General features: G+C 41.9%; 1 protein-coding gene across 1 annotated transcript; it reads right to left on the bottom strand.

The window, feature by feature from the left end:
- Positions 1-30,854: 30,854 nt before the first annotated feature.
- Positions 30,855-35,703, bottom strand: Ifng (interferon gamma). Its single transcript, NM_008337.4, has 4 exons — positions 35,484-35,703; positions 34,224-34,289; positions 33,954-34,136; positions 30,855-31,595 (listed from the first exon to the last, which is right to left on the bottom strand). Exons 1-4 carry the CDS (start codon positions 35,592-35,594, stop codon positions 31,488-31,490), a joined length of 468 nt encoding a protein of 155 aa, NP_032363.1. The 5' UTR covers positions 35,595-35,703; the 3' UTR covers positions 30,855-31,487.
- Positions 35,704-72,089: the final 36,386 nt, after the last annotated feature.

The following is a 72,089-nucleotide window of genomic DNA, read 5'->3' as shown; positions in this document are numbered from 1 at the left end:
CCTGGGTATGGTAGAAGAGAAAGTTTATTGTAGATAAAAGGAGGAGCATAGACAGAGGCAGGGAGGGTCTAGAGTAGGTATGACCTTGAGCTGTGTCATGTGAGGAAAAGGGAAAGGGGGAGCGAAGAGCCAGATCAAGATGTCAGGATGGTAAAGGGTAGACCAAAGAAGGAAGAGGGCTGAGTAACCAAAATGGCTAAACTTTATAAGAAGGAGCAGCCCAGACCCTGGGCTGGAGAAGTTTAGGGTAGGAAGTGAGGTATGGCAACCATACCCTTTAATAGGTAGTGACTGGGGGTTCCTGGGAAAACCTGGTGGTCAGGTGTCAAATAGGCACCTCAGTTAACTATGTGTCCCAGAACAAACACCACCACCCATACTGGCTCAAATATCACCAGTGCTGGGTCTTTGGTGTCATTTCTGCTCCTGTAAATAACCCAGATTTCTATAAATGACACAAATAAAATGTGCTGGCTCACCAAGTCAGACTCTGGTACTATTTGTACTATGCTTTGTCATGCGTTCCTTTTTTAAGATGAGTAGCCAGGTATTCACAACTTCCCAGGAATAGGATCACACAACAGCAACTTACTTAAGGAGACACAGAAGTTCGAAGTTAGAATGTGAGCAGATCTCCCATGCTCATGGATTGGCAGGATCAACATTGTAAAAATGGCTATCTTGCCAAAAGCAATCTACAGATTCAATGCAATCCCCATCAAAATTCCAACTCAATTCTTCAACGAATTAGAAAGAGCAATCTGCAAATTCATCTGGAATAACAAAAAACCTAGGATAGCAAAAGCTCTTCTCAAGGATAAAAGTACCTCTGGTGGAATCACCATGCCTGACCTAAAGCTTTACTACAGAACAATTGTGATAAAAACTGCATGGTACTGGTATAGTGACAGACAAGTAGACCAATGGAATAGAATTGAAGACCCAGAAATGAACCCACACACCTATGGTCACTTGATCTTCGACAAGGGAGCTAAAACCATCCAGTGGAAAAAAGACAGCATTTTCAACAAATGGTGCTGGCACAACTGGTTGTTATCATGTAGAAGAATGTGAATCAACCCATTCCTCTCTCCTTGTACTAAGGTCAAATCTAAGTGGATCAAGGAACTCCACATAAAACCAGAGACACTGAAACTTATAGAGGAGAAAGTGGGGAAAAGTCTTGAAGATATGGGCACAGGGAAAAAATTCCTGAATAGAACAGCAATGGCTTGTGCTTTAAGATCGAGGATTGACAAATGGGACCTCATGAAACTGCAAAGCTTCTGCAAGGCAAAAGACACCGTCAATAAGACAAAAAGACCACCAACAGATTGGGAAAGGATCTTTACCTATCTTAAATCAGATAGGGGACTAATATCCAATATATATAAAGAACTCAAGAGGGTGGACTCCAGAAAATCAAATAGCCCCCTTAAAATATGGGGCTCAGAGCTGAACAAAGAATTCTCACCCGAGGAATACCGAAAGGCTGAGAAACACCTGAAAAAATGTTCAACATCCTTAATCATCAGAGAAATGCAAATCAAAACAACCCTGAGATTCCATCTCACACCAGTCAGAATGGCTAAGATAAAAAATTCAGGTGACAGCAGATGCTGGCGAGGATGTGGAGAAAGGGGAACACTCCTCCATTGTTGGTGGGATTGCAAGCTTGTACAACCACTCTGGAAATCAGTCTGGCGGTTCCTCCGAAAATTGGACATAGTACTACCGGATGATCCCGCAATACCTCTCCTGGGCATATACCCAGAAGATGTCCCAACCAGTAAGAAGGACACATGCTCCACTATGTTCATAGCAGCCTTATTTATAATAGCCAGAAGCTGGAAAGAACCCAGATGTCCCTCAACAGAGGAATGGATACAAAAAATGTGGTACATTTACACAATGGAGTACTACTCAGCTATTAAAAAGAATGAATTCACGAAATTCCTAGGCAAGTGGTTGGACCTGGAGGGCATCATCTTGAGTGAGGTAACCCAATCACAAAAGAACTCAAATGAAATGTACTCACTGATAAGTGGATATTAACCCAGAAACTTAGTATAGCGAGATATAAGGTACAATATGTAAAACATATGAAACTGAAGAAGAACGAAGACCAAAGTGTGGACACTTTGCTCATTCTTAGAATTGGAAACAATCATCCATGGAAGGAGTTACAGAGACAAAGTTTGGAGCTGAGACAAAAGGATGGTCCATCTAGAGACTGCCATATCCAGGGATCCATCCCATAATTAGCCTCCAAGCGATGACACCATTGCATACACTAGCAAGCCTTTGTTGCAAGGATGGTGATATAGCTGTCCCTTGTGAGACTAGGCCGGGGCCTAGCAAACACAGAAGTGGATGCTCACAGTCAACTATTGGATGGATCACAGGGCCCCCAATGGAGGAGCTAGAGAAAGTATCCAAGGAGCTAAAGAGATCTGCAACCCTATCAGAGGAACAACATTGTGAACTAACCAGTACCCCAGAGCTCTTGACTCTAGCTGCATATGTATCAAAAGATGACCTAGTCGGCCATCACTGGAAAGAGAGGCCCATTGGTCAGGCAAACGTTATATGCCCCAGTACAGGGGAATGCCAGGGCCAAAAAATGGGAATGGGTGGGTAGGGGAGTGGGGGGGGGGGGGCTTTTGGAATAGCATTGGAAATGTAATTGAAGAAAATATGTAATAAAAAAAAGAAAAAAAAAAGAATGTGAGTCTTTGTTTCATTCTTCCTGAAATAAGTTGTCACAAAATATCATGAAGTTGGAAGCCCTGACATGGGAGGAAACTTGATAACAATAACATCAACCCCATTTTTATAATAGTACTTTATCCGGCCTGTATTTTGTCCTGTGCTTGCTCCGGTTCCTTGGATTCTTCTGCCATCTCTGTTCCCACATGAAGACACTGAGTCCCACGTAAACTATCACTTGCCTTGTATCACAAAGTCAAGGACATATTAAAAGCTATGTCTCAGTAGTCCACATCCAATGTTCTATCTGCTTTTGACCAGTTTCCACTTAGAAACAGACAAAGGAAAGAGCCATGTTATGAAAAGCCCACTGCTTCTGTTTTCTGGACTATCTGTGTGACGGGCAGCCCCTTTGGGAAAAAGAAAAAAAGCACAGAAAGGTCCTGCCATGGCCTAGGTGGGAAGCTAGCGTGCGCCCCCTTCCTGGGGAAAGTGAAGGCTCACTGAACTCTCCCATGTTCACCCTCTTTAATTCACTCCACATTTCCTGAGGACCATCTATCTGCCAGCCCCTTCTCAGTAAGAGACTGACAACGGTGTGCCGTGTAAAGCACGGAGACATCTTTATTCCTGTCAAGTATGTTTCAGAGAGACAAATGGCTGGTTTCTCATCTCTTTGTGTCGGTTGTCAACTTGACAGGATCTGGAGTCACCCAGATGCCTGGAGATTATTTCGATGAGGCTAATTGAATTGGGGAAACCCACCTTAGACCTCTGTTGTTGAATTAGGGAAGGCTGAGGAGGAAGGCAACCCTGTAGAAGGACCAGCAGTCTCAATTAATTTGGACAGCCAAGATCTCTCAAACACTGGACCACCAAACAGACAGCATACACCAGCTGATATGAGGCCCCCAACACACATACAGTAGAGGACTTCCAGGTCTGTGTTCATTCAGATGAAGCACCTAACCCTCAAGAGACTGGAGGCCCCAGGGAGTTTAGAAGTCAGGTGGGATGGTGGGTGGGGCATCCACGTGGAAACAGGGTCAGGTGGGGAAGAGGTGTGGGGTGTGGAGCAGTCAGATGGTGGATGGGGAGGGGTGGGGAATGGAATATGGAGTGTAAAAAAATGAATTACAAATAAAATTAGATTTAAAAACAACAAAACACAAAAACCAGGCAACACAATTTTGTGGACCGGGATCCTGGACTGAATGAAAAAGAGAAAGTAAGCTGGATATAGGCGTTCATTAATCTCTGCTTCTTGATTGCAGATACCATGTGACCATCTGTCACAGGCTCCTGCCGTCATGATTTACCCACCTGGAAATGTTAAACACGTAGCCCTCCCTGCCTCCCTTCAGTTCATTTTGTCCAGAAATTACAACACAGCAGCAAGAAAATTAACTAAGACACCAACTTGTCTACTCTATCTAACCCATACAATATTTGAGCCTCTGAGTGAAATGGGTAGATTGAGTGTTGGGAGGACTCTTTGCAGGAGCTGGGAGGACTCTTTGCAGGAGCTGGGAGGACTCTTTGCAGGAGCTGGGAGGAAGCACACGCCTGCAAATCCTTTCACCTTTGACCTCAGAACAAGGGAGAAACTGCAATGGACTCTGGTGTTATCTGTGGTCCGGATAGCAAGCAGAGTCTACTGGAATTTGAATTTAGCAGAAGATACCAGAATCCAGCAGCATTAGTGCCTCATGTGAGTCCTCTGATGCTTTGGGGGAGCTGAAGACTAAACCTATGCTCCTACAAGTACGGGCAAGGTTTTTCATGAAGAAAATAGACACCCCTATTCTGTTAACATACAGGGGCATTAAACCCATTGATAGCTTGGCTCCTTCCCAGAAGTTGAGTGATAGGAAAGAAGCAGATCCACGCCTAGTAGAGAGCAAGTGGGTATCACGAAGACTCAGAGAAAAAGTACAGCAGGAGCAGCGGTGACTTTAAACTTACTCCTCATGCACCTTTCTGATGTCAGAAGGACATAGAATGGAGGTGGCCCTGAGAGGAGGTTGTTCCGGTCAGAGAAGCCCTGTCCTGAAGCTCAAGGACAATACTTGGGAAGGAGGTGGGCCAGAAAAGTGACCATAGGACCCTTTGCCAGGAGCCCTCTGATTGCAGGAGGTGATGATTTCTAACAGTTGGGACCCAAGTAGGTCAGTTAATAATTTAGGCAGTTACAAAATTAGATCAATAACAAGAAAGTATCTCAGTTCTGAAATCACAGGAACGACACTCGGGACCTGAGTCTCCTGTACCTAATTGCCTTACCCTTCATATTGTATAAGGGCACTGGGTCCATGGGGAAAAGATACCCTGAGACCTGAGACCGGGTTGGCTAAAGGCTTTGCAGATGCTGGTACGCATGTAATTCACAGACATACATACATATCTAGGTAACTCCTTCCTAACAACTGTTTTTTTTTTTTTTCTTTTTTTTTTTTTAGTGACCTCACCACTATTCCTTAGGCTGTATTCTAAAGAGTCCTTGGGTCTTAAGCCAAGCCCATCCCAGGCTTCACCCATCCAAACCCTTCTGTCTGCTGGCCCAAGAGGCACTCTTTGATATCCTTTAAGCAGGCATTAAACATTTGTAGGAATCAGGTATCTGGTACAGGGGGAAAGGAGACAATGTTTTCTTCATGGTTCCAATTTAATCCCAATTTAGTGAACAACTTATTAAATGGGCAGACTTTTCTATTTTTATCTTTGTGTGTGTACAAAATATAAGTCATATAGAGGGAGACAGAGAACGGAATAGAGCCCATTTAGCTTTGTTTAAATGGCACTCAAAACTTCATGGGTTAAGACCATGGATTTCAGTCATATCTGGTTCCATTCATTATCTTCAAGATTATTTATTTCATGCCCCCAAGCTCTAGCTGCCCTGATTAAAATATGGACATGCTAGTCAACGGTAACAGATGCCTCCAAAGGTAACAAAAATGCAAATAATTCATGAACCACATTTAGGAAAAGACCCAGGCCACTGTTTTAAGTGTTCAGCAAACACTACTTACCATGCCATGTATCAGTGTTCCTAAAATTTTGCACAATACAGAAACTGATGACTGGGGTATGACAAGGACAGGCCTAGAAAGGAAGTGACTGGCTGTATACTGAGCGATACGGTCACAGTGTTTTGACTTTGTCTCTTGCCACTTCCATCCTTTGCTTTCCTATAGCATGCTGGAAAATCAACCACAGCCAGTTTTACCACCCACACCCCAGCGGCTCTCTAAAGCTCTTCTCGAATGAGTCAGCACACAGCCAGGCATCTTGGTCACTCGTCGGAAGTACAAGGCTTGCAGGTTCCCAAACAGGCGGCGGCTGCTGCTGCTCTCAGTAAACACACTCTGGCAGCAAGGTGGGAGGCATCTGGTGGGAATCACAGGGAGGCATCTCCTTAGGTATGGGATATGGCTTCCTATTATATAGCGAAAAGAGCTGGAGGCTTCACAGTGACTGTGACAAATGTGAAATAAGCCCAAGTGGCCAGGGTGTTGCAAGGCTGCTCTGACTTGGTGGCTGGAGGAAGCTTGATTGGAGGAAGCATTGTCAGTCTGCCCACGGTTGCACCTTACTGTAAACACTGAAAACCCCAGTTTCACACCCGACGACTCCACATAACAAGCTGATCTGACTTCTCTTGGCTCTCTAGATTTTTCTCCTTCAGAAGGGGTAATTCTTTCGAAGCTGGAATGCTCAGACATTCTTACTTAGCAAAAGCTATGGGCAAGAACTCGAAAGTTCTGAGTGAAATTCCTGAAGCATATTGCACCAAAGGAAATGGACTTCCCACAAGTAAAATAAGAATCGTCTCCCTATCTAACAGGTCCTGAACCTTCGCAAAAAGTAAACTATATATGTGTGATATGTATACATATATATGTATATATATATATATATACATAGTGATATATATAGATATATAGATATACATACATACATATATATTATGCAAAGCCCTAATTAATGGAATACTCAAGGCAAGAAAGTGCTCTAGTCTTCAACCATGAGAGTTGTTAGTAAAAGACTGTTCTACAAATACATTCCACCACTGAAAGGGTGCACTGCAATAAAAATGGTGTTTTGAGGATTTGCAATGCTGAAATGAATGCACCAAAGACAGTTAAACAGTGTATATCTTTTTATTTTCATCATTTACATTCCAAAACTGCATTCTTGAAGAAGAAAAAAACTCTATTGAACTTCCAGTTGTGATTTATATTTTTAATGTGTTGACTTTTTTTAGAGGGACATTGGACTGAAACGTACTTTTTATGTGAAAAGGAACAATTCTATCTGTGGTTCCTGATAGAGAAGTTCAAGCAACTTGAAAAGTTAGATCCTTGCACAAACAAAACAAAACAAAACAAAACAAAACCCTGCATGAATAGTCATGGCACTGGGCCCCAGAAAAAAGGTTGGAAATCTTGACTTAAAAGAACAGTTATACCCACCTAGCACAGAAAGACTCTGGCATGGCTAGATTTGTCTTTAAGGCTAACCTATTGACCCCAAGGTCATAATGAAATGCCTGCACACACATAATCCTTGATAGAAGCCATCAGCAGACTACACTGGTTCCCACATCTTGACACAGACGGATGCTATTTATTTCTTGTCATTTTTTTTCTCTTCAGCCCACTGCTTTCTAAGTTCTGTTTCCTACACTCACTGGCACCTCTGACACTATGTCTTTTAAAGGTTAGTGGTGACCACAAACTGGCAACTCAGGGGACTGGTTTCCAGTCTGGGCACTTGCCAACCTGCCCTCCAACACCTGGTGTCACCCACCACACCCTCTTCCTCTGTCGTCTGAGATGCTCATTTGACTCTCTGCAGCTTGGCTCTCTCTTTGCAGCCCCTCCATACCTTCCTGTCCCTTCAGGTTGCTGTAGTTGAAGATGTCGCCATTGTCCAACCCTCTCCATTCAGAGAATCCCACACTCCTACTTCCCCTGGAGACTGGGAGGCTCAGACCTTTCAGTGTTGTCCACATGCAGCTGCTGAGCTCCAAACCTCTGTTCAACTACAGCTGGGCCTCTCCACGTCTCTTCTTCCTGTTTCTTGCTCAGATCTTGCTAAGTAGCAGGGCTACCCATCAGTGGCTCAAAGACACTCAGGGTTTCATAGTCATCTTATCCCATATCTGCTGTTGTCAATCACAGGCCAGAATTCTGTCTCCTGGGCTTACTGTCTAACCCACTCATCCTCCCAGAACATCACTCCATGATGTACCCAACAGCAGAGAGCATCTTTGGTCTTTTTCTGTCTCGTGGAATCTAAAAAACTCATCTTATAGAATGACTTCATCAAAGTGTTTCATTTTACATGTGTTTTTGTGAAAAATCTCAATTTTCCCTGAAAATGTTTCAGCTACCATCCCCCGCCCAAAAGTTTCTGATTAAAAATTCTTCCTAAAGTATGTAGAAAAAGAAGGTTGGAGAGATGGCTCAGCAGTTAAGAGCACTGACTGACTGCTCTTCTAGAGGTCCTGAGTTCAATTCCCAGCAACCGCATGGTGGCTCACAACCACCTATAATGGGATTCAATGCCCTCTTCTGGTGTGTCTGTAGATGGTGACAGTGTACAGACAAACATGAAATAAGTAAATCTTTAAAACAAACAAGAAAAGAATATGGGAGTCGAGCCTGAAGACATGGCTCAGTGTCACAGAGGTTGCTACTCTCATAGAGAACCCCAGTTCAGTTCACACCACGTCAGGAAGTCTACAACCTCCTGTAACTGCAGCCCCCAAGGCATCCAATGTTTTCTTCTGGCCTCCACAGGCCCTTGCATTCACATACATGAACACACATGCACACGCGCGCGCGCACACACACACACACACACACACACACACACACACAAATAAAAACTAGGTTGTTAAATGTGCAAATATCTGCCCCTTTCTAAGGAGTCTTACAGATACCAACCAGCATCACAAAACCATTCCCAATAAGTGTTTCAGTCTCATTTCAATCCAAAGTCTCTTTTAAAATCAACAGTTACTCAACTGTGGGCTCCTATAAAATTGAAAATAAGTTATGCATTCTTGTTTCAAGAAGGAAGAAGCACAGTCACAATATGAACAAGGGACAACAAAACTCCAACGGGGCAACTAAGCCATGTCTGGGATCCACACGTGATCTCCTGGACTCCTCCAAAGGGCTTGGGTAACTTGTCCAGCTCCACCCTCTACAGCACACACAGCTTGTCTTCCAAGCTCCAGCCAGTTCCACTCCACCACTGCTGCTATATCACTGTTGCTATAGTTAGTGGTCATCCCATGGCATGAGCATCTCCAAAATATTTGGTATATCCTGCTGCAACTGAGATGCCCTCTCACCAATAGTCTCTCAGAGTCTCTCTTCCAGGACTCCAGCCCTGCTACACAGTGCAAACAAAGCCTCAGCCATTCTCCATGACTCTTTCATGCTTTCAAAACCAGGACCACCTGGGTGACTCTTATACTACCAGCTGCCACCATGAGACACAACTTTGGCTGCTTCTGCAACATAGCTTCTGGGTGCTGACTCTGATGAAATGCTTCCCAGACTTCAATTCATTGATGCTGGTCTCTTCTTCATTACCAATAATTTCTTAACTCCAGCTAATTGGCATCAATTGCTAACTAGCAAAGCAAAGGTTTCACTTTAGTGGTTCTGGTATCTTGTTCATTGAAGCTGATTCTTTTGCCACAGTTAACCAGAGCCACTGAGGAGTGCTGCTTCCTGACCTCCTTAGTCAGCTTTCTTATAGAACCCAGGGCCACAAGCCCAGGATGGTACCACTCACAATGGGTTGGACCTTGTCACATCAATCAGTAATTAAGAAAATGACCTAAAGGCTTGCCTACAGCCAATTGTGGGAGGTATTTTCTCAATTGAGGTTTCCTCCGATCTGATAACTACAGCTTATTTCAAGTTGAATTAAAACTAGCCAGCTCAAGTGGGTACTGAGGCATGGTTTTCCTCAGAGGATGCCACATAAACGGAGGCATCCAAGTTTAAAAACACAGGCTACCAAAGGGACAATCGGGAGAAAGACCACTCCAAACCAAGAGGCCTCTTTATTGAAAAGCCAGAGATCGGGTGGATGTTTGGTTGAAAGAAAAGTTAGTCATGGACAGTGCAAATGCAGTGGGGAGCACCACTGGCTTGTGGGTGTTACACACGTGGCTCACAGACCCTAAACTGCTCCTGGGAGGGAGGGTTTACTATTTTCTCTCATGCAGGGAGAAGTGAAAAACAGGTTTTTCTTTGTAGTGTCTGTGATTCGAAAATAGCACAACCCAATGTGGATGACGTCCTGGACATTTTCCAAATGACCCAGAGCCAACTGTGCTGGACATAAAAACCAGCTGAGCTCCGTTACTCATCGGTTTCTCTGACATTTTGACGTAAAAGGAAAAAAAAAAATTTTAATGAGTTCTTTGTGTATTCAAGAGGGTCACTGAAATGTGTGAAACTTGGGGAAGTAGGCCCAATGTACTTAAAAAAAAAACTCTAATGTTCCATTTATTAAAAAAAAAACAGGTTTGTGCTTCATGAGCTTAAAATAATATATGGGTATATAGAGTAAAACAATAGACATGTATAAGGAGAAACATGTATAAGGAGCCCCACCTTCAGGGGCTGGAGAGGGGTCTCAGGGGTTAGCAAGATATGCTGCTTGTGCAAGGGACAAGGGTTGGGTTCCATATCAGACAGCTCAACACAGCCTGTAACTGCAGGTCCAGGGGAATCTGAGGCCCTGTTCTGGATTCCAGGGGCCCTGCAAGTGCATATGTCTACACACGCACACACACACACACACACTTGTGTGTGTGCACGCATGGAAACAAGAATCAAATTTACCTTTTAAATTTTTATATTAAAAAGGAAATACTTTCTGTGATCACTCAGGTCACGACAGAGCATTGTCAGCATTGTGAAATTGCTCTTATGCCCCCTTTATTGCGCATGCCCTTCCTAGCATAAATATCCAGTTTTTAATCTTGATATTTGCCATGTCATGCGGTTCATCATGCTTTTATATATTGATAATAGTTATGCATTTTTCATATATTTGACTTTATATGCTTTCAGGCTGTGTTGCTACTTATAACTTCCACTTCCAAAGTGGAGGCAGAGTTAAGGGGAAATCATTTAAAAATTGGTAAAGGAAAATAACTAATGAAGCTTTTTAATCTTTATTTTTATAATCACCCCCAAACTGTAAACACTAAAGTGGTTCTCTATTGAGTAGATAGGTTAGATAGTGATACCTACGCTCAGTGGAATGGAATGTAGCAAAAAAAAGACAATCAGTGAGCCACAATACAACATGAATGAATCTTTAATGTATTTTGTAAATTAAAAGAAGCTAGTACAAAAGTTCATGGCTTCCTTTTTATGATGTTTTAAATGTACAAGGCTGTGAAACAGAAAAGTAGTTACTGATGTTAAGAGATGAGAGCAGGGGATGACTGGAAGGGAAACAGAGGGAATTTGGGGGCTAATAAAACAAAATGAGCATATGGTAGAATGCACACAAGTCTTTGAACTTGGCAAAACACTCAGAAATCTGCATCATTAAAAAATAAAATCAATCGGGATCAGGGCATAGAAGACAGACTGTGAATTTTGAACATGAATATCTTCTTCCCTAAAGTGGCTTAAATGTGAAATGTATCTCCACACACAGGCTCGTGTGTCTCAACACCTGGTCCCTAGCCGGTGATGCTGGCTTATGAGATTACAGAACTTCTGAGACATAGCACCTAGCACAAGCGTGAGACCATGGGGGTGGGCCTTGAAGATGCTATATCCATATCTAGTTCTGGCCTAAACTCAGTATCCTGATCTGTCAGGATGCAGAGCTCCTTACCTCATATGCCTTCTTGTCAAGTCCCCCCGGACATGTGGGGACTGAACGACACGGCCCCTGCCCCTGGATCAGAGCCCAGCAAAGTTTGGTCCTCCATGAGTGTTGATGGTTGCTGTGGCTATAAGGCTTGTTTGTATATTAATATGCACATTTTCATGTTCCTCCTCCTTTAAGGAACATACTCTCTACCAAGGTTAATGACTCCATGATAATCAGAGACAGCAAGAGTCCAGGAGGTGAGGGTGTGTCTAATGTCTCAGCAAAACAGTAAATGCTGTGACCTTCGGGACAGCCTTTAAGGCTGTGGGAATGAACTCTGAAAACATGAGACAATAAAGCCCTTATTACCATGGACACAAGTATATTAGAGATACCAGAAATATTGGATGCTTGCCAAGGAAAGCTGCAGTCACTGAGTGGAGCTGAGCCAAAAGTCTAGAGCCAGGGCTGCCCAAGCCTGTTGGATGGTACATCATGAACCCCAGATGACAGAAATGGAACTCTGTGGTTTGGTTTTTTAACCCTATTGGGTTTAATGTTACATTGATCTGATCTTTTCTGCCTATGGCCCCATTCCTCCTTTTGTAATGACATTGTTTAACCAGTGCTATTGTATACTGGAAATATAAACCTGTTTTCCAATTTCATAGAGTTAAGAGGATCCTGAGTCTCTGAAGGGACTTCTGCCACTAGACTTTTGAGTAATGTTTAGACTATTAAACTGTGAGCCACTGAGTTGACAAAGGGTGAAACTGTGGTGGCTAATCTCCATCCCAAACTTGCCTTGGTTTAGAATCACCTAGGAGACATAGCCCTAGGTTTATCTGTTAAGAGTATTTCTAAAGAAGTTTAACTGAGGAAGGAAGATACACCAAAATGTGATTGGCATAATCCCATGAGCTGGGATCTAAATGAATAAGAAATTGCAAAAGGAGAACATGAGCTGAGTGCCAGCATTCATCTCTCTCTGCTTCCTGACAATGGAGACAACACAGATCAGCCCCCTCATGGACCTGCTGCCAAAGTCAGAGTGCCTCAGACTGTCTCCCTTCAAACTGTGAGACAAAAGAAACCATTTCTTCAATTGCCATAGTCGGGCTTTTGCAACAGCAGCGAGGAAATGAGACTGGCAGGAAACATCTGATAGCTACAGAAGGCTACTTAAAGCTGATAAAAATTAATAATAATAATAATAATAATAGTAATAATACAAAATCTCAACAAGGGCTGGCAGTGAAGTTTTGTTACAAAGTGTCTGCTTGGCATGCAGAAATCTCTAAGTTCATTATTTCACCCCTCAACAACAACAAAAGAAAAAAGTATATGTTTAGTGTACCCTCTCACATTTTGGCTTTTTAGTTGCAAGCTGTATCTTTTAATAATGCATATTCTTAACAAATTATTGCAGCTATATTACATTTAATTTTTCCTTTTAATCTTTGTCTAGTGATTTGTGGGTCCAACATCATTAAAATTTTACAGTATTCTGAATTTGAAAGTGTGCTATTTTTATGACTAATTTCATGTCACTAACTAGCATTTTTCTTTCTGTTTGTTGACTCCCCTTAGCTTAAAAGGCCCATTTACTCTTTGGCCTTTTTATTTCCTTCAGGGCTTTGAATATATTGTTTGTCATTGTCTTTTGGGCTTACAATACTTACTTCTAAGAAATACATTGCCTGTTTCATTGAATAACCCATATGTGTTGTTGTCAACTGATAATCTACTTAATAGAAAAAAATATACTCATAAAACCAATATTAGACTAAATGGGATAAAACAAATGAATTTCCCACGGGAATACCACATAAAAATACTACCTACAGAATTGTTGTGGTGGCACAAATTTTTCTCAACCTACTTTAATAAGGGTCCACCCTCTCCTCTAGCCCACCACCCACCAGAGATAGTAGAAGAGAAAAGTTATTAGGACATGGGGGAAGTAGACCTGTTTAGAAATAGTTCTTTGGGGCCGAGTCCAATCTTCATTGTCAGGATATCAGCAGCTCAGTCCAGTAGCAAACACCAAACACAAACCAGCAGCTGCAGACTATGTCCATTCAGCAGTCACCACAAGGAACCAACAAAGGTAGTTCAATCCATTAGAAATTGCAAAGCTCACCAACCAAGAAGAAGCCACAGAAGCAACAAGAAGCAGTTGGAACTTCCTGAGCAGTTCTTTGGTGAGTTTCTCTCTATGACATCACCACAAGCAGAACTCAGCAATGCAATGTAAGGTGAACCAATACATGTGTATTGTTAGCAAGGAATAGTGAGGGCAGAGCAAAGCAAACCAATGCCCCAGCTTCCACTGTCGGTGGGGTCGTATTTATCTATATTCCTTCATTATGAGTCTTTTCACATGTCTGCTATGGCAAAACATCCTTCCATCTGTGTCTGCTTCAGCAAAACATTCTTTCAGATGTCTGCCTTAGTAAAACATCCCTTCATCTGTGTGCCCCAGCAAAACATCGTTTGACATAACTGACTTTCCAAAGAAAACAGTAGTTTACACTTCAGCGTTGCCTTTGCAGATTGCCTGGCTCATCTCTAATGCTCTATAAACATTGGATAACCCCAAACACCCTGAAGTTTCTCCTTTAAAACTTGGTTATTTCAAAATCAAGTCTTCTGAACTTAAAGACTGTTCTTTGAAGGCATCAACATTCTTAGGATAAGTTACTCCAAGTTCTGCATCCAGTCTGTTTCCCCATGTAATATCAGTTCATCAGTTACCTTCCAACTGACAAGGAGAAGCAAAGAGAATACACTCAGCTCCAGGTTCTTAGTCACAAAAGAACAGGCCTAAATGAACCATCATGTAAACAGAGAAAGAGCTGAGTTCCAGGACAGGTAGAGGAGGGAAAAAAAGGAGATCCACCAAAATTAGTTAACTGATTTTTAAATGGAATTTAATAATAAAATTAATTGATTAATTAGTTAATTTTAAAAGGTTATGGGATAGAACATAGGACTTGTACTTTGAAATTTTAACCTAGTCTCTTTTTTCCTTCCAGCACCGACTTTCCTTTGAGATTCTCTCTGATCAGACCTGAGAGCTGAGCTCTCGACGTAGCCATCGCTTCTCTTGGGAACCACACATTTCCCTGTTACAGAGTGGCTGTTACAACAACTAACCAAGGACTTCCTCTCCTCACTTCAGAAGCTGCAGGAACACAAAATAACCATGGATAATGGGAGAACAGAAGGCAGCCCTGACTGAGACATGCTCTTCCATGAGTGAAAGGAGAAATGGAGGGGTGTGTGGAAGCTGCAGCCCAGCAGAACAAAGGACTGCAGGCCCTGCCCTTGCCCCGGTTTTTGCACACCAATTCTGTTATATCCCCTGCCTTTGCCATGCAAAGGAGACCTATTTCTTTTTTTATTTTTTTAAATATGTTTCTCTTACAATGTACTTTGATCATGTTTTTTCTTCTCACAACTCCTCCCAGATCCTCTCTACCACCCTATCCACTCAACTCTCTCTCTCTCTCTCTCTCTCTCTCTCTCCCCTCATTCAAGAAACAAAAAACGTCATAGAAACAAAAAAGACTAATAAGGGGGTAAAAAAGAAAACAAAACAGAAACTACACAAAAATACCACCGAGTTCATTCATGTTGACAGACTGCTCCTGGGCATGGGGCTTACCCTGGGGTGTGGTTGACCTAAGCCCTGCCCCACCCTCACTCCAAGCCCTCCCCCACTCCACCCACACCTCACCCTGTGACACTCCATTGAAGAATACAGGATTGCTGCATATGAAGAGTTCCTGAACTGTTGCTTTTTGGCTTCTTTGTAGAAAAGCAGGTGTCTGTAGGTATATGACCCAAACATCTGGGTCCTCTGTTCAATTTCATCGATCCGTGTGAGAGGCACTTATTCTTTTTTGAGATTCACTGCCCGGACATAAGTGCCCAGCAGGTGTCCGATTCCTCCCCACTCCTGACTGGCTTCCTTTTCTTTCAGCAGATGTGTATTGAAGAAGGGTGTGGCTTCTGGGCTTAAGTATCTGGATTTGATTCTTGTGTCTGCTGCTTACTAGCTGAGTGGTCCTGGGCTTCACTCTCCTCACTTGTAAAAGGAAAGTAGCAACACCAATCCCTTCGTGGAGCTACCTTGAAAGATTCATTACCATGCCTAGGCTTTCCACAGTAAGCATGCACACACACACACACACACACACACACATACACGAGAGAGAGAGAGAGAGAGAGAGAGAGAGAGAGAGAGAGAGAGAGAGAGAGAAAGAGAGAGAGAAACCTAAAATAGGTTCTGATGCTGACTCCTGGTTGGGTTCTGAATCCCTTGCTGACCTGCATCCGCCAACCCTCTGATCATTCTAGAAACATCTCTTTTCACTTCTGATGCGACAGCTCTCTAATCGTCTCTTCAGCCTCCCTGTTTCTCGCCAACTTTCCCCCAAGAAGAAGCAGAAATCAAATATCTAGCTTTGATCAAAACAGCTAGGAAATTTTTTTCTTTTCTAGACAGACCTGCAATCAAGATACTGCCTAAACCAAATATCTTCATGGTTTGACATTTGAGATGCAGCAGTTTGGGAAGTTGGGTGTGAATCAGGCCTTGACAATGCCATTCTGGTCTCATCTCTGAGATAAGGAAAAAAAGAGATGAAAATAAATGTTTCCACACTTTAGCATAGAAAATCCAGTCTGTGGTTTGGCTGGCACTGCCTACCAGAGCACTGAACTTCTAGGCGCTCACTCCCATGGTGTTACAATTTTCTTTATTTGCCGATCTGATGTTCAAAATAAAAACTGGTTTCCTTAGCAGCATTTGATTTTGATTTTTAACTGAAACTTGTGTGGTTAAGAACATTCCTATACTAGTCGGCATGTGACCTTTAAGCTACTTGTCAGGGAGAAAAACAAATCTCTTAAAGACAGAACTTTTTCTCTCTCAGCTCACTCTCTCCTCTTCAGAAACAACAACTCAAAGCCATACTTCTCACAGCTATGCCCTGGAATCAGCCAATTGTTTCTTCACTTCTCAGTTCCAAGAGAACTCTGGTTTCTGTACCATCACTGTGTGGCCGTCCCCAGCCAAAAAGTTTCAAGACTTGGCTTTGTGTGTGATCTGACCCTGGCTCACCATCAATAGGCGTGGAGAAGCAACAGATGGGTTGGGGGTAGCTGCAGATTCAGTCATGCACTATTTATCTTAGTTAGGGTCTGCTGCTGTGAACAGACACCATGACCAAGGCAACTCTTATAAGGATAGCATTTAATTGAGGCTGGCTTACAGGTCCATTATCATTTTGGTGGGAAGAGTGGCAGAGTCTAGGGAGGCATGGTGCTGAGATTTCTATATCTTGCTCCAAAGGCAAACAGAAGACTGGCTTCCAAGCAGCCAGGATGAGGGTCTAGAAGCCCACACCCACAAAGACAGTTTATCCAATAAGACCACACCTCCACATAGTGCCACTTCCTGTGTCAAGCATACTCAAATCACCACATTATTTTTATTATTTATTTGAGAATTCCATACAATGTATTCTAATCTTATCCACCCCCTGCTTGTCTCCCTAACTCCTCTGAGATACACCCCTATCTCCCCACCTCCTCCAAACTTCACGTCCTCCTTTTTCACTTTCAATTTAATTCATAATGTCCAATTTGTGCTGCCCAAATACTCACAGGTATGGGACCATCTGTTGGACATTAGTTAGCCTAACAGGGAATACAGCCTTGAAGAAAACCGACACTCCCTTCACCATTAGCCATCAAATATCAACAGCTATTCAGTTAGAAGTGGGGCTCTGGAGGTCCCTCCTGTTCCATGCTAGAATATTAACTGGCTTGATTGTGTTTGGGTCTTGTGCAAACAATCAAAGCTGCTATGAACTGTAGTAACCCAGTCATGTTAGAAAGCAATGTTTCTCTCTAGTTCTTCCAGATTTCTAACTCTTTCTGCCCCTCCTATGAGGTAGTCCCTGAGCCTCAGTGGGTGGGTGATGCAGATGTAGCCTGTATGGCTGAGGAGTCCACTGGCATTTACTCTCTGTACTTTGATTGGTTGTAAGTTTCTGTGACTTTTATCCAGACCAAAATGAAATGAGGTTGTCCATATCTCTTTAATACACACACATCAGTTAAGAGTCCAACAGCTTCATGCTCTGGATAGACAAGTCACCAAGTCTCAGGCATTGAGAGCACTGGTTGAAAGTCACAGGAACTTCAGGGGCGAGGAGCTGTGGTTTGTAAGTGACTCACGGGGCATCCTCTTTGCTCTTGCTTTCTCTGAGTTTGTCTTTTGTGCTTTCCTGATTCACCTCAGGTACCCCTGAGTCACGAATTAAACTAGAATTCATGGGAACGGCCATTTCTTTCAACAGCATGATGACAAACTGGCTTCACTAGATTAGCTTATAGATTGATCTCATCTTATGGTCTTGATCTCATGTAGACAGGGTCACACCTGAAGGTGGCCTTGGAGGCTGACCCCCCGAGATAAATTCCATCCATCTCAATGCTTTAGCCCTAATGAAACTAACTGTGGGGATTTCCTGACTCCTAAACCAGAGTTTCTAGCCTGCCATTTTCCAGTTACTTAGCACTTTCTACTCTGTTCATAGTGGCACGCTTAATGATCAAAAAGCAAAGATAGCTGAAGCTTATTTACTCAGAATTCTTGATGTTCCAACTCACATTAACTAAAAAAAAAATTGACACATAGTTCTGAAGACTCTGGTCCAAGATTAGGAAGTTCCACTTCTTTGGACCTCTGGTAAGGGCAGCACACCAGGGCTAGAAATTAAAACATGGCAAAAGACAAGGGAAAGAGAGGAGCTCTACAGGAGTTTTATGGCCCCTAAAGACTTTTCCCAAGGATCTGGCTTCTAAAGTTCCACTCAGTGGCACCACCCTAAGGTGTTTCATTGCTGTGACAAGATACCATGACCAAGGCAACTCATAAAACAAATCATCTGATTGGGGACTTATGACTTTGTTTCAGAAAGGAAGAATCATGTCAGAGTGACAGACAGGCAGACATGTCACTGGAGTAGTAGCTGGGGGCTTACATCTTGATCCACAAATTGAGACAAAGCGAGTTATCTGGGAATGGCATGAGCTTTGCAAACCTCAACACATACCCTGGATTATAAACCTCCTGCAACAAGGCATACCCCCTAATCCTTCCCAAACAGTTACACCAACTAGGGACCAAGTTTTCAAATATATACACCTATGGGAGCCATTCTCACTCAAACCACCACACACTAGAGATCAAGCCTGTAACCCAAGGATACATAGGGGACAGTATTCCTTCCTATTCAAGCCAAAGCACTCATAAGCATGATTCTTATTTTCCCAATGCTTTTAGTGCCTTGTATGGAGTGCCCTCAATGAATGGATATCAATGAAATGCAGTGTATTTCAAACTGTCACAACAAATGCTTTGGAAGAATAATCATATAACATTGATAATAAATAAGGGTAGAGGGATTAGGAAGGTGACTCTTTGGTTAAAAACACTTGCTGCACATACATGAGAATCTGAGTTCAACTCCCCAATGTCATGGGGGGGGGGAATGTATCATGGTATATACTTATAACTCTGGCGCTAACAGGTAGGAACAGAGGACTCCTCCACTAGTTAGCCTAGGCTAAATGGCAAGCTCCAAGTTCAGTGGGAGACCATGTCTCAAAAAAAAAAGGTGTCGCACAATAGAGAAAAATACCCAACAGCATCAATTTCTGGCCTCTGCATGACCATGCACAGGTGCATGGAGGCAGGGATGTATTGTTGGGATGTATTATATTTTCATACATGTATAGATTTGGAAGACTCGTTAAAAATTCAGTTAGCAGTTGGGCATATAGTGTACACCTTTAATCTCTGCATGTAGGAGGCAGAGGTAGATGGACCTCTGTTGAGTTCAAGGCTAGATTGGTCTATATAGTAAGGTCCAGGCCTGTCAAGACTACATAGTAAAGCCATGTCTAAAAAAAAAAAAAAAAGAAAGGAAGAAAGAAAGAAAGAAAGAAAGAAAGAAAGAAAGAAAGAAAGGAAGAAAGAAAGAAAGAAATCAGCATGTTGACCCTGGGGCTAAATGAGTGGTACCCACTGCTTCCTCACTACAAGCAGTTCTGGAAATGTGCACAAGTAATAAATGCTTGAGATGATAAATATGTTCATTGCCATGACTTAAGTATTACATACTATGCATGCATGAAATACTTAAACCAGGAACTGGAGAGATGGTTCAGTTAAGAGAACAACCTGCTCTTCCAGAGGACCACACAACTGCATATAACTCTAGCTCCAAGAGATATAATGCTGTCTTCTGGACTCCCTGGGTATCAGTACACATGTGTCTCACACAGAGAGAGACACAGAGAAACAGAGAGACAAAGAGAGACATAGAGAGATAGCTAGATATAAAAATAAATCTTAAAAAATAATACATCAATAATATATGTAATGCATCATGTATTACATGTGTGCATCTACCAGTAAATCAAATTACACCCAATAAATATCTGTAATTTCCATACATAGAATTCAAAACATATTGCTACACATGTATCAGAATAACACACTGTACTCCCCTAAATAGGCACAAGTGCTAGATGTTCATTTAAAACTCTAAGTGACCTTATTTTTGTTTTAGATTTGTTTATGGGAGTTAAATGTACATAAGTATAAGTGCCCACTGCATTCAGAACAAGGGGTTGAACCCCTAGACACCCCCCTACATGGATACTGCTCACCCTGAGGAAGCTCTCTTAACCAATGAGATACTTTTCCAACTCCAATTTAAACTTTCCTTTTCTAAATGAAAACTAACAAGGGTTGGTCAGGTACAAAAAGCCAATGACAGTGATTTGGTAATTTTTACTCAACAAAATTCATGTCAATAATCATTAATCATTTACTGAGCATTGTCTTTCTTCAAAGCAGTCCTCAAACATTTTCTTAAATGATTCTCACAGCTGATTTCTGATTTCCCAATTTGTATATGGGAAGAGTCGGATTTGAAGACAATAAGTGACGCCCCACCCTGATCCTTTTGTGAAGCTTTGCCTCTGGTGAGATCTACATTTGGCTGAAGGCCATCAAGGTCTCTCCCCTACAGGCTTCCCCACAACACATGACCTAGTTGTTCATCAGTACTATTTGATACTCGGTTGTCACACATCTTGGAGGTGAGGTTCCTACCCAGGACACCAAGCGCTGTCTAATGTGGCTTCACAGTGACAGCTCACATGGGGCTGGCACTTTCATCTCCAATCCTTTGCAACCATCTGACTGAAAGAAGCCTTAGCAGCAGCAGCCCTCTTTCTAGGCATCCAAGTGATATGAGAATTTATATTGATTTTCTCCTGTCAGAGAACATACGGTGAGAAAGCGAGCCCTTCACAATCTCCCACCCTGACAGGCCAAATGGCCTCATGCTAGGAGCCAGTTGTCACTCCCTTCTCCCTGTTCCCTTCCTGGCACCTGAGGCTGTAAAAGCTGAATTATAGTCCCCTCTTCCTTATCTCTTCCTGAACTCCTATGACATCCAAGGACATGAGTTACACACTGAGCCTGGCCTGACACCCCAAGGCTGTTAAGGAGGATCTATGTTCTGGAGATAAGACACAGAGTGACCACCACCTGGAGTCTGACTTCTGCCCTCATGTCAGCAGATGCCCACTTCTTTGTTCTTTGTTAAATTCCCCCTCGACCCCTCCCTACTCCCCTCGATGTGTGCTTTAAAACCCGGTGTCTCAGCCTTGATAGGTACAATCTATTTGGTCTTCAGCTTTTCTTTCTCTTCCAATCCCATTTTCTTCCAGGTTTGCGGTCCCCCTCACACCCATGAATCACTGAGTCCTGCGGGTCGGGATATTCTCCCAGCAAATTCAGATTCTGGTCGCACTACAGGTGAGCCACTGTGTCTTTGCTTCCCACCTATGCTTTCACACACCAGGAATGAGTGCATTCTTTTAGAAAGTTAAACTTTTATTCTTTGTCTTGCTTACATCTAAATACAGAACCCACACACCAACACTGGGGTCTGAGATTATAGGAAAGGCTGACAACAGGGTCATTGTAACAACTGAGACCAGCCACACCTACAGTGCTGACCTAGCAGGACTAAGCCCTTGTTCTTCCAGTACAAGGTAACTCAACTTCCTGTTGATGTAGGAAGACTAGAGGAGGTTGGACTTAGACAATGTGCTTTCCACCATGGTCCTCTACAAAACTCTGATGTTGTTTGTGACACTTTTACTGTTATAAGCTACCACCATCCTAGTCTGATCTTGGCAGGCCTAATAGGTCACAGATCCTCAATATGTCCAATAACAGCAAAAAGCAAACAAAACTAAATGTATTCAATATGACCATTTTGAAGATCAAAGATACTTAATGACCCATCCCAGTCTGATGGGGTCCTAACACGAAGGTAAGATTTAAATAGAAAACACAAGGTATGCATAACTAAGGGGTCCTTCAAGGTATGTGTCTCCATCACCCATCAGCTTTCTCTCAATCCAGTCTTTCCTGCAAGTTCATCAGACAAGCTATAAACATAGCTCCAGAGACAACCGATCTCGGCTTTCCCTTCTCTCAGCACTCAGTCCCTGGGGGAATTCATATTCCAACAGAATTCTGATCTGAGGGAAGGTATCCTGAACATGCTATGCCAAAAATATAGATAAATGCCTTTGCTTCCCTCCATAATGTCAGAATTTATTAAATAACAACAGAAGATCCAAAAAGCCAAAGATGGGGAGCCAATAGTGACAGCTGAGTCTCCTTATTGAGAAGATAAAAAAGCTACACCACTTCAGGGAAGGAGCTGCTAAAGCAGGTCATACCACTGTGGGCCACAGACTGAAGAGTGAGACTGCACACATCAATCCAGCCACAGAGGCAAAGTGGCAGGGCCATGGCAGAGATAAAGATACAGACAGATAAATGGCAAGATAGGAGGATGGACAAGAAGCCATTTGAGTAGCTACTCCAATAGCAGGGTCCAAGATGAGCTGAAGCTCGTGGGATTTTCCAGAGTTCTCTGCCTATTAGTAACACTGACACACACACACACCACATCCATATATACACATACACACACATACATACACAGACACACATACACACACATACATACAGACACACAGAGACACATATAGACACACATATACATACACAGACACACAAACACACATACATACACAGACACATACACACACATACATAGACACACAATACGCATATAGACAGACACACATATACATATACATACATACATATATACATACACACACATATACACAGACACACAAAGGCACACATAGACACACAATACACACAGGCATACACAAACACACACACACACACAAACACACATACGCAGTGGTCAGTTTATAGGTAGGTTGGCCATCATCACAATGCAGGTCTCCATGTTTCTGTTGAGTCCAGATCCTTTCTTTGTCCTGGGATGTCCTGTAAGTTCTTGGGTTTGTTTTTTCAAGCCCCAGTTCATCTCAGTAAGTTTATAGGATTACACCCTTGTACTACCAAGAGTAAGTCTTTTATTAGTCTGTGAGCATGTTGTTCAGGTGCAACACCATCGTCTATTCTCAGAATGGAATCAACACTGCTTACAAAATAGAATCTTTCAGGGTAAGGCACAATCTAAAAAAGACCACCATTTACAAACTATGGAGCAGTGGAAAGCAGGGCACAGACTAATCTCAACGGAGGGGCACAGGTGTCTTTTCAAAATACTGTGAGAGCCATTGTATTCCCTATTCCTGGACATAGCTACAGAGGACTCTCTCAGACTGCACTATTACATCTTGGTGATGATAGGTAAAACCCATCACAGTATAGGGCAGTGGTTCTCAACCTGTGAACCCAAACCCCTTTGAGGGTCAAACAACCCTTCTCAGGAGTTGCATGTCAGATATCCTGCATATCATACTATGATTCATAACAGTAGCAAAATTGCAGTTATGAAGTAGCAATGAAAATAATTTTATGGTTGGAGGTGACCATAGCATGAGGAACTTATTAAAGAGTCGTAGCATTAGGAAGGTTGAGAACCACTGGCATAGCGAATCTCTAACCACCATACCATCCCAGACCACACTAAGCCTCCAGCAGTTCACCAAAATTACTATTGAATTATTCCTAGCAGTAGCCTGATGGTTTCTAGTACAATTAAGCAGACTGAGGCCAAGAACTCAGCTCAAGCAAGAAGCATCATTTATTTTCAGGTTTCCCAAGATAGATAGATAGATAGATAGATAGATAGATAGATACATGCATACATACATACAATCATACATAGTAGATAATAGTTATTGATAGATGATATATGGATAGATAGATAGATAGATAGATAGATAGATAGATAGATAGATAGAAAGATGTTAAATTGGTGTGTCAATAGATACAGAGAAAGAGATGCTAAAATAGGTAGGGATGTAGGGAGATACAGAGATAGATGTGTGTGTGTGTGTGTGTGTGAGAGAGAGAGAGAGAGAGAGAGAGAGAGAGAGAGAGAGAGCACATAGTTGACTTAGAAGTTACCTAGATGAAATTTCATCTCATGGAAAAGACACAATCTTCTGCTAGGGTAAGAAGATGCACACACCCCACATCTCAGTGGCAAAAGTCAGTCACACTGCATGAAGAGTCTAAGGATAAGGTAAACATACATGTATGTATGTATGTATGTATGTATGTATGTATGTATTATATATTTATTATGTATTATGTACTATGTATTATGTATGTATGCTTTGGGACTCTAACCCTATAACCCTGTAACAGGTTTCATATAAGTAACTTCAACTTGTGTGGTATGATTGGAATAAAATATTTCAAAAGTTTTTAATTCACTGGACTGTAATTATGAAAAGTCTCACAGTGGCTTTACTATTTTTTCTTTTTTAAATAGTCAGACTCATAGATTAGCTGTGAAAGCTACATAGTTCCCAAATCATCTCATAAGAAATTGCTGACTTGATGACCTATCATTTCTGAATGACTTCTTGTACATTTCCAACCCACAAAAGTTTTCCCAGCATAATCATGACACAGCCATCAAAGCCAATAGCTCTACCCTGGTAGCTGACTGCCAGAAAACCTCTCAGATCTTAGTCTGGTTTCACCGACTCTTCTGAAAACAGCCATCCCCTTTGCAAAGATCGAATTCAGTATCATATTCAGCTGTCACATGTCTGATCCAGCTGTTCTCAACTAGTGAATCTCAAACCCTCTGGGGCAGATCAAATGGTCCTTTCACAAAGATTGCCAAAGAACTTCAGAAAATACAGATCTTTACATGATGATTCATCACAGTAGCAAAATTACAGTTATGAAGTAGCCACAAAAAACAACTTTATGTTTAGGGGTCACCACAACATGAGGAACTGTATTAAAGGGTCATAACATTAGGAAGGCTGAGAACTACCGTCTCATCCATTTTAGCACAGGACTATTAACTTAGTCTAACCTTTATTTATATAACCCTGATATAACAACCAGCTATCTCACAGACATTTCTTCAACTTCTACTCATAGGGTGTTTTCTCATGATTAAAATACTTTGTGTGTCTTTCCCAGGGCTCCCACAAGGCAGAGATATGCTTAATTTCATTTCATCCTATAAAGTTGCATGTCATTTTCATTTATCTTCATACAAATATTATTTGCTTTATCCCTGACTAGTATGGTGTCTGCTAGGCGTCTCCAACTTAAAGTTACTCTTTTCCTATCCATAGTTAATTAATATCTTACATTTAAAACCATACAAACATTTCACTCCTCATCAAACATTTTTTATTCCTTTGTATCAATATCCATTCATAATTTTCTATTCTATTCTGCAGGCTAGGATACATTACCATCACTATCCACTTTCATGCTCAGTTCTTTTGCATATTGAGTGGGTAACAGTCATTCCAGTGGTTTCTAAGCATTTTGATGTGCCTCCATTATTGTCTGAACATTTCTTGTTTCCAGTCCAGTGAGCCAGACACACCTTATTCACCTTACCCCGACCCAACACTGGAAGTAGCCAAGTCTCCAATGACTCCTGGTGCCTTATTGTAAAAATAAATATGTGTGTGTGTATACACTCATATTTATGTACATATTATATGTTTTATATATGTATATAAATATATGTTTATATATCATCTTTTAATATTTTATATTTATGTTTATATATATTTATATTTCTCTAAAATATGTGTTTTTATAAACATGCATGTATATATATACACATATATGTATAGATACACACACATATGTATTTATATATTTAGAAATCAAGACTCAGGCAGTATCCTCATTACTAACAAGAAATTGCTGTTGTCAGGGGACAGGAATAAGAACACATATACAAATAGGTTCTTGTAACCACTGATCCTTTCTATTTCCTTATATTGAAGACCATATGTTCATACTAATATATGCAATTCAAGTTAAGTATTATACAATGGGTTTTGTAATATCCCTTTTTATACTGTAATTCTCTTTTCACCTCTTAGAAATCATATTACTTTCTACATGGAGAATGCAATATATATATGACTATATAGGAAAAAAAACCTATTCTTACTCCTAACATATGCAGTACTCAGTACCCCAGTAGTAACCAGCTATCTATCTGTGCTGACACACTGGCACACCATCTCTGTTTGACTGCTATTCTTACTTCAGTCTGATTTCCATGCTGAGTGCTTGCTGTGTGCAGATGGCCCCTTCACCCCACCTGGGCTCAGACACCCCACTCTAGGCTATTGTTCCACATAGACAACATTTTCATTTGCTGAAAGTTTGGCAACCCTCACTAGATGGCCTCTCTGTGACACTGTAGAGATGTCTATGTCTCAAGTCCCAGGATTTACAAATGTCACTTTCTATTGTAAAAGGGATTTTTCAGATGCACTTAAAAATCGTGAGATGGAGACATGATCCTTGACCTGACCTGCTTCTCCATTGTGATGAAACATTGACCAAAAGAAACTTGGAAGGAAAGGGTTTATTTGGCTTACGTGTCCCAAGCACACTCCATCACTAAGAGAAGCCAGGGTACAAACTCAAGCAGAAGCAGGGGCAGGAACTGTGTGAGGAAGACTGGCCACTGGGTTCCTCAAGTCTCACACCCAGCTACCTTTCTTACACTTCCCATCTAGGAATGGAACCACCCACACAGGCCTGGGCCTTCCCACATCAAGCCATAAAAATCAACAAGACATCACACAGACGCATCGACAGTCCAGTTTGATGGAAGCATTTCCTTCATTGGGGCTCCTTCTTCCCAGATATGTCAAGTTCACACCACGTTTCACCATGACATTGGATTATGGTTTGTGGTGACTTATGAAACCAGTGGAAGCTAACATATTCACATTCTTCTCAGGCTGATGCCTTCTACCCAGGGTTCCTCCTACACGTGTCCACTCTTCCACACTACACTCGGAAGCTGACTTCCACAGAAGCCAACCACGGCTGCTTACCTTACTCTGATGTACCTGACCTAGAATTATAAAACATGAAGGAATGAGGAAAGGAGAATGAAGAAAAGAGAAAGGGGAGAAAGCCTGTTGATATTAACCATTATGTTCCAATCATCCGAACACCAACAAGCCACTAGTGAAGGTATACCAGATGGCTCTGAGAGATTCTGAGAAGGAAGGGGCTTGGTGCTACACCTGTGTTCTCACTCTAGGCCTTAGTTGTTGTCCCTGTTGCTACTGGGCCAAGGGAGATGCCTGTCCCTGTTAACATAGGACAAGTATAATTACCTCCCTCATTCCCCTTATTCTAAAATACAGTCAATCCCTTCTGTAAGTCCTAAAACACCCCTGAGAGTAAATGTGAACATTAAATATGTATATATAATGAAATGCAGGGAATTATTGACAACTACTGAATAGGCCAAGGTCAACTCAAGTTCTACTGAAGGATATTCCCCTGCCTCGCTCCCTGGAACCATCCCAGCACATAATACAGTTTTGACTTTCCGTGTCTTTGAGTCTGGGTCTAATTGACACCACCTTCAGTCACAGTAAAGGAGAGAATGTTAACCTAGCCTCAGACTGACGCCCCTATGCTTCACTTTCTACGGTATGATTCATCACTTCTCAAGATGAAGGGCTTTGAGAAATCTTAACCCCTTCCCTATAGATATAATCTGACTCTGTGGTCCAAATCAAACCATCTCACAGTAAGTTTACATCTGCTTTGACTTTAAAATCTGCCCACCATACCACAGGGGCACGTGCTCCACTATGTTCATAGAGGCCTTATCAATGATAGCCAGAAGCTGGAAACAACCCAGATGTCCCTCAATGGAAGAATGGACAGAGAAAATGTGGTTCATTTACACAATGGAATACTATTCAGCAATTAAGAACAAGGACATCATGAATTTTGCAGGCAAATGGGTAGAACTAAAAAAATTTCATCCCGAGTGACATAGCTCAGACCCAAAAGGACATGCATGGTATGTACTCACTAATAAGTGGATATTAGCCAAAAAAGAGTAGAGAATACCCAAGATACCATCTACAGAATTCAATAAGGCTAACAAGCTGAAGGACTCAAGTAAGGATGCTTCAGTTCCACTTTGGAAGGAGAAGAAAGCAATCATTGGAGGCAGAGGGAGGGAGAGACCTGGGTGGGAGATGGGAGGGTGAAGGGAAAATGGGAACATGATCAGGTATTAGGGAAACAGGTAAGAAGCTCCGAGGGCCAGCAAAATGAATAGAAATATGTACCCTCAGGGGGTGTGAGGTGGGGGACCCTCTACAAAGTACCAGAGACCTGGCAGTGAGAGACTCTAAGAACTTAAGGGGAAGGACCTTAGATGAAATGCCCAACACTAGGGAGAGGAAACTTGCAGAGTCCACCTCCAGTTGAAAGACATGGCATCAAGTGGAGAGATGGGGTTGCCAACCCACAGTCAAAAACTCTGACCCAGAATTGTCCCTTTATAGAAAGAACTGCAGGGACAAAAATGGAGAAGAGACTGAGAGAAAGAAGGTCCATTGACCCGCCTAACTTGGGATCCATCCCAAGGGGAGGCTCCAGGGCCTGACACTGTTACTATTACTATGGTGTACTTACAGACAGGAGCCTAGCATGGCTGTCCTCCAAGAGGCCCAACAAGCAGCTGACTGAGAGAGATGCAGATATTTACACCCAACCAATGGACTGAAGTCAGGGACCCCTGTGATTGAATTAGGGAAAGGCTGGAAAAAGCTGAGGAGGAGGAGGGCAACCCCATAGGAAGACCAGCAGTCTCAACTAACCTGGAGCCCTGAGATCTCTCAGACACTGACTGAGCCACTAGCCACGGAGCATACACCAGCTGATATGAGGCCCCTGACTCATATACAGCAGCCAGCAGCATCCCATGTCATTCATAGGCATGCCAACACTGGCCTACAGTTTTTCATTCTTCCCTCATCTAAGACTTTAAAGTTTTGCAGTCAGGTTGCATCCACTGTTGCCTAGTTACCCAATAATGATTACAGTAACCACTGATTATGGCCAAGGACTAAAATGACCCCTTGACACAACCTGTTTTGAGTGGTCCCGTCATTGTAGGAAGGCAAAGTCAAAACACTGAGAAGGAAGCTCCCGACAACTAACCTGTGTCCCCTCACATCCCTGCTCTTGTCACCCTGTGTGTGTCCTGAAGCCAGCCAAAATCATCTCATCACATCCATTATTCTTGCTCACATAAGCGATCATAAGTCCAAGTTCATAGCACATTCACATGTACATTGTAAGACCATCTTTTGACAACTCCAAGAGTCTTGAATTCACAACCCAGAGCATATCAAAGTCATTACATTTTTCAAACCACCACCATCACCTCCTCCTCCTCCTCCTCCTCCTCCTCCTCCTCCTCCTCCTCCTCCTCCTCCTCCTCCTCCTGTGGTGACTAATGTTCCCTTCTCCCAGTTTTTTGGATTGTCCTTCATGCCTGAAGAATCTTCACTCCAATGCCTTTCCAAGGGTATTGGTCTTGCCTGGAATCCAAATGGGTATTACTCTTGTGAATTCTTCCTTAAATGGGTTTTTTTTTTATTAAGAAACTGTAACCTACTTCTACTTTTTAAAACACTATGAAATTTGAGGGTATATATATATATATATATATATATATATATATACACCCTCAAATATATATATATATATTTTTCATTATCTATTTCCTAGTTGTTCAAATTCTCCATGAGCAGGGAGTCTTGTGTGTTTTTAGTCAATTAAAGTATCTAAACTACCTAGACACTTACCAGGTACCACAATAAATACATTTGAGTAAAAGAGTAGATTCACATATAGTATTGGGGGAAAAGGTCCACATTTAATTATTCCTCCTTTTCAAGTAAATGAATAAAAGATTAGCGAATATAAAGAAGTTATTAAAGGTCATGTGGCTTGTAGTGGCACAATCTTGGTTCCAATCCACGCCTCTCCCCCCTAGAGTCTGTCACTCTGTCACACTGAGTCTATCAGTTTGCAGACTTTACACAAGTTAGCTTTATTTAGGAAAAGGAACCTCAGAGACATTTTCTCGATCACATTACCTGGAGGCAAGTCTGTAGGGCATTTTCTTAATTAGTGACTGATGTGGGTGAGCCCAGCTCACAGCCTACAGTAGATCAGTACCAACCACTCTTGGGCAGGTGGCCCTGCCCTGTATAAGAAAGCAGGCTGAGCAAGCCATGAGAAGGAAGCCAGTAAGCATGGCATCCGCTTCCGTTCCTGCCTCCAGGTCCTTGCCTGGAGTTTCTGTCCTAGCTTACCTCAGCAGTGAACTACAGTCTAAGGGCTGAAATAAAACCTTTCTTCTCCAAGTTGCTTTTGGTCATGGTATTTTCTCACAGCAATTGAAACTCTAAGACATACGCCAATGACGTGTGCCTACTGTGAACGCGGAGGAAACGCTAGGGTGTTGCTGAGAGCGCGGAGAAACACATCCATATGCCGAGCTAAGCAGTTTGCAAACTTGACATTGCAGGAGCTCTACATTGAACCTCGGCGGCTGCGACGTTGTGATCAGACGCACATCTTTGAAAGAAAATTCAAACAGCTGCCAACCACAGCAGTGAAAATGAGCACATTGTGAGTAGAGAAAAGCCCCACACTTAACGGGGCTTAATACAGCTCCAAGATTCCCACAGCTAAAAATGACTTATTTCCTTCCCATTCATCGCTAGGTGGTCCATTCACCCCAGCCTTCCCTTAGAAGAAGTCTGACACGGCATGATTGGTTGCAAAGGTATACTTTATTCATATGCAATTAGACAGTGATAAACTATAAATGAGCGAGTTATTTGTCATTCGGGTGTAGTCACAGTTTTCAGCTGTATAGGGAAGCACCAGGTGTCAAGTCTCTTGAGACACTGCTTTCTTTCAGGGACAGCCTGTTACTACCTGACACATTCGAGTGCTGTCTGGCCTGCTGTTAAAGCGCTGGCCCGGAGTGTAGACATCTCCTCCCATCAGCAGCACCTCCCGGGGTCACTGCAGCTCTGAATGTTTCTTATTGGTCAGTGAAGTAAAGGTACAAGCTACAATCTGAGTTCAGTCAGCCGCTTGGCTGTCCCCCACCCCCAGATACAACCCCGCAATCACAGTCTTGGCTAATTAGTCAGAAAGAATAATTAATTGGTCAAAGAGAAATAGTTGAGGAGACAGAAATTATAAATAACACATATATTAATAGGAATTCACTCTTATCACATATAAGTTGTTACTATAAATACTTCTTTGGTTGATGCATCTAAAATAGATTCTCCATATAAATAGTTTTAAATATTAATAAATAGGTTTAGATTTAAAAATTCAAATAGTGCTGGCAGAATTATTCTTATTGGGACAATCTCTTCCCCACCCCGAATCAGCAGCGACTCCTTTTCCGCTTCCTGAGGCTGGATTCCGGCAACAGCTGGTGGACCACTCGGATGAGCTCATTGAATGCTTGGCGCTGGACCTGTGGGTTGTTGACCTAATGGGGAAAAAAATGAAATTAATTCCAAGTATACAAGTTGTTGGGCTATTTTTGTTTTTACATCATGGTCAGTGAAGATGGAAATCTTCCTTTTAAGAAAAGTACAGCAATATATTCCTTCTACTTGTGGTATTCACTTCTGTAGCAGTTAAGACCATCATGATTTCTAAGTTGTACCACAGGGAGTGTGCTGAGCCACCTCACACATCACACATCTACCTTTCCCTTAACTGCTACAGAAAACTCAAAATGGAGAATTAAAGAGACTGCTGGGTGGCATGGGGTGGAGAAAGAATGGGGATGAATAGACGGTAACTCTGAACTTGAATCAGACACTTAACCTGCAGGAACCTGTTTTCTTATGAAGATATTGGCAAGATAATCTCTTATCTACAAGGTCTACCACCTTCTTCTTTGATTAGTCCTCTCTATTCAGACCAGGAAAAACATTTATGTTAGCCAAGGCTCCCCTTGCTCTAGCAGAATGCTTTGGATATCTACCAAGGAGCCCAGAGACCCAGATGCCTTTGTGAGCTAAGTCCCACCAAGAGATTCTGTACAAGCCACAATTTGAGAGCCACCAACAGTCTAAGTACTGTAGGAACAACCCAAGTCCAAAATAAATGAAAAAATATATATTTTCAATTTTCTCCCAAATCAGATAGGTGTCATCATTTCTGGGATGGGATTAAAAATAAACACAAATCATGACCAGATTAGTAATAATCAATTTGTTGACACAGAGAGTAGTTACAATTTGAAGGTGCAACAATATTTCCTCTTCTCTGCTTTCTCCATCATTAATTTAACTACTTAGATTTTTTCATTCTAACCAGAAGGACCACTTGGGCAATTTTGTGCTTAGTAAAATGAAGACCATTTACTGCTGTGTGGTCTGTCTGTCTGTCTGTCTGTTTGTTTGTTTGTTTCTAATACTGAAAATACTCTGACTCCCTTGCTACATTTCCAAGAAAGACACAGAAGTTTATAGGACTAGTTACTAAGGAAAGTGTATGTGTGTGTGTGTGTGTGTGTGTGTGTGTGTGTGTGTGTGTGTTCCTAAAACATGTTGACAATGCATCAATATAGGATAAGAGTTAAGAGCTTGTCACAAGGTCACCCACAGGAAGCACAAGACCCAGGGTTTCCAAAAAGATGAAACCAAGGCCTGGGGAGTTACAGGTTTCTCCCAACTGTGTGTTGTGAACACAAATGTATTTCCTGTGTTTCAGGACATTGTCAAGACTCCAAGAGACTTAGCCAGAGCAGGATGGAAAGGCAGAAGCAAAGTCAGTGAGAAACGATTATTTCATCCATCTCTAGTCCATGGACTAAGACGGGCTACCATCTCCCTGCTCCTGAGCGAGAGCGGGAGGCTAGTTAGAGGCAGAGGCAGGTAGCCTGAAAGGTGAGCATGAGTAATTAGGCCACAAAATGTAACAAGACACCTGTCCCTTTCATTTGACGTCATTCATCATCAAAGCCCAAGGATGTTTGGAATGCCTTTGGCCTTCTATGTAAAATTTAGAAGAATGAGAATAGTCTTTATGCTTTTAAGTTACCTTTTGGATTCTCACGGCCATACTTTAAAGGTACTTTTAAGGTAGTTTCATGATATAAAGCATGAATGGCTGGAATACCGCCATATCTGAAAGTTAATTGACCAAGCCTTTCATAAGATGTATAAAGCAATCCTTTTAAAGGATGTCTACCATTGCTTCGCCTGAAAACAAACTGGACTGCATAGCACTAGAGGCTAACCAGAGCCGAGGGGTAGGACGCCCAGAAGTCTCCTCAGAGCCTGATTCCTTTCCTTCCCTCATCCTCGTCTTCTACCCTTGACACTGTGGAGGTTTCATTTTGTTTTGTTTTTGACAAAAGAGATAAAACTTATGTAGCGATCCCAGTTGCACCCCAGCCAGTCGTGTGAGTCATCTGTAGTCAGCGTTCCTCCTTGTGGCCTAACTAGGAGGAGGAGGAGGAGGAGGATACAAGTCTTCTCACTCCCTCCTACCCACTGCTCTTTCCACTAACACACAACCTCCCAGCCTAAGCAAGAGTTTCCATCACACACCCAGGGGGGACCACAAGAGCTCTGCTCAATGCTCCCCTATTCTGCCTCCTCCTCAGTGCATTTACCCAGCATGTGGGCAATAGTTTGATTGTCTGTGTTTTTCCAAAATTGACACACACACAAAAAAAAGTCCTCCCAATCTGTCTGCAGTGGGGAAACATGAGATCCTGCTTCACCTCCTAGCTTTATCAGCTGATGAGTAGTTAGTTTCTACCGCTTGATAATTAGAGACAATGAAAAATAAAAAGCCAACAATACAGCAACTTGCAATGCCGTCTCACCTCAAACTTGGCAATACTCATGAATGCATCCTTTTTCGCCTTGCTGTTGCTGAAGAAGGTAGTAATCAGGTGTGATTCAATGACGCTTATGTTGTTGCTGATGGCCTGATTGTCTTTCAAGACTTCAAAGAGTCTGAGGTAGAAAGAGATAATCTGGCTCTGCAGGATTTTCATGTCACCATCCTTGGGAAATAACACAAAGGGAGGATTTTAAGAAATGACCCATTAGAAACAACAGGGAAACTGGGAGAGGAGAAATATTCAACTCACCTTTTGCCAGTTCCTCCAGATATCCAAGAAGAGACTCTTTTCTTCCACATCTATGCCACTTGAGTTCTGAGGAAAAGAGAAAAAAAATTGATTTGTAATTATTTCACCAATTGCCCTGAAAATATCTATCAAGTTTTGTTGAATTCAGTGCTGATAATGGTCACAGGTTTCCTTCTGGGCCCTTCCACTTACTTCTAACAACAAGTATCCCCTAAAAGACTGCATGTAGCCAAACACTGTTACTGTTACATTCTTTTAGCTGCAGGATGTACTGGCCCAGTCTTGAAACTGCAAGGCCACAAATAAACTCAACAAAGCTGACGAGGTTTCAAGTACCCTCAAGTAACCATAGTGAGCTAAAAAGAAACTTACTCTCAAATTAAGAAAGGGAGAGAGAAAATCATTAGAATCATCCCACTGTGCACACTGCCCCCTTATGGTCCAGGCCTCTGAAACATCAGTCTGTGCTGTAATAGGGCTTCATTGCTACTTTAAAAAATAGCTCCAAACACATACGGGAGGCAGCTTGATTTACACTGTGAGGAGAGGATTGACCGTAGATGCTTGAACATTATGCTAATAGCTATATGTATACTAGTATATACATTTGGGACAAATTATAAAATTCTAAGGATATAAAATTTGCTTCTGTTAACCATTAATTTAAAAAAAAAATCACAAAAGAGAAAATCCTGAAAACTCTGAGAAATATAGAGTCTCATTAAACCTCACCAAGCGGCTGGCTTTGATTCGATTGTAGTAGAATTTCAAAATTACTCCTCAGGGTAAAACAACTTCGGGGGAGGGGGGCATTTCTTAAACAGAAACATTAAGAACTTTGCCTCCCATTACTTTAAGTGATAAGCTGTTTCCCTGCGTAGTTTTGGTGGTAATATCCATCTCTCACTATCACTTTCAAGACGTCTGAAGGAATAAGAACCATTGAGGTAAGGATATTTTTTATCACAACTAAATGATAAGAAATCACAAAATCATCAGCATCTTTGTACCTTGGACCTATACTATGCCTATCTTTGGGAAGATTGGTAATTGCCCTCTAACTCCGTAGTAAGTTGGACAGAGGGTTAAATCGATATTGAGATCATTAAGTCAATAAACACCTCTCCAGCAAATAGCAACGTAGCACCCCATCTTCTCAAAATGACTGGGGACCAGAGACGGCAGCCTGGCGCTCACCGTAGCAAGTCAACATCAACCACGGTCAACCAACCACAAGCATTATTAAGAATTCATACTTACAAAATAGTTATTCAGACTTTCTAGGCTTTCAATGACTGTGCCGTGGCAGTAACAGCCAGAAACAGCCATGAGGAAGAGCTGCAAAGCCAAGATGCAGTGTGTAGCGTTCATTGTCTCAGAGCTAGGCCGCAGGAGGAGAAGCCCAGAACTTCTGTCTCAAGTCAGAGGGTCCAAAGGATCAGCTGATGTGTCTTCTCTAGGTCAGCCGATGGCAGCTATAGCCTGCACCTCTCTGGCTTCCAGTTTTATACCTGATCGAAGGCTCCTCGGGATTACGTATTTTCACAAGTTTTTTTTTGGTTTTTTTTTTTTTTTAAGATGGTGACAGATAGGTGGGGGGAGCTAAGTTACTTTGCATTACAGCTATGGTTTTGTGGCATGTTAGAGTTTCCTTTCGACTCCTTGGGCTCTCTGACGATGAGACAGCCCCGCTGTGCCCACCTGTGCCATTCTTGTGGGATTCTCTGAAAGCACTTTTACTTCACACCATTTGGGGTGGGGGCTGGAAATTGCTTTTACGTCTCCCCCTTTTTGCCCTTGTAATGTGAATTTCTCATCCACAGAGCACAGCACAGGGAGCCTTTGTTTGTGGTTGGGGACGGCTGAATAAAAGGAAACTCTTGGGCTTCTCAAACCATGAGGAAACTCTTGGGCTTCTCAAACCATGCAATGGGGGAAGCCTTTTCAAACTTTTCTTGCAAATGACCAGAAAAGCAAGGAAAGGGTATGGTTAAAAAGCCAATGTGGTGAGGAAGCCCTTCAATGGAGGTGATTAGTAAAATACCTACTACAAATCACTCAGGGTCAACGTGCCCAGAAAGAAGAAAAGGCAGACCACATAGGTAAAATAAAATCATCTAGTTCCTCCATTAATAAAAGGGAAAAAATGCAAAATGAAATAAAAGTAAAAATGCAAGAATACTTCATTAGATATTGTATTTCACTCAACACACCCAAGGTATCAATGTGTATCAAGATTTATGATGAATAAGAGTTTCAATTCCTCTGCCACTAAATATTTAAAGCCTAGTGGCTATCCTATATACACAGCAGAAATCACTTCAGGATTAGCCATGTTTCTAACTCTCATACCCACATGTGGCTAAGGCTATCCCAATGACTAGTCCAGCACTAGACACACACTTGTCCCAAATAAGGATTAATAACTGAAAATTGTTTCCCCCATCAAGTTCAAACACTAAAAGTTTCCTTCTCTGTCTTTGGTAACTTATCTATGAAATTCGATCCTTGAGGATGGGGCAGGAGGCCCTCTGCTCTTCAGTGCCAGCCCACGTGTATTCATCCCTGCCTTTCCTGTATTCATTAACATTACACAGTGGCTATGGGTGCAGACTTGAACCATTCATATTCTAGCCTCGGGGTCTTGAGTCAGCATCTTTATGATCTGTGACTCAGTTTCCACATTTATACAGTGAGCTTAACACTAGCATTTTCTTCCGGACTTCAGCCAAAGGCTCAACCAAATGCTCCATGGAAAGTTGAGAGAATTCTTCCCGGCATTCCTAGTGGCTCAATTAAAACTTGATGGTTATTTGGCAATGTCAGATGTTTAACAACGCTATGCAGCTTGTTCGTGCAGTTCCTTTGGCCATGTGCCCCCTTTCCCTCATCTGAGCATCTCAGAGTGGTACCCAGTTATCTTGACCCAGATGCAAACCATCCTCTGTTTTGGTTCTCCCCCAAGCCTCCAGCTTCAAATCAGACTTTATCCTCTGGGCAGGGCTAGCACTTTGTTTCTATGCTTCATGGGTTCTCAATTTCCCCAGTCTCATATACGAGGTAACTATGCATGCCCCCTACCCCCATCCCAGTGCCCACTAATTTCCTTAAAACCAGAAAGTGTTTCATTGCTTCTGTGACACAATTTATTTCCCTCAAATACATAAGCATAAAGATTTATACACAAACAACACACACACACACACAAATATTCATTTGAATGTTTACCTAAGAATCTCTGTTTTGACAGTCAGGAACATCTCTTGGTTGGTAGAGTGCTTGTATAAAAACCCTGACTTAAAATAGGCATGAAATACAGATGGAAACAGAGGTAAGATGATCATGAGTGCGAGGTCACCTTCTGCTGCTGGAGACTTGAAGGCCAGTTTAAGAATCATGAGAATCTGTCTTAAAAAAAAAATCTAGCAGGGTCGTGGTAACTCATACCTTTAATCCCAGCACTCAGGTGACAGAAGCCAGCAATCTCTGTGAATTTGAGGTTATCCTGGTCTACAGAGTGAGTTCCAGGATAACCAGAGCTACACAGTGAAACCCTTTCTGGGGGGGGGGGGGAATCTAGTTTGAGTTATTGCCCTCAAGTTTTTTAACAGTTCCAATGCTATTCCTTCTAGTTTGAAGGAAATCAGCTTTTTTATTAAATGTAATTTACCATTAATGCTAGAAAATGGTGTGGTCTCGTTAGCTAACACCTGATGACGGGGACCGTTCTATGTTCTCTATTAATTTTTTAAAAGTGATATTTGCACTACCAACCTCAGTAGGAGAGTGTTCCCCTTGCTCCACACCAGTGTGAGCTGTCACGTGTCTTATTGATCTTAGACATTCTGACAGATGTAAGATGGGATCTCAGAGAAGTTTTGAATTGCATTTCCCTAATGGCTAAGGATGTTAAACATTGAAGTGTTTCTCAGCCATGTGACTTTTCACTATGGAGAATTCTCTGTTGAGATCTGTGTCCCATTTTTAACTGAGATATTTGGTAGCAATGGAATGACTTCTAATGGCACATTCTGCTACGCTTGGAAATTAGTGTCTTGCTCATCCATCATCAAAGAAGTGTTCTTTTGCACCAGGTGGGAACAAATACCGGGACCACGACCAGACAAATGGAGAGAGAGAAACAAACAGTTCTACATCGGATGCCACCATTAAGTCAGAGCTCAGGGAACCCCAGAGAAGAGGAGGCAGAAGGAATGTAAGAACCAGAGGGCATGGAGGACCTCAAGAGAATAGAACCCTCTAAACCAACATGAGCAAAGCACATACAAGCTCACAGAGACTGAGGTAGCCTGCATGAGGCCTGCATGGGTCTGGGACAGGTCTTCTGCGTATATATATTATAGCTTTCAGTTTAGTATTTTTATTGAGTGTCTCTCTGATTCTTGTGACTCCTCTTGGGGCTCTTCTCTTTCTGTTGGTTTGTCTTGCCCAATTTTTTTCCAATTTTTTATTAGGTATTTTCTTCGTTTACATTTCAAATGCTATCCTGAAAGTCCCCTATGCCACCCCCTGCTCCCCTACCTACCCTCTCCCACTTCTTGGCCCTGGTGTTCCCCTGTACTGGGGCATATAAAGTTTGCATGACCAATGGGCCTCTCTTTCCACTGATGGCTGACTAGGCCATCTTCTGCTATATATGCAGCTAGAAACACGAGCTCTGGGGGTACTGGTTAGTTCATATTGTTTTTCCTCCTATAGGGCTGCAGACCCCTTCAGCTCCTTGGGTACTTTCTCTAGCTCCTCCATTGGGGGCCCTGTGATCCATCCTATAGATGACTGTGAGCATCCACTTCTGTATTTGCCAGGCACTGGCAAAGCCTCACAAGAGACAGCTATATCAGGGTCCCTTCAGCAAAATCTTGCTGGCATATGCAATGGTGTCTGCGTATGGAGGCTGATTATGGGATGGATCCCTGGGTGTGGCAGTCTCTAGATGGTCCATCCTTTCGTCTCAGCTCCAGACTTTGTCTCTGTAACTCCTTCCATGGGTGTTTTGTTCCCAATTCTAAGAAGGAGCAAAGTATCCACACTTTGGTCTTTGTTCTTCTTGAGTTTTGTGTGTTTTGCATATTTATTTTGTCATGTTCTGTTGTATCTTATAGAAGCCTGTTCCTTCCTGATGTGAGATAAAAAGGTAGTGGATCTCAATGAGAGAGGAGCGAGGAGGAACTGGGAGGAGGAGGAGAAGGAGGGGAAACTGTAGTCAGGATCTATTGTATGAGAAAGGAATCTGTTTCCATAAGAGGAATAATTGTACACCAATGTATAGTTAATAAAGTATAAGAAAAGAAGAAAAAGGTAAAAATTTTCATATGTAAAAGAGAAAAACAGTCTTTGTAGAGTTGTCTTCTGAAGGAACAAAGGCAAAACCAAGCGCTGAGGTCAAAGGCTCCCACACATCCAGAGAAGAATCTGGGGCCGACAGCGCTGCTCGCAAGCTTCTCATCCATCTCTCCGAGGAGAAATACAGATCAGAGAAGGTCCTCCAGTAAGACGCAGCGCTATAGGTCAAACCATCAGTGACCACCAGCCCACTGCTGTCACTCAGTGCCTTTTAGACACCAATATCCAAACCTCGAATCTCTGGAAGTAATATTGAAAGTTTTCTGCAATAAAGTCAAAGACAATTCCATGCATATCTTAATTTTTCTACCAGAATACAGTGTCAGGAGAGAAGAATTAAGAAAAAATGGGGAGCAGACTGGCTATGTGGGTAAAGGTGTTTGCCACCAAGCCTGAAAGCCTGAGTTCAAATCTTGGGTCCCACATAGTAGATGAGAGTCAATTATTGCAAACTGTCCTCTGATCTTCGTAGGCACAGCATGTCATGACCACAGCCCTGTCCCCAACACGCACACACACACACATATATATGTAATTATATATATATATATATATATATATATATACTTCTAGAGAACTATAGGATCCATTATGGGGCCTTATCTGTGCCCCCATTATTTGTAAGTTAAGAATTACTATTCTAGATTAAAGATACATATTAAAGCTATCCATACAATTGGGCCAAATGTTCAGATTGGAAACCTCATGGCTAAAACCCACTCTCTAATAACACTTGGTGTCTGACCGAAACACGGAATTGTGGAATTGCAGAAGCAACCAAATAGTCTATCCCTTGTTTGCATGAAGACCCAGAAAAATCAAAGTGATTTGTTTAGATTCTTTCAACTGGTTAATGAAAAACTGAATCCATAACTATAAGATATTTTCTTTCCCAGTGCCTTTCCTAACTGATCAATATCTACTAAGACTCATGTGCTTCTATTTCCTATGTCAGATGTGCAAGTTGAAAGAGTTAAAACCAATGGAGCTTGGGTTTGTGTAGAATTGGTGAGAGGATAGTGCCCTATTCCTTTACTAAGAATATAAGCTGTGGATTCCTGGTCTTGGCATCCCAGCTTGACAACTTCATAGGCAAGCAAAATGCAAAATCCACCAAGACACTGAACCCTCAACAACCCGCGTTCAACCTGGTGCCCTATTGGTCCGTTCGAATTCCTGAGTGCTTTGACTTGGGTCTCATCCTTCACTTGACATCTATCTATTCCTGCAGATTGCCGTCTGGTCTTGGCGTCCCACATGGGCAGGGAACCATCTTAGGTTTCCTCTTAAGGGCACAGGGTCTCTGATTTAGAATGCTGTCACCCCAATAGCACATCCTTTTCTGACCTTTTCCTGTCTCATTAATGTCACAGAGAAATCTCTCTGTGCGCTGCCTGTAAAGCACTTTCTGTTGTACATGCAAACTAGAGGTTTCACACCTCGCTAGTCTGGCCAATAGTGAGCCTGCAGAATCAATCGCCACCATGGTATCCTTCAAAGCCCGTGGCAAAGCCACCAGGAGCCAAGGTGTGATTGCATTACTAAAAAAGGGGGGGACTGCGAACTTTCTTTTTTCCTTTCAGTTCAGAGTTTCTTTCTGAAAACTGGTGGTGGATGTAACAGGGAGATTTCAACAGTATCTCTGTGGACCCGACTCTGAGCAGGTCGGTCCTCTGTAAGACAAAACCTACATCCTGGTTGCGCTTTTCCCCTACATCAGCAGCCGCCGCGTGTTACCTCCTCCACCCGTTCAGACAGATTTCTTCCACTCAGTATGAGTAAGTGCTGGATCCAGGCCCCCCACGTTGGTTGAACTCCTGGAACTCCTGACATCATGAGGGCTGGGCCTGCGGAAGAATCATGACGTGGAGAATGGAAGTCCACACGGACTCAGACTTTCCCCGCCACGTGACTCATTTATCCCATAGGTTAGAGCATTTTCTCAATCACCTTATGCCTTTAAAGACCATCTGGATGGTTTTGAAGGATAATGTAAAGAATGTTGAAAACGTGATATTTATGCACTGAAGTGACCGACCCCTTTACAATGTTGTCGATTTTAAGACAGAGGAGTTGGTAATCTAGAGAGTCATAGTCCTGTCTTAAAGGGCATATTTTTTTTCATTCCTTAAGAAATTTTAAAGCACTCACTGGGTCATTGACCCAGAGTTACAAAAGCAGGATGGAAAGTCATGTTGCAAAATACTGATTTATTTCCTAATTTCAACCAATTAGTATTTCTTTATTGAGCATTTACTACGTACCCACAGCTTCAAGGGTTGCACAGAAGTGAGGAAATTTGGCTGGAGACTTGTCTACAGTTAATGTCTTAGCTCACATTACAGGGCAGGAAGCCATATACTTTTTCTTTCTTCCCATTCTTATTTTCCCATGGTATTTAGATAAGTAAGCCAGTTTACATTTCTAACCTCTTCCTTCTTAACTTTTATCACATTTATTTATTGTGTAGTGTGTGTGTGTGTGTGTGTGTGTGTGTGTGTGTGCACGCGCGCACGTATGTGTATATATGCATCCATGCATGTGCATGTATCGCTGCAGGAGTATGGAGGTCGAAGGAGTCAAATCCATCCTTGCACAATGTGGACCAGCAGGCTTGAACTCAGTTTATCAGACTTGGTGGCAAGCACCTTTACCCACTAGGCCAGGGTAACACTCCAAATGCTACACTTCATGTTGTGGTGACTCACAAACTATAAAATTATTTTTGTTGCTACTGTAATTGTAGTTGTTACTGTTATGAATAGTGATGTAAATATCTGTGTCCTCTGATGGTCTTCGGCAGCCCCTATGAAAGGGTCATTCAACCCCCAAAGAGATCACAACCTACAAGATGAGAACTGCTACACTAGGCCAGATAGCCTGCTCAGGGCTCCTCTGGAGATAGAGTAAAAATCTGAGTCTGGACTGGAAAGATGGCACAGCAGTTACGATGGCTTGGCTCAGCACCCATGTAACAAGGTGGGTGTGGTCCAATGCATACATGTTACCTCAGCACTGATGGGGTAGAAGCAAGAGGATTCATGAGGCTTGCTGGCTGCCAGCCTAGCTAGAAAAACACTGGCTTCCATCTCACAGAGAGACCATGCCTCAAAGTAACTAGGCAGAGTGTGACACACTCCTCTGGCCTCCACATATTCATAGGCACACATTTGTACACACATGGCACATGAGTACACACCATGATATATGTACTCTTTCATATATGCGCACAGATATATGCATGCATACATATACATGTATATGCACATATACACATATACACACATATATACATACATACACACATATATATACACATATATGCACATATACACATATGTACATACATATACATATTTACACATATACACATGTACATATACACATATATGCATATATGCACATATATATGTACATGTGTACATATACACATACATACATACATACATATATACATATATACACATATATGCACACATATACATATATGCAAACATATTTACACATATACACATGTACATATACATATGTACATGTGTACATGTACACATACATATATACACATATACATATATACATGCATGCATGTATACATATATACAGGCTAACCATTTCTTGGAGAGACATATTCTAGCCATCTGTCAACATTCTGGAAGCCTCAGAATCCTCAGGGCTACTTTCATTAACCAACCCCAAGTTAGGAGACCCCAAGACCATGCTCATGTTTAATAGCTCAGTTCAGGGACTCAGAAAAGTCACTTAGTCATGATTATGATTTATTATTGAGTTAAAATACAAGTCAAAACCAGCAGAGGAAAGAGCACAGGTCAGGCTCCAGACTCTCCGGTGAACAAAGCTTCCGGTTGCCCTCTGCCTGAAGACTAGTGATCAGGGGTTACTCTTCCTGGGAATGATGGACAGCTGTAGGTACCACTGGCACACCTGCCAAAGGAGCTGGCTGTCCAGCTCTTCTTGACTTGATCACATAGATAAGGCTGACGGCCTGGTGGGCAGCCTAGGTCTTCACTGCTTCCTTGCACAGGTTTGTCGGATACTTTGCAACCCAAGGTCTACTGTTAGCACAGACTGGGTCAAGGTACTCAGTTACACAAGGAAATGCCCAGGCCAGCTCCTGACATCTCTGGGCTGCAGGCACACTTCCCTTTGGGCAAAATTAAACCTTCAGTGCATGGGTCTGTTTTATTTTACATTTTCCCTTTTTTTATACAGCTTGTTGTATAATATGCGGAGGCTTTCTTTTTTTGTTACTCCGTTGCTTCATTCTTGGTGAATAGGAAGATGTTGATAAACTATAAAGTTCATTTGGTTTGTAGTAGATTTTCCCCCCACATATACTATTTTCAGGAATTATTTTTGTTGCTACTGTAACTGTAGTTGTTACTGTTATGAATAGTGACGTAAATATCTGTGTCCTCTGATGGTCTTCGGCAACCCTTATGAAAGGGTCATTCAACCCCCAAAAAGATCACAGTGCTTTCTTATGATTAGGCAAACATCTTAGCGATGTTTAAAGTCATTAGTTAAAAAGAAGTGAAGCAAGTTTAACCATTTTAAGGCAGGTAGTAGTGGATTAAATAAACTTAAAAACTGGGTGAACGTTAACTCTGCTACGTAAATACTGCGAAACGGCCAAGTGTTTCCCTCCTGTACCAAGCAACAGACTGGACATCGCAGGTCTGATTTTCAATTGGGATGAAAATTTTGCTTCTCAGAGAGCAAACGTCCTAGACTCTAACTTCAATGGAGGAAGTGTCGGAAGGTGTAACAGGATACACTGATAATGAATGAAAACTCCCCTTAAGAGACTGAGCAATGCTTATATTTTTATTAGAACCTTAGTTGGTTTTTATAATGGTGCTATTATAAAGTCTGAGTAGTAATGCATGACAGATGTGCAGGTTAGCTTTTGTCAACTTGACACAAACTGAGTCTGTTGACATGTCTGTGAGGCTTTCTCTTGGTTAGTGATTGACAAGAGATTGCCCAGCCCACTGTGACCAGTATAGGGCTTTGGACAGGGAGGGCTGAGTTATATTAGAAAGCAGGCTGAGCAAGCCACAGGGAGCAAGCCAGGAGGTAGCATTCTTCCGCAGTTTCTGCCTCTGTTCCTGCTTAAGTTCCAGTCTGGACTTCCCTCAATGCTGGGCTGTGATCAAGATGTGCGAGCCAAATAAACACTTCCCTAGATCAAGTTGTTTTGGGTCAGTGTTTTATTACAAGAGAAAGAAAAAATGTAAATGAAGAAAATGTCTAACAACAAACAACAGAAAAAGCCAAGCAGAGGTGGCTTTTTAATTCCAGCGCCTTGGGGGGCAGAGGCAGGCGGATTTCTGAGTTCAAGGCCAGCCTGGTCTACAGAGTGAGTTCAAGGACAACCAGGGCTATGCAGAGAAATCCTGTCTCTGAAAAAACAGAGAGAGAGAGAGAGAGAGAGAGAGAGAGAGAGAGAGAGAGAGAGAGCAAACTAGGAAAACGTAATAGTCTCTTTCTCGTTATAATAAAATACCTGAAGGTGGGTGAGCACTCAAGAGGCTAAGCCAGGAGAATGGCTGCAAGTTTGAAGCCATCCTAGGTTGCATAGTAAGAACCAAGCAATCCAGAGTTGCTTAGCATAACCACCCGCAAGGAAGAAAAAAGAAAAGAAAAGAAAAGAAAAGAAGAGAGGAGAGGAGAGGAGAGGAGAGGAGAGGAGAGGAGAGGAGAGGAGAGGAGAGGAGAGGAGAGGAGAGGAGAGGAGAGGAGAGAAGAGGAGAGGAGAGGAGAAAAGAAAAAAGAGAAAAGAAAAGAAAAAAAAGAGTGCTATTTAGGTCACAGGAGCAGCCAAAGATCCTGTCAGAATACTGACAACAGTTCCTGCCATTTCTTCCTCTTTTTGACTGATGACAGGAGACAAGTCAGAGAATCAGACTGAAGCAGATGAGCAGAAGAGAATCCAGAAGAGGAAGGGGTCTCACTTTCCTTTAGAAATGTTTGGAGGTATATCCAGAAGATGTTCCAACTGGTAAGAAGGACACATGCTCCACTATGTTCATAGCAGCCTTATTTATAATAGCCAGAAGCTGGAAAGAACCCAGATGCCCCTCAACAGAGGAATGGATACAGAAAATGTGGTACATTTACACAATGGAGTACTACTCAGCTATTAAAAGGAATGAATTTATGAAATTCCTAGGCAAATGGATGGACCTGGAGGGCATCATCCTGAGTGAGGTAACACAATCACAAAGGAACTCACACAATATGTACTCACTGATAAGTGGATAATAGCCCAGAAACTTGGGATACCCAAGATATAAGATACAATTTGCTAAACGCATGAAACTCAAGAAGAACGAAGACCAAAGTGTGGACACTGTGCCCCTTCTTAGAATTGGGAACAAAACACCCATGGAAAGAGTTACAGAGATAAAGTTTGGAGCTGTGGCGAAAGGATGGACCATCTAAAGACTGCCATATCCAGGGATCCATCCCATAATCAGCTTCCAAACGCTGACACCATTGCATACACTAGCAAGATTTTGCTGAAAGGACCCAGATATAGCTGTCTCTTGTGAGACAATGCTGGGGCCTAGCAAACACAGAAGTAGATGCTCACAGTCAGCTATTGGATGGATCACAGGAGGAGCTAGAGAAAGTACCCAAGGAGCTAAAGGGATCTGCAACCCTATAGGTGGAACAACAATATGAACTAACCAGTACCCTGGAGCTCTCGTCTCTAGCTGCATATGTATCAATAGATGGCCTAGTCGGCCATCACTGCAAAGAGAGGCCCATTGGACTTGCAAACTTTATATGCCCCAGTACAGGGGAACGCCAGGGCCAAAAAGTGGGAGTGGGTGGGTAGGGGAGTGGGGGGGAGTGTATTGGGGACTTTTTGGATAGCATTGGAAATGTAAATGAGGAAAATACCTAATAAAAAAATTAATTCAAAAAAAAGAAATGTTTGGAGGACCACAGTGGACCTAAAGGCCTCATATCCAGCCCCTCACTTAAGGTTCCATCTCCCAACAAGAGCTCTGAGAGCCACACTTCCAACACATAAACCTTTGGGAGACCTTAAACCACAGAGCACCCATAGCAAATGCACTGTCCCACCCCCATCCCCACCCCCAACCCTGTCTAGTCATCTCCATAGATCCTGCTGTATTTAATTTGCAGAACATATGCACCTTACTTTCCCAAATTTGCTCGGGTAGTGATTAGTCAAAACAGGACTCCTAATGTTAATATAAAGATCACAACGACCAGGGAAATCTAAATAAATATCTCTTTTACTCCAATAATACAAGTTTGGAAATAAGTATTGTGTGCCCAAAGATTTCTGCCAATAAAAAGGCCGATGCCTAATGTCAAGTAGTAGCTGCCTATGAAGTACTTAAATGGGCCTCTCGTTTAAGTCTGACATCGATCTAAAGAAGATAAGCTTATTTCCATTTCATTAAGTCTGACATCAATCTAAAGAAGATAAGCTTATTTCCATTTCATAGGCCAAAACCCACGAGACTCAGGAGGGATAAACAACTTACCAAAACTCACTGAGCTAACAGGAGACAAGTTTACTGTGGCGCCACCAAAACTGGCGCTCTTGGCCACGTCATTCCAACCAAGCTAGTGACGCTGTCATTAACTCTAAGTGCTTGGTACATTTACTATGACATCGGTGGCTCTTTGTTCTTATATTCAAAACACCTGTGATTAACTTTATCCATCAGACAATTTTTGTGGAGGAATCTGAACAAACTCATAGATAAACAACAAAGCTAAAAAACCAAATTCAAATAGACCATCTCTCCCCTGCACTCTCAGATCTCAGCTCCAGGAATGTCAGTCCTCCCATAGGGCACCAGGCAGGAATGAGTGTATAAGTCTAATACTTATATTTTCATCTCTGTGTCAGTGTAGTCCAGGAAAGTACATCTAACTGGCTGGTCATGGATCAGCTGACCATCAGAAAAGTGTCTGGTGGCAGCTCCTCTACAGACCCAACCTAACCACACCCATGGAAGGTAATAAGGTTCTCCAACAGAAAATGAGGAAAGGGGAAGATGTTTGGCTGCCAGCAGCCTTGGAAAATGACCTAATGAAGATTTTCAAAGTGACAGAATCCTTTGGTAGAATTTGCAAAGTATTTTGATTACTTTTTTATTTAATGTTATAATATAATTAAGTCATTTCCCCCTCCCTTTTCCTCCTTCCAACCTCTCTTTGCTCTTTCAAATTCATGACCTCTTTTTTCATTAATTTTTTTAATACACCCATGTGTGTGTGTATGTGTGCACGCGTGCGCACACACACATGCATGTGTGTACATATATATTACTACGTACAATCATCTTGATCTGTATAATGTTACTGTATGTATGTTTTCAGAGCTGACCATGTTATTATTGAGTAACCATATTCTGTCCTTCCTGAGGAAGACTCTCTCTTCCTCTTTCAGTGTTCTTTGGTTGCCTGTAGTTCTTTGCATAGTGTTTACACCTTGTGGTTTTTCCTCCGTCCACTTTGGCATGTCTACTTCGGCCGTCTTTGTTCATCTCACATTAAGTCATCATTTTGGTGAGGCTTTTTGAGTGTAGCTTCTGACATTACTAGGAGATACAACCCCTCACAATAAACTCTGAACTTCTGGTACTCACAATATTCCTACCTGTATTAGTCAGGGTTCTCTAGAGTCACAGAACTTATGGATAGTCTCTAGATAGTAAAGGAATTTATTGATGACTTACAGTCAGCAGCCCAATTCCCAACAATTGTTCAGTCGCAGCTGTGAATGGAAGTCCAAGGATCTAGCAGTTACTCAGTCTCACACAGCAAGCAGGCGAAGGAGCAAGAGCCAGACTCCCTTCTTCCAATGTCCTTATATTGTCTCCAGCAGAAGGTGTAGCCCAGATTAAAGGTGTGTTCCTTAAACTCGGAGATTTAATCTTCTGGAATCCATAGCCACTATGGCTCAAGATCTCCATACCAAGATCCAGATCAGGATCTCCAAGCCTCCAGATAAGGGTCACTGGTGAGCCTTCCAATTCTGGATTGTAGTTATTCCAAATATAGTCAAGTTGACAACCAGGAATGGCCACTACAATCCACCCCTTGTCAACTTGACATAAATAATATCTCATGTTCACATGAAACAATAACAAGGTTGTGAATACACCTAACATGATATAACTATCCCTCGTACAATCGCAAACGTATTTGTAAATTTACAATAGGGCATTCATATTATTTTATAATCCTCGTTTCTGCAACTGGTTACATGGCCTTAATTGGTATTTATAACTACCTTCCTCTACTACCCATTCTGTATTTCCTTCACCTTCAGCCAGCACCTCAGCAGGTCTTGGCTCTTTTCCTGGAGGATTGACCCATACCTTCATTCCTGATGGGTCTGCGTCCTTTGTCATCCTGCTTGGATTAGGCTGTTGTAGTTTCCCATTGACTTTAATCACAGGACATGGTAGTACCAAGAGACGCCCTAAGGAGTCTCCTACACTCCAGACATAATCTTGCTTACCACCATTGTGAAGAGGTAATCCAATTTCCCCATGGTAATCTGGATCTATCACCCCTCCTAACATTGTTATTCCTTTTTTAGCCTGTTGGTTTAAGGGCATTAGAAGCCCAAAATGACCAGGGGGAAGTCTGAGCTTCCACTTCAATGGAATGTTTGTTGTAGCTCCTGGTAGGAGCACTCCTCTCTCTGGAGCCAAAACTTCTAGGCCAGCAGAACCTAGAGTTATGGGGACAGGAAGCAAAAATTTTCCTAGAGGGTCACTAGGAGTGATAGTAAGTGGAACTATTCCCTTTTCTACCCCTTGATTCCTGGACCCATGAATCCTGGCTATGGGTGAAACTGTACCATATATCGAGCGTTGATTCAAAGCAAATACTGCCTTCTGAAGAACTCTGTCCCAGCCTTCCAAGCTGTTACCACCTAATTGGCGCTGTAACTGCGTCTTCAAAAGGCCATTCCATCTTTCTATCAGCCCAGCTGCTTCAGGATGATGGGGAACGTGGTAAGACCAGTGAATTCCATGATCGTGGGCCCACTGTCGTACTTCTCTGGCTGTGAAATGAGTTCCTTGGTCAGAAGCAATACTGTGTGGAATACCATGACGATAGATGAGGCATTCTGTCAGTCCGTGAATGGTGGTTTTAGCAGAGGCATTACGTGCAGGAAAGGCAAATCCATAACCAGAATAAGTATCTACTCCAGTAAGAACAAAACGCTGTCCTTTCCATGAAGGAAGTGGTCCAATGTAATCAACCTGCCACCAGGTTGCTGGCTGGTCACCTCGAGGAATGGTGCCATATCTGGGGCTCAGTGTTGGTTTCTGCTGTTGGCAGATCTGGCAATCAGCAGTAGCTGTAGCCAGGTCAGCTTTGGTGAGTGGAAGCCCGTGTTGCTGAGCCCAAGCATAACCTCCATCTCGACCACCATGGCCACTTTGTTCACGTGCCCATTGAGCAATGACAGGGATGGCTGGGGAGAGAGGCTGACTGTCCACAGAACGGGTCATCTTATCCACTTGATTATTGAACAACTCCTCAGCTGAAGTCACCTTTGTTGAGCATTTACATGGGACACAAATATCTTCACATCCTTTGCCCATTTGGAGAGATCTATCCACATACTTCTTCCCCAGATGTCTTTCTCACCAATTTTCCAATTGTGATCTTTCCAAGTCCCTGACCATCCAGCCAATCCATTGGCTACAGCCCATGAGTCAGTGAATAATTGTACATCTGGCCATTTCTTCTTGCAAACAAACTGTAATACCATGTGTACTGCCCGAAGTTCTGCCCACTGTAAAGATTTCCCTTCATCTGTGTCTTTCAGGGTTGTCCCAGAAAGGGGTTGTAATGCTGCAGCTGTCCACTTCTGGGTGGTGCCTGCATAATGTGCAGAGCCATCAGTAAACCAGGCCCTAGTCTTCTCCTCTTCGGTCAGTCGATCATAGGGAACACCCCATGAGGCTATAGGTGCATGCTTGGCAGCAGATGGCATTGTAACAGGAATAGAAACCATAGGCATTTGAGCAACTTCTTCATGTAACTTGCTTGTGCCTTCAGGACCTGCTCTGGCCCGATCGAGTATATACCACTTCCATTTGATAATAGACTGCTGCTGTGCGCGTCCCACTTTATGACTTGCAGGGTCTGATAGTACCCAGCTCATGATGGGTAGTTCAGGTCACATAGTAACTTGGTGTCCTATTGTCAAACGTTCAGTTTCCACTAAGGCCCAATAGCAGGCCAAGAGCTGTTTTTCAAAGGGAGAATAGTTGTCTGCAGATGATGGTAGAGCTTTGCTCCAAAATCCCAAAGGTCTTTTCTGTGATTCACCTACAGGGGCCTGCCAGAGGCTCCAAACAGCATCTCTATCAGCCACAGACACCTCAAGTACCATCGGGTCTGCTGGGTCATATGGTCCAAGTGGTAGAGCAGCCTCCACAGCAGCCTGGACCTGTTGAAGGGCCTTCTCCTGTTCCAGGCCCCACACAAAGCTAGCAGCTTTCCGAGTCACTTGGTAAATAGGCCTAAGTAACACACCCAAGTGAGGGATGTGTTGTCCCCAGAATCCAAATAGACCCATTAAATGTTGTGCTTCTTTCTTGGTTTTAAGAGGGGCCACGTGCAATAACTTATCTTTCACCTTAGAAGGAATATCTCTGCATGCCCCACACCACTGGACTCCTAAGAATTTCACTGAGGTAGATGGTCCTTGAATTTTGGTTGGATTTATTTCCCATCCTCTGATACACATATGTGTTACCAATGAGTCCAAAGTGGTTGCTACTTCCTGCTCACTTGGTCCAATCAGCATAATGTCATCAATATAGTGCACCAATGTGATATTTTGTGGTAGATCCAAACGATCAAGATCCCTTCTAACTAAATTATGACACAGGGCAGGAGAGTTAATATATCCTTGAGGCAAAACTGTGAAGGTATACTGTTGGCCTTGCCAACTGAAAGCAAATTGCTTCTGGTGGTCCTTATGGACAGGTACTGAGAAGAAGGCATTTGCCAGAGCAATAGCCGCATACCAGGTGCCAGGAGATGTGTTAATTTGCTCAAGTAACGAAACTACATCTGGTACAGCAGCTGCAATTGGAGTTACTACCTGATTTAGTTTTCGATAATCAACTGTCATTCTCCATGATCCATCTGTTTTCTGCACTGGCCAGATAGGAGAGTTAAACGGAGATGTGGTGGGAACCACCACCCCTGCATCTTTCAAGTCCTTGATAGTGGCAGTAATTTCTGCAATGCCTCCAGGAATACGATACTGTTTTTGATTCACTATTTTTTTTTTTTTTGGCAGAGGCAACTCTAAAGGTTCCCATTTGGCCTTTCCAACCATAATAGCCCTCACTTTACAGTCCAAGGAACCAATATGAGAATTCTGCCAATTTCTGAATATATCTATCCCAATTATACATTCTGGAACTGGGGAAATCACCACAGGATGTGTCCGGGGACCTACTGGACCTACTGTGAGTCAGACATCAGTCAAAACTCCATTAATCACCTGCCCTCCATAAGCCCCTACTTTAACTGGAGGGCCACAATGTTTCTTGGGATCCCCTGGGATCAGTGTCAACTCAGAACCAGTATCCAGCAGACCCCGAAAAGTCTGATTATTTCCTTTTCCCCAGTGTACAGTTACTTCTTGTCCCTCTGGGGAAGAACTGGAGAAAGGAAAACAGCAAAACCTTTGGGTGTCTTATCAGGATCCTTCCTCAGCAGAACCTGGCCACCCCTTCATTCAAGGGGTTCCAGATCTGCAAACTGGCTCAAGTCTGGAAATTGATTCACTGGCCGAGATTGCTGTTTACCACGATCTAATGTAGCCTTTCTTTCATTTGTTTGAGAATTTTTCTGCTTATACAGATCAAACAAATATGCAGTAGGCTTCCTATGTATTTCATTCCTGGAAACACCATGATTGATTAGCCAGTACCAAAGGTCCAACCGAGTCATGCCATTATAAATTTCACCTCTCCTGTCCTGACCATTACTGGGTATGTTATTATAAACATTCTTTGGTCTACGCTGTCCATTATAATAACTAGGATCACCTTGTCTCCGGCGATTCAATGCTGCCACCTGGCCCTTGTTACCTCAGAATCCAACTAAACCCAGTGAATTTAATTCATCTAATTGAGCAGAAGCATCTCCATTGCTAAGATCTGGCACAAGGAAAAGGGAAAGAACAAAACCCTTCAAATGTGCTGGTGCCCCTCTCATCAATTTGCGTCTTATAGAGCTGGTGAAGGGCATATCTTCTGGACCTTCCCATTGTGGACAATTAGGCTTTACACAATATATCCACTCTAGCATTGCAATTTCCCTAAGTCTTAAAATCCCTTCATCAACACTAAGCCACAGAATATCAGGCATCTCCAAGTCATTTCCAGTAGGCCATCTTTTGATAAACTCCTCATCCAACCATTCAAACAAACTTTTGACACCTTTTTTAACTATGCGAGCTTCCGTATTAAACCTAGAATCTCTACTCAGAGGACCCATGTCAATAAACTCAGCTCTAGTTTTATGTTCCTTCCACCCTTATCCCAAACCCTTAAAATCCATTCCCACACATATTCACCAGGTTTCTGCTTGAATGAATTAGCAAACTCATTAAGCTCCTTAGTAGTGTAGCGAATTTCCTCATGGACTACACTTTCTACCTCCCCTCTAGGAGCCTGTTTTGCTTTGAGTCTGGTTACAGGTCTAGAAGAAACTATTGGTGGGCCTTGAGAAACATCAGTAGTGAAAGTCATTGCTGGTTTATCAGACTCTGCAAAATTAATTTTCTCATGTGGGGAAGGCATTATTTCAAGGGGTGGGGCTGAGGGTACTACTTCCTCAGGTGGGGCAAACCCTTGAGAATCTGAAGATTCAAAATTCTCAGCTTCAACATGGTCTTCCCACACATTCCCGTCCCATGTTATAGGATCCCATTCTTTGCCAATTAGAGCCCTTACTTTAACTGTTGACACACTCTGAGGCTGAGACTTGAATTTTTGCTGTAGTTCAGCCAACCTTACAATGAGAGTTTCCGTTTGAATTTCTGCAACTTGAGCTCTATTGCTACAAGAGAGAAGATTCTCTTCAAGGACACACTTAGCAACTTTTAGATCTTTTACTTGTATCTGGAGCCTTTCGATTTTATCACACAACTCCTTCCTTTCATTCATCATGTTTTCCACAGATACTAAGAGCAGCCAGCCAGTAAAATCATTTTCCGATTTTTTCCCCATCTTGTAGAAAGCTTTGTGCACTGAATCACCTAATTCATTAAGAAAATCAAGGGCATTAGCTTCTTTAAGTTCGGAATATAGTTTCAACCATGGGTCTTCAATATTCTCTGAGCTCCCAGGAGGGAGAGAATCTGGAGAGGTTTCAATAGTTGAAAGTGTTGGTGGATCAACAAGCCAATTCCAGTATTTTAAAAGATTCATCCTTGTACTTCTGTTACTCTAGAACCACTCCTGGTACCAACTTCTGTATTAGTCAGGGTTCTCTAGAGTCACAGAATTTATGGATAGTCTCTAGATAGTAAAGGAATTTATTGATGACTTACAGTCAGCAGTCCAATTCCCAACAATTGTTCAGTCGCAGCTATGAATGGAAGTCCAAGGATCTAGCAGTTACTCAGTCTCACACAGCAAGCAGGCGAAGGAGCAAGAGCCAGACTCCCTTCTTCCAATGTCCTTATATTGTCTCCAGCAGAAGGTGTAGCCCAGATTAAAGGTGTGTTCCTTAAACTCGGAGATTTAATCTTCTGGAATCCATAGCCACTATGGCTCAAGATCTCCATACCAAGATCCAGATAAGGATCTCCAAGCCTCCAGATAAGGGTCACTGGTGAGCCTTCCAATTCTGGATTGTAGTTATTCCAAATATAGTCAAGTTGACAACCAGGAATAGCCACTACACTACCTCCTAGCCTTTCCTCAATATGGAACCCATTGGGACTGGATTCCACAGCCCTGCATTTTGATTGGTTGTAGTTCTCTAACATGGTCTCCATCTGTTGCACTGAGAACTTTCCTTGAAAATGGATAAAGGATACATTTACCTGTCAGTATAAGGACAAATATTTAAGATATAGTTAGGGGCTGTGCTGTTTTACTAAAGAAAAGTGGTTGTAATCCAAGATACATGGCTTCACTAGCCCTGGGAAGTTGACTACCTTTCTAGTACTAGGCACGATGTCTCTCTTGTTGAACAGGTCTTAAATCTAATTAGAGGTATTGGTTACCACCAAGGTATGTGTAGCATTACTACTCACTTAGGGTTTTGCCATGCTGGTCGTGTTGTGGTTCACAGGCATCATATCTGGGATGGACTGTTGATTGCTCCAGTCTTCTGGACACGTGTGTGGTGCCAAGAATATTCAGTTCAGTTCTAGCTCAGGGGCCTCTAGGATCTATATCTGAAGGACACTGTATCTGAAGGACACTGTATCTGAAGGGCACTGTATCTGAAGGACACTGTATCTGAAGGACACTGTATCTGAAGGACACTGTATCTTTAGGATCTATATCTGAAGGACACTGTATCTTCAGCAACAGAGATTTACCTTCCACTGCCAAGAACAGCCAAGGGTAGTAGCAACAGCCTGTAACATTTCAGAAGACAACCCTGACCAACAACTCAAAAGACGACCTCTCATCTCAAGTGACTCTGTTTTGTTAGGTGGTCTTTGACTCTGGGAGGGTACATTGTTGGTCCAGATGAGAAATTTTTCATGTAACCTGTGTGTGCATATTTACGCATAGACTTATATGTATTATCAGTTCTTCTTAGATGGATAGTTAACAGTATGATTCCTTGTGACTTTTTAAAGATATCCTTACAATGATTTTACCATCTTTTCTCTTCCTTATTCATCTCCCTGTTTCTATTAGAGCCCACCCTTTTGACCAGCTTCCCTATCTAGCATTCTGTTTCTGGAACATTCTGGCTCTCTCCCATTGAGTTGGCTCATGCTCAATTCCTCTGGGAAGACTCTGGGCACAGGACAGCCTTGCTGATCCATCCTGCCTCCTCTTTCTTTCTGGCTCAGAGCTTGCCCACACTTCACAGGCTCACTTTCCTCTCCATGCAGAGTCCTGGCCTGGATTCTGTTGCTTGGACTCTTCTTCTGTTGGCAAGCTTGATGCACCTTACAGTCACAGCACTGAGGATGGCAAAGTCACACAGTGATAGTGGTACTGCTGGGGGTGGAGGCACCTGCTGCTCTCATTCATCATTTGGGACTTTACATGAGGAAAAAACATACTTCAGCTACATCTAAGCCATCATGCAGTTGGGGACATTCATATCACATATACTTGTGTCTAAGTTAACTTGTGTGTGTTATATATGTAACCTATCACCTAAATATAATACCTGAAGTTACTACATAACTTATAGTATCTTAACTAATATCATTAGTAGCTATTCAAATAGCATCTACTTCCTGTTAGTTTTTACCCAAATAAGACATATGTATATGTGCATTTGTGAGTAGATATTTCAATTCATTTTAAAAACATCAAAATAAATATTGGGGCTAGTGATTTATCTCAGTTGATAGAGTTACCAACCTGCCTACCATGCTCAAAGCGCTGAGTTAAATCTCAGCCCATCATAATAAACCTGGCAGGATGGTACATGGCTAGGAGTTCTGGCTCAGATCAGTAGCTCAAGACAATCTGTGCTACATTGTGAGTTTAAGGCTGACTCAGAATGCATGAGGCCCTGACTCATGTGTATAGATAGATAGATGTGTATAGATAGATAGATACATAGGTACATAGATAAATATATAGATACATAGATAGATACTTAGATGATAGATACATAGGTATAAGCATACATACATACATACATACATACATACATAGATCAATACATACATACATACATACATAGATTGGTACATAAATAGGTACATACATACATACATCATACATGGATACATACATGGATACATAGAAACATAGATAGAAATGTGTGTGTACACATGAATACATGCTATCATTACCTACTCAAATTTACATTAATCAAAAACCCAATCCTTCCTAGTCACTGTGGATTTGATGTTTGTGTGTGTATTTTTCTCTGAAAATTTCCTTCTTTAGACTCTTACTTTGAGGAGCCTGCACATCCCGCTGCCCATTTTATATTCATCACCCCCCTTTTGAGATATTGTACCTATATGTTGCTTTTTTAAATGATAATTTCTCAAAAGACAGAAATTAGAAGTTGTCCCCACTCTTTTCATTTTGAAAGGTGGCAGGCACAACACCAGACGTCTTTAATCTTCTTCAGATCATCTGATATTTTCTTCTTGAGACTGTAGTGCGGATTTATCACTCCATGCAACTCGAAACATATATCAATGTCATCCCACACTAGATGATATATGATTTTCCTTATTGGAAAATTAGACACCTAATTTGCTAATTAGAATCATAGATCATAACTCATTATGATTTTTTAGGAAGCTTATTAAACAACAACAGAAGCCCTGCATTTTGTCATAGGAGCTTCTCCTAAAACAATAAAGTGAATCCCCAGAGAAGCAGTCTAAACGACATGTCACACGGAAGCAGTCTAAATGACATGTCACAAGGCTGTCTGTACTTCCATCAGGAAAGTGAAGAAACTTGAAAGAGTTGGAAAGATTTCTTTTCACCCCAGGTGGAGTTTGAAGGTTTTTCTAGCAGGTTCTTTCAGGAAGCCCGTTAACCTTCTGCTCTGTTGGCCTGTGGTCAGGGACTTCCCCCAACCTGCCTCCTGTCTTTTGACAATGAGCAGAAATTTGGCCTCTTAGGTTTTCTTTCTAGTCACCTGATAGGATTTCCCAGGACAGAGGTGTTAAGCCAGCTTTGATCTGACTTCCCATCTCCTTCCTGTGGATCACCCTGAGAAGAAAGAAGTTGCCTTTCCCCACCCCACCCCCACCCCAGGCGCTGACATCATGCTTCCGCTCCATAGGGCGGGGCGATGCGTGCCCATGTGCTCACAGAAGTGCAGGTCTGAGCAGGAAGTAGAGTTGTTTAAAGATAAGATACTCTCTTTGGCTTCCTTACCTTTGAGGTTATAGCAAACATCAAATTTCACGTGTGTGTGTGTGTGTGTAGACAATTGCATGTTAATACTTGCATGATTATATGGCATCATTGCTGTCATACTTCTAAAACATTTTTTCACTGTAGTATGGTGGTAAGAGGTGCCAATGTGGGAACTGGATTGTGTTTGAATCCTGCCTCCAAGTTATACCAGTGTTTGAACCCTCTGAACCTGAGGACATTCTTGGGGCTTTAGCTGGCAATAATGGCATCCACCCTGGAAAGGGGTGTGTGTGTGTATGTGCCCGCACGTGTGTGTGTGTGTGTGTGTGTGTGTGTGTGTGTGTGTGAGAGAGAGAGAGAGAGAGAGAGAGAGAGAAAGAGAGAGAGAGAGAGAGAGAGAGAGAGAGAGAGAGAGAGAGATGTGAAGCACTTGAATCAGCTTGATCTATCGTAAGCACAATTTGCTCATTATTTTTCTTCTGTTTTCAAGTATTCTCATCTGTAACCTGGATGATGAGGAGTCATATTTGCATTCTTTTTTTGTCATACTTGTCATTATTTTTTATTTACTTGTACATGGTCAACTGAAGGATGGAAAAGAAAAGAAGCCGATTGGGTTACTCTAGAGCCAGAGCTGCAGTTGAGAATCAGTTGTGTAGGTGGTGATTCTGGGGAGCAGCAGAGAAGAGGGGGAGGGATTCAGGGAAGAGAGGAAGTCAATGCAGGGTGGTTAGCAAGCTCAAGTCACAGTGGACATGGGAACTTAGACCTACAGGCAAGGTCATAGAATGCATCCAAAGGGCCCAACTCAGAGTGGAGAAACAGGGTTTTCTAGCCATCACTCTCTTGGGGATGATGTCAAGACGTGGAGGCACCCATTCTCAACCCTTGTAGTCTTCCACAAGCCCAGAAGAAAGAATGTTACACCCAGAGAATAGTTAGTAACCATCGTCTGCAAGGGCAGGAAGGGAGGCCACTGAGAAGTTTAAATAAATCATGACAGCATCAGCAACCCACTAAAAGTTTGTGGTATGGCCTTAATTATTCCTGATTTTTTTTTCAGACTTCATTATATCCTTTTTGTTCCAGGGTTGCTGTAAGCTCACTGGCATCTTGTACATGCTGAGGTACTCAGAGTAGCAAGAGATGGAAACTTCAGCAACACTGTTTCCAAGAGTGAGATGTATCGGGAAGACTTGGGCATTGTGGGTAATAGAGAACTACCTCAGAAAAGAGCTGGTATTAAGCACTAAGAATTGGTAGGGGTGTCTTTCTGACTCTCAAGCGTACTTGTTTTAGTGAGGTGTCAATCTCTTCTACCACAGAGTAGCATTCCTTAGAAGAAGGGGGTCATCGAGACATCCTTCTCTAACTTCATACTCTATAAGATTTACTCCCAAGAATAGACGCACCTTCTCATTTGCCATTAGAAGCACACAATAACTTATGAAGGACTAATTGAGATCCACATCATATGTCCTCCTGGATATTTAACTAGGACAACAGCAAGGGCCCACCACTAGCCTATCAGAGTGACCAACCTCCAGAACACAGCACACAGAGCTGACCAGGACACAGAGAAAAGAACCATCAGCATGCCACAGCTTCATTAGAAGACAGGTTGGCCATCACTGACAAAATTAACGACACTCCAGCCATGTAATCCAGCCAGTGCCCTGCTCTGCCTTCCCTCCAAATGTGTTTAAAGCTCATACATCCTAATGTGTAAATGCAGCATACTATGCTAGCTTTGAGAGTTTGTGGTACAGCTTTTTGGCATGATGTGCAAACACTCTACCACTGAGATATACCCTAAGCCCAAGATTTCTACTTGTAAAAATAGGGATGTATCTTATTTTAAAATACATATCTTTTGCAGGGCTGGAGAGACAGCTCAACAGTTAAGAGACCTGACTGCTCTTCCAGAGAATCCAGATTCCCAGCAGTCACCTGGTGACTCACAGACACCTCTACCTCCAGTTCTTTGGATCTGACTTCATCTCTAGCCTCAACAGGCACCAGGCACACACAAGGCACACAACATACATGCAGACAAGACACCTAAACACGTAAACTTAAAATTAATTCCTAGTACTTTGCTTTTAAATAAATTTTATTTATAATTGATGCATAAAGATGGTACACATTTAGCAAGTACAGTATGGTACTTTAATATATGCATTAAAATGTGTGACAATCGGACTCAGATTAAATTATGTATGCAAGTATATGTGTGTATTATCTCAAATATTTATCATTTCCTTACATTACTTACATTGCAACTACTCTCTACTAGCCTTGTCAAATCAAAATTTTAGAAAAATATTGCTTTGATCATAGCTTCATTATCCTTTAAATGAACATGTAAAACTGAATTATTTCAAAATTGTATAAGTCAATGTATAGAGATCTATAGAATTATCAGAGTCACACAAAAACTAGGATAACTGCTATTTCCTAGTCGTGCTAAAAGTTTTTAAACTGCCCCCTTTCATTCATGAGCCAAGAGCAATCCTCAAAGTCAAGTTTTGAAGATCACTCCTGCAAGTAAATATAATGTGCTATAGCATTTGTCAAACATAGGTGTTCTTGTTTGTACATTTACCATTCCATCTAGCCCTCATATTTTATACTCCAGTCTTACTCCTTTTTTCATAGAATCCTGATTACCTTCTATTTGATCAGCACTAATGTGCTTTAAAGATTGATTTTTAACTCTTGATATCAGACCACCACTCATCTTCTAGTAAGAGCCATAACCCAAGCTCCATTCTCAGTTCTACTGCTTTCAGATACTGATAGTTTCTAAACATCTTTCTCCAGGAAAGGTCTCTCGCTAGAACCTACAATCCTGCACTTCTCTCTTGCGCAGCCATACAGAAGAACAAAATTATGTCATTTGAAAGGTAGTGAAAGAAGTAAAGATTGTCATGTTCAGTGAAACAGGCCATAATGAGACAGACAAATATGTTTTCTCTTATATATGAAACCTGGCATATCTGTCTTTCTGTCTGTCTGTCTGTCTGTCTGACTGATATATATATATATATATACATATATATGTGTGTGTGTATGTATATATGTGTATATATATTATATATATGATATAAATATCTTGTGTCATATTATATACATAATATATTATATATAATATATATTATATGACACAAGAGTAGAGGGGGATTATTTTGGAAGTGAAGGAAAATTATCAGGAGGATTTATGGAAGTCCAGGAGGATGTTTAAGATAGGCTTTTGTTTAGGAGTATTACTAATCAATATTAGATAAGATAAGCCCACACATTTAAAAAGATTATTTAGTCTAAGATCTTAGATTTTTCTCAGAGAATTAAAATCATAAATTTTATCCATGATCTAAGAAATAGATATTTTCCTCCTCTTCCTCCTCCCCCTTCTCTTCGTTTCTGTGCACAATGATCTCAATTACTTTATTAAAAAAAAAGAAATTCTGCTTTTCTTCCCATGAAAGAAATGTAGGCCATTTCACAGCTTGGGGGTTCCTTCCAGAAACAGAAACCTAACTGCACCACAAATCATGGTTTATTTTTTATTTTACAGTGAATAATGATAGGTTTCATGATAACATTTTCATTCAAGCATAACATGTACTGTGACCACATCTGCCACCACTGCCCTCTCCTACCCCTATACATCCTGTCAGTCCCCTTTCTCTTCCGAATGATCCTCCTTGATCCTCGTGTCACATGCATGCAAGAGATGAGAAAGAAAGGAAGAAAGAAAGAAAGAAAGAAAGAAAGAAAGAAAGAAAGAAAGAAAGAGAGAGAGAAAGAGAGAGAGAAAGAAAGAAAGAAAGAAAGGAAGGAAGGAAGGAAGGAAGGAAGGAAGAAAGAAAGAAAGAAAGAGAGAGAGAAAGAAAAGGAAAAAAGAAAAGAAAAGAAAAGAAAAGAAAAGAAAAGAAAGGAAAAGAAAAGAAAGATGATAGAGGTGGAGAGATAGATATATAGGAAAGATGATAGATACATACATATGATAGATGATAGATAGATGATACATAATAGATATAATAAATATAATATATATAGATATATGATAGATAGAGAAAGATTATAGATGATAGATACATATATATGATAGATGATAGATAAATGATAGAACTATGATAGATGTGATATGATATATTGAGATTTATGATAAAGAGAGAGATGATAGATGATAGATACATACATATGATAGGTGCTATTATTTATATATATATGACTTAGAGATAGATGATAAAGAGAGAGATATGATAGTTGATAGATACATACATGCATACCTACATATGGTAGGTAATAGATGATAGATGGGTGATTGATAGATAAATAGATAGATAGATAGATAGATAGATAGATAGATAGATAGATAGATAGATATTCTAAGTTTGAGAAATAGGAGGACAGGTGATATTTGTCTATCTTCTTATGGCTTGTTTTATTAACATGACAATCTCTATTTTATCCATTACCCTGCAAATGGCATAATTTTGTTCTTCTTTGTTGTTGCATAAAATTCCATTGTGTCCATATTCCAGATTTTCTTTATCCATTCACCTTTCGGCAGATACCTGAGTTGACTCTGAATCAATGTGCAGAGTATACTGCCTCTGATTCCTTTGGATATATTCCCAGAAATAGTGTGGGGCAGACTATCCCCTGGCTGCTCCTACCTCTTCTCAGTGTTCTCTGACTCACAATTGAAGCTGTAACACCATCAAAACGGACTTCAGCACCCACTAGGTCTGAATCTTCTACCACAGCATTTCTCAACCTTCCCAGTGCTGGGGCCCTTTAATACAGCTCCTTGTGTGGTGGTGACCTCAACCATAGAATCATTTTCATTGCTACCTTATAACTGTAATTTTGCTTCTCTAATGAACTGTAATGTGCATATCTGATTTTCAGGAGATCTGGTATGTGAGCCCTGTGAAAGAATCGTTTGACTCCCAGAGGAGTCATGACCCACAAGTTAGGAACCACTGTTCTGTCACCATGCACCATCTACTCTTTAGAGCTCAGTTTAGACAGTGCCTGTTTCAGGAACCATTTGCTGACTCCCTTTGGGCCAGAGCTGTTCTTGTGCGCTTTGTATCCGCAGTGTATTTTCTATATCTCCATCTACATCCTCATCACGTCTTCTAGTTATTTCCTTGTGTTTGTTTGAGCCACCATTCTAGAAGATATTTGGATACCAGCAATTTTCTTTTATTGTCTTTTGTATCTCTACATCTATCATAGTGCTTGACATCTAGTGGATTTGAAACTTGTTTCATAAATAATTTGTGCATGAAAAATGAGGCTTTTCAGAGACAGGAAAGAGGAGACACAGAGTGGGTTACACACAGACACAGAGCTGGGGGAGGGGTTTCATTTGGAACTACTGATTTGACTTCTGGCCCTTCCTAGCTGTATACCTGCCTTTTCCTGCCCACTGTCAAGCTCTAAGCACTCAGCCTAGATTTGGGCTTCACTGAACACTCCTCTTTCCCTTTTAGTGATTGAGTTTTCTCCTATGCTTATTGGCTGGTCTAGCCACTTCTGAGACACCTCCACTCTGCATGGTTCCCCATTTGGACTTCTTCCCACCTAGGGGAAGCAGTTGGGAGGTAGTCAGTAAGTAGATCTCAAATCCAGCATAAGCAGTTATCCATTCATTTCAGCCTATGACATGACCCAGATGACCAAATTAGCAATCTGGTCCAACTGCATGAGAACAACATATGTCTACATAAAGTACCTTCCATCCCTACTCCAGAAACTGTTTCCCAAAGATCTCAGTTTTCTAGAAGCTACGCTAGAATGATCTAGAAAGGCTAACTCAATATTAATGTGTTTATAGCAAATGCATCTTAAACATGACCTTTATGTTATAATTCAAGTTTAATTTGAAGCATGGCTTTAGGTTATCGCACACATCTAATGAAGGCCCCGGGTTTATATAGCAAATAGGTATTTTTTCCTACTATAGTAGCCTCCCTTCTTGGCTTTTGGTTACCCACAATCAACTATAGTCTGATTGTTAACAGGAAATAAATCGAACTTCAAAGTTGTACATGCTGTGCCATCCTAGACGGCATGATAAGATCTCACCTTGAGCAGTATGAATCATCTTTTGTCTAGCACATGGACACCATGAGTGCTGCTTATTAATCAGTAGCCATCTGAGGCATCAGCCTTTCTGTGTGCTATCACAGTACCTGCCTTCAACGAGGTCTTAATCAATAATACTGTTCTCAAAGCCCAAACTTGGTGCTACCTGTAATCTACATATGCCAAAGGAAAATCCGTAAAGTGCTACCCTTAGCAAAAGATGAAAGCACAAGACATAGATATAGACTACCCTTATGTAGTCAAAATAAATCATTTGATATAGACTACCCTTATGTAGCCAAAATAAATCCTCCTTCTGTTAAGACTTAATTTTCTGAGATATTTTGTTGTAGCAACAGACAGCCGAATAATATATGCATATGGCTGGTCTCTCTGCCAGTCATGCTTTTATACCATGGTGAGGACAACAATTCTTCTCTAACAAGAAAATGTAACAGAAGATGCTGGAGAATTAGTTCATGAGTATTTCTATACATCTATTATATTAACAAATGTATCCTGTGATAATTATGTGAAATATGTACTGTTTTCATTGGCATTTTGAAGATGAGCCATTAGAGTTTACAAAGAGAAAATACTAAAGAAAGGAGAAGCAGTAGGAGGAAGAGAAAGAAAGAAAGAAAGAAAGAAAGAAAGAAAGAAAGAAAGAAAGAAAGAGAGAGAGAGAGAGAGAGGGAGGGAGGGAGGGAGGGAGGGAGGGAGGGAGGGAGGGAGGGAGGGAGGGAGGGAGGGAGGGAGGGAGGGAGGGAGGGAGAGGTAAGGAGATAGAGGAGGAGGGAGAGGAGAGGAAGAGAGATGGGGACAGAGAGAGAGGGAGAGAGAAACAAAGAGAATGAGTAGTCTTTTTGTATTTATATTGCTTCACAGAGAAAGGTTGCTTAGAGCTGAGGAAAATGTTTGGCTGGTTGGTTGATGGGTTGACTGGTTGGTTGGTTGGTTGGTTGGTTAGTTGGTTCATTGTTAGGTTGGTTGATTCATTCATTTCATTAGTTCATTGGTTGGTTGATTGATTAGTTGGTTTATTGGTTGGTTGGTTGAGTCATTCATTAGTTCATTGCTTGGTTGGTTGGTTGTTTAGTTGATTCATTGGTTGGTTTGTCTGTTGGTTGGTTGGTTGGCTGGTTGGTTGGTTGGTTGGTTGGTCTGGTCTGGTCTAAAGAAATAACCTTGAGGCATCAGTGAAAGGGCCAGACATAGGCACTGAAAGGGCAGACAGACATTAACATCATCAAGGTGAGAGCTCAGTAGGGCATCCTGGACAGCTAATTACAAAATTGGTGTTACCTTCCTTAGAAGACTAGTCAGGCTGAGAAGGACTCCATCAGGCCACTCTTTAGCAAGCACACCAGGGGGCAGCAGAGGCTATGGCCATAGAGGACCTGTGCACTGGGCAGCTGCTCATTCAGACTTAAAACAAGTTTTTCTAAGGAGAATTTTGCAGAAGCTTTAAGAAAATCCTGGCTTTTTTTAATGCTTGATTTTTTTTTTCTGGAAAAAATTCTGAGTAGATTTTAGAGTTAAATATAACACCTAAAAAATAACAATATAACTCTTTTCTCCCTGCCTTTCTGTTAGTTGAAAGGAAGACAAAGATGAAACAAATTAAAAAATGTAAATATCCTATACAGATAAAATTGATATTAGTATAAGAGCCAGAAGATCAGGGACTTTTCTATGAGATTGTGCTTCCTAGGAGCATCAGAAGCTATGCCTATAATGAAGTCTCACCAACATGACTGCCCAAATATGAACTGAGCAAGAAGGACACCAATACACATTGAGGGGGAAGCCCACGAAGCTCAACTCTACACAGAGAAGTACAGGCAGCTGAGTAAAGCTGAGAGCAGGAGATTCCCTAGGGAAGAGCACACTGATGGATTGTCCCATGTCACATGGTGAACCCTGAAAACACACACAAGAAATTGGAGGCAGCAAGTTATATTTAAGAATATATACAAATACAAATGTGCATGTAATAACAATTAATTTAAAAAAAATAGGCCATGAATTTGAATGAGAATGGGGAGGGGTATGTCAGAGAGTTTGGAGAGAGGGAAGAGAAGGGAGAAATGTAATTAAATTAGCTACAACAGAAAAAGAACTTATATCAGTGAATATGGCAACTCAAGTGTGTGGGCAAAAGTGAAAAGAAGACAGGACCTCAGAATTACAGATCTACTCAACCCATGGACAAGGTGAACAACCTCTGCAAGCCTCACAGAGCAAAGAAGGGAGCCCACACTCTCCATAGGTATTCTGAGAGGTCACAAAAGAGGGAGGTATTGCATATACATGCTCAGGTTGCCTTCCAAACAGCAGTCAGCTGAGTCCCCATAAGTTATCATGAGCTGCCCTGGAGATGTTCCATGCACCAACAGAAATAGAAGAGCCACTATGAGACCTAAAGAGTGAGTTTGTGGGGCATTTCTTGCCAGCTCCAAGAAGCCACCTCCAGGGAGTCCTCAGGTAGTACTGGAGTGACGTCTCCCTGAATGAATTCCATTTAACTTGATTTCTATCTTTTCTTTTTCCTTTGGATTTTGCTTTCTTTTATTCATATTTTCATGAGTGAATTCTATATTGGAAATTAGTATAAGGTGAATATTAAGACCCCAGACCTTAGAACCAGAAGCACACTGGTTCAGAATTCTCCTGACCTACAACTTAGATCACAAGAAACGTGAGTTCTTTTCTTGGGCCCTGTCTTTCCTCAGTTTAAATTAGAGAAGACACTAGCTGCCTGTATTGAACTGTTGTGGAGAGTAAAGCTATTGGTGATGTTCATAAAACAATTAGAAGCCTATCAGTTCTACAATCACCTAGGATTTTACTGATGATGGTAATGGTGACAGTGATGGTCAATGTCATTGTCACTGGTACCTGCCAGAATTTGGTGGTTTGCACTGTGTGTCCTAGGTTTACAATGTTTGCTTGTAATTAACATTGTCATCAGACACAAGGCTCGATTTCAGCAGCAGAGAACTGAATCTAACCATAAGTGAAGTTTTGGCCTGGTGACAATAGTCAAGAAAGGAAAGATAAGAGATAGACTATAAAATTTAGGCTAGCTACTGAGGAAAATAAAGATATGAATAGAGTTAGAGATGCAGAAAAGATAGTAATGGTGGTGAATTGTCAACTTTCATGGGTGCTGAACGATTGTTGCAGTGAGTTCTAAAGAGAGCAAGCTGCAACATTGTAGAGAGTAGATTCTTGAACCTGAAATCATTCCAGGATGAGAACAGTCCTTGCTATTTTAGGATCAAGTTCTAGGATCTTCTGGAAGAACTGACTTTGGGGGTTAGGGTTAGGGTTAGAGGTTAGGATTAGGATTAGGGTTAGGGTTTAGGATTAGTGATATGGCTAGGGTTAGGGTTAGAGTTGGAAAGGAGATAATGGAATGAGGGTTAGGGTTAGGTTTAGGGGATAGGGTTAGGGTTAGGGTTGGGAAGGAGATGACAGAATGGAGAGACAAGCAAGTTTGAAGCACTAATGCTGTACATATTGACCATGTGGGAAGAGTGAGAGCAAACCATTAAGTGAAGTCTTCCTCCAAAAGAACCAGCTTTAGCCTCAACCATTAAGAACCACGGGGGCCTAGTGGGTGATAAGTTGTGATACCATGGTTTTCCAATCAGGAAGAAGCCGAAGACTCTTAGTATGGGGCTATAGGAATGGCATATACCATGATTAAGCCACGAAGAACATTTAAACTTTCTCCATCTCCATGCTCAGACATGCAGGGAAAGAAGACATCCATAGAAAGAGAAAGAAGCAAGGGACCCAGCCTTACAGGAGAGGGCCAGGATGGTCAAAGAAAGAACATGAAGTTGAGAAGAAACGTTTGAGACTGACAGTGAGTTCCGAGGTCGTATGGAAGGATTTAGAAGCTGGAAACAAACGTGAGGTGCAGCCTAGAAAGAGGGAATTTAGAGTCAACATAGAAACAAGAACCCAAGACTAAGTGGTCCCTTGAGATTCATGAGGCATCTGTGCTAAAATAGGAAGGAGGAGCATCGCGGAATTACCCCCAAGTAGCCTCAAGGCAAGCAATGGTTGGCAAAAGGAGTGTGGGGGATCCTGCTCAGAGCTCAGAGTTAGGCTCTCCCGCTCCCTCCAGCCCACCAATATCCCCTAGCAGGCTCCCAGAGTGGCGGAAGCCCTGGGCTGCTGCTGATTCACCCGGGGAAAAGGATGTCTACATCCCCGTGGATGCAAGCAGATAGAGCCATTGTTTCCTTCGTCAAACCGTGGAGGAGGAAATGAATGGAACTCCCCTCTCACAGGCCACTGTGGAGCCCGAGAAAGCCACTGGAGCTGTGAGGGGGGCTTAGGGGGTCTCACTGAATGTGTTCACACCTCAGTGAGGAAGAACAAGATGCCAGTGGATCCAGTGTGAGTAGGAACCTAAGTATAATATATCTTAGAAAGCAGAACCACTAAAAGGCATGTGGATTTAGTGTTTGGAGAACTGCTTATGAATAATGGTTAAAACCTGTTGTAAAACAGTATCACTGTCGGCATAAAACTTCCACTGGCAGGTTATTATTGGGAGTGGCCTCAGTCGTGGCACTAATAAATCCATACGGCAGAATAGCATAAATTGATTTTTCATCAGATTTGGTTCTGCTGTCACAACTGTGGGCTCTGAACACAATTTCTTGTTACATGACCAGATAGCATTAGCTTTAGAATTTGTCGGGGATACTCTCAGGGATCCTGTGGGGGGAAAAATAGCTTAAAAAAATTAAAAGGCATGTGAAAAATACTCCTGAATTCTTCAGTGATTCTTTAAGAAAATATAGTTATTCCATGATTTAAATTTCTTAAAGTAATTGTGTATGTGTGCATGTGCGTACATATATCGGTATGCATGTGAGAGTGTGGTTGCATGGAGGGGCATGTGTGTGCAGGCACATGTGTGTGCAGAGGGCAGAGATTGTTATTGGTTGCTTTCCTCAATCTCTCTTTGCTTCATTTTTCTCTGATGCGGTCTTTTGCTGTGCCTAAAGCTCACCACTGTGGCTAGACTGGTCAACAAGTCCAACCGATGCCCTTTCTCCACCTCTCCAATTATGGGTCACAGGCAGACCCCACTGTGCCCAGCCCATTTTTGTTTTCATTTGTTTACACTGATACCGCAAACCAAACTCAGGTCTTTCTGTTCATAGGACAAGCACTTGGCTGGCTGAGCCACTTAACCTGCTCCAGTTTTCTCAGGACTTTTAGAAATCACACTTTCCCAGTGACGAAACAGCTGAAGAAAACCCATTTGATCTTAAAACATAATTTATTAAATTGATGTTGGTGACAATTGTTAGGCTAACTAACCAAAACCTAGACATTTCAGGATGTGTCTTAATTACTCTGAAAGCTGTAACTGTACCATAGAGGCTTTGGGAATTCTACCTTGACACTTTAAGACCCCAAATTGTCTCTAACTTAACAGAGAATATTACCTAAAAGAATTTGCTTTCATATCTTGGACTCTTTTCATTTTTTTAAATATTTAAATATATGTTTATATATTTTATCATTTTGCACCCTATTTTAAGGTGAGATAAGCAACTGGATCATCTAGCAGCCGTTGACTCGGAAACCGAGCTCAGGGCTCTTCTCTTTCCAAGAAGCAGCCCCCATGCGACATCGAGGTGCCATTAACTATCATTTCCACTGACAGCTGAGACTGTGGTTGACACTCTGGGCTTTTTTCCCTGGGAGGACTTAGAACAAAAATGTCACTGATAGAATAAAGTGAGTAAGCCAACCAAACCTGTGGCCTGTCTTCAGAAGTTTGCATTCTCAGTAGGAAAGTGCCTGGGCCATTCCCGGGATGATGCATACCAGCAGAAAAAAGTGAACACTGTCAGCTTCTGCATTTTGTCTAGGAAATAAAGCTTAGTTCTTCATTTGTGGTTAAAAGCAAGTTGCTGTGGTAACACACACACACACCCTTTCTTCATTAGAAGAGCAGAGCAGGAAACAGCAGCCCGGGGTGTGTCATTAATGGGAGCTTTGCACTCATTTTGTTTACAAAAATGCAAAAACTTAACTTAAAAATCAAGTCCATAAGCTTGTGATATTCTCTCCTTCTAGTATTCTAAAAACAATGGAGCTTACCTTAAACTGTTGTTTCTTTAAGCAGATTCCTTTTTGGAGAAAGAAAAATAATTGAGACAGGGGAGAAAGCACTTGCTGACCGAGCGTGAAGACCTGAGTTTGAACCTCCATGTCTCCAGCACAGCAGCATGTGCTGTAACCCCAGCAGTGATGGGAAGTGAAACAGGCAGATCCCCAGACTCCCACGAGGCCCAAGGAGAGACCCTGCCTCAAACAAGGTGGAAGGCAAGGATCAGCATCTGAGGTTTTTCTCTGACCTCCACATGCATGGAAAGACATGTCAGCACACACACACCATACACATATCACACACATATCATAACATATCACACAAACACACATACATACACACACACACATATCATACACATCACACCCCCACACACATTCATACACACATCCACACATACATCATACACATATCACACACACATCACAGAAACATACACACACATACATACACATCATACACATATCATCCAAACACACACACATCACACATACATACACACATCCATATACACATACACACACACACATCTTACACACATCACACACACACACACACACACATCATACACACATCACAGAAACATACACCCACATCATACACATATCATCCAAACATACACATATCATACACATATACATCACACACATACACAATCATATATACACACACAAATTTTTTAAAGAAAAATCCAAAAGCCGATTTGGTTTTGTCTTGAGGTTTGCACACTGATTGTTTTGTTTTGTTTTGTTTTCCCACCAGTTTGGAAAGAGAGAATGTGGAAACTGACCTGTTTGTCTTTAGAACCAAGCTTAGTCCCTAGACCACAGTGGAAAAGCCTTGGGAAAGGAATTTGGGGCAGGGTTCAAGTCAGGAGTTCACAGCAAGTACATGCTCGCTAAACTAGAGTGATAGCTGCAGTCTGGGAGCTGGCGTGGTGAGAACACTTAGGACTCTGCAAAGCTTCTGGAATAGAGCTCTCCTCCATGACCACTCGTCTTCCTTGGGCACGTCCCTGACATTTCCCACATGCATTGTTACAAATGGTGTTGATTACCTCCTATGCTTCCACACTGAGACTCAGGGAAGAACCTTTAGTCTGTGGGACTATTGACAGCCCTGTGCAGCTGAGGGGTGATCTGTATAGTTTGCTAAATAAAAACAACCCTTCGTACCAGCCCTCATCTTACAATAGCCAGAGCGAGCTCTGTAACATAAATCACTGCTTGTCATTCCCCAATTATAATAGTTTGATCTGGCTGACAACACCTGAAACCATTTATGTGTATTAATATCAAGAACCAGGAAACTACCAGGCAACCTGTGCCTCCCAGATCGATGTGACAGATCAGGATTTCTTGTCCCAACTCAAAACTAAATGTGATCTTGTCCACCCATCTAATTATCAGTTGACGGGAAATCTGGGGCCTGGGGTGGGAGTTAACGTTTATTATGAAGCTAAAACATTTTACGGGGGGGTGGGGGGGAGAGATGAGCTGTCACCTTCAACAACCAAAGGAGCCAAGGGGGAGGGTTATAGATGCAATATATCTTTCTAGTTATTTGAAACTTCTATCCAACCCGATCAAATACAAAAAGAATAATTATACCATCTTCAATTTTGTGGTATTAAGTACCTATTCATTTTTATGTGCATTGCTGTAGCAGGTGCTGGCCATTGAACTCACTCTTGGGTAGCAAGTGTTGTACCAACAACCATCTCCCTCCCTGTTTTGGATTGCCCTTTAAACCACGTTTTTCTCTAATTTTTTCTAATAGTATACTTACGACTATTGACAAAAGGGAAACCTAGAGGCTTAATGCCTCCTGTGTGAAGTGGCTGCTGAGGAGACTCTACCTCTCTCACCATGGCCAATGAGGAACCCAAGCAAGGAGTGGAGACTGAGAAGAATGGTCACATCAATTCAGAGGCAGCAGACAGGCCGGTGCTGTTGTGCCCTTTAAGATTAAGAGGCGCACATGAGATGCCAGTTAGATGGGCGACAGTCAATGAGACAAACAGCCCCACACGATTGGAAATGGAGGATGAAGATACAGCTGATGTGTTCCAGCGGCAGGACAGGAGGTATCTGCCACTAAGAGAACCTGCTACTTTACCCCAGAATTCTGTGGCAAACCAGAATA

The sequence above is a fragment of the Mus musculus genome, chromosome 10, assembly GCF_000001635.26.
Source record: "Mus musculus strain C57BL/6J chromosome 10, GRCm38.p6 C57BL/6J".
In the NCBI taxonomy this organism is placed as follows: domain Eukaryota; kingdom Metazoa; phylum Chordata; class Mammalia; order Rodentia; family Muridae; genus Mus; species Mus musculus.
The sequence above is the reverse complement of the archived record's forward strand: the minus strand, read 5'-3'. Positions and strand labels throughout refer to the sequence as shown.

What these genes read in the sequence shown, in the direction of transcription:
- Ifng (NM_008337.4), bottom strand. Translation starts at nt 35,594, where the DNA reads ATGAACGCTACACACTGCATCTTGGCTTTGCAGCTCTTCCTCATGGCT. An exon ending in AAAGTCTGAATAACTATTTT is followed by an intron (nt 34,290 to 35,483) that starts GTAAGTATGAAT and finishes TCTTTTCCTCAG; the next exon opens with AACTCAAGTGGCATAGATGT. An exon ending in TCTGGAGGAACTGGCAAAAG is followed by an intron (nt 34,137 to 34,223) that starts GTGAGTTGAATA and finishes TTATTTCCCAAG; the next exon opens with GATGGTGACATGAAAATCCT.